The following is a 72089-nucleotide window of genomic DNA, read 5'->3' as shown; positions in this document are numbered from 1 at the left end:
CAAAGACGGGGGATTTCGTCGACGCGACGCTTAAAGAGGCGCAAAAGTTCAATTGACATCAAGTTCATTTATTATACCCCCTAAAAAAGTAGCATATTAAGAATGAATAATCCGATACCCTATTTCAACGTGTTCAAGCGGGCGGTCGTTATTGAAAATGGTCCTGGAGCTTCAGCCGATCGTATTAAACTCTCAAAGACGGGGGATTTCGTCGACGCGACGCTTAAAGAGGCGCAAAAGTTTAATTGAAATCAAGTTCATTTATTATACCCCCTAAAAAAGTAGCATATTCAGAATGAATAATCCGATACCCTATTTCAACGTGTTCAAGCGGGCGGTCGTTATTGAAAATGGTCCTGGAGCTTCAGCCGATCGTATTAAACTCTTAAAGACGGGGGATTTCGTCGACGCGACGCTTAAGGAGGCGCAAAAGTTTAATTGAAATCAAGTTCATTTATTATACCCCCTAAAAAAGTGGCATATTCAGAATGAATAATCCGATACCCTATTTCAACGTGTTCAAGCGGGCGGTCGTTATTGAAAATGGTCCTGGAGCTTCAGCCGATCGTATTAAACTCTCAAAGACGGGGGATTTCGTCGACGCGACGCTTAAAGAGGCGCAAAAGTTTAATTGAAATCAAGTTAATTTATTATACCCCCTAAAAAAGTAGCATATTCAGAATGAATAATCCGATACCCTATTTCAACGTGTTCAAGCGGGCGGTCGTTATTGAAAATGGTCCTGGAGCTTCAGCCGATCGTATTAAACTCTCAAAGACGGGGGATTTCGTCGACGCGACGCTTAAAGAGGCGCAAAAGTTTAATTGAAATCAAGTTCATTTATTATACCCCCTAAAAAAGTAGCATATTCAGAATGAATAATCCGATACCCTATTTCAACGTGTTCAAGCGGGCGGTCGTTATTGAAAATGGTCCTGGAGCTTCAGCCGATCGTATTAAACTCTCAAAGACGGGGGATTTCGTCGACGCGACGCTTAAAGAGGCGCAAAAGTTTAATTGAAATCAAGTTCATTTATTATACCCCCTAAAAAAGTAGCATATTCAGAATGAATAATCCGATACCCTATTTCAACGTGTTCAAGCGGGCGGTCGTTATTGAAAATGGTCCTGGAGCTTCAGCCGATCGTATTAAACTCTCAAAGACGGGGGATTTCGTCGACGCGACGCTTAAAGAGGCGCAAAAGTTCAATTGAAATCAAGTTCATTTATTATACCCCCTAAAAAAGTAGCATATTCAGAATGAATAATCCGATACCCTATTTCAACGTGTTCAAGCGGGCGGTCGTTATTGAAAATGGTCCTGGAGCTTCAGCCGATCGTATTAAACTCTTAAATACGGGGGATTTCGTCGACGCGACGCTTAAGGAGGCGCAAAAGTTTAATTGAAATCAAGTTCATTTATTATACCCCCTAAAAAAGTGGCATATTCAGAATGAATAATCCGATACCCTATTTCAACGTGTTCAAGCGGGCGGTCGTTATTGAAAATGGTCCTGGAGCTTCAGCCGATCGTATTAAACTCTCAAAGACGGGGGATTTCGTCGACGCGACGCTTAAAGAGGCGCAAAAGTTTAATTGAAATCAAGTTAATTTATTATACCCCCTAAAAAAGTAGCATATTCAGAATGAATAATCCGATACCCTATTTCAACGTGTTCAAGCGGGCGGTCGTTATTGAAAATGGTCCTGGAGCTTCAGCCGATCGTATTGAACTCTCAAAGACGGGGGATTTCGTCGACGCGACGCTTAAAGAGGCGCAAAAGTTCAATTGAAATCAAGTTCATTTATTATACCCCCTAAAAAAGTAGCATATTCAGAATGAATAATCCGATACCCTATTTCAACGTGTTCAAGCGGGCGGTCGTTATTGAAAATGGTCCTGGAGCTTCAGCCGATCGTATTAAACTCTCAAAGACGGGGGATTTCGTCGACGCGACGCTTAAAGAGGCGCAAAAGTTTAGTAGTCGGTGTAGTCGGTGTAGTCGGTGTAGTCTGTGTAGTCTGTGTAGTCTGTGTAGTCTGTGTAGTCTGTGTAGTCTGTAGTGTCTATAGTGAAACACAGGGCACCATGCGTTGTAATGAACAGTGGCTGCCATCAATCGCGAACAATTATGTTCAATTGTTCAATCACAGATCACACTTTTACTCACGATATCAAGCCGACATAACCGACATAGCCGACACAACCGACATAACCGACATAGCCGACATAACCGACATAACCGACATAACCGACATAACCGACATAACCGACATACCCGACATAGCTGCGACATAACCGACATAACCGACATAGCCGACATAACCGACATAACCGACATACCCGACATAGCCGACATAACCGACATAACCGACATAACCGATATAACCGACATAACCGACATAACCGACATAACCGACATAACCGACATAGCCGACATAACCGACATAACAGACATAACCGACATAGCCGACATAGCCGACATAACCGACATAGCCGACATAACAGACATAACCGACATAACCGACATAGCCGACATAACCGACATAACCGACATAGCCGACATAACCGCCATAACCGACATAGCCGACATTGCCGACATAACCGACATAGCCGACATAGCCGACATAACCGACATACCCGACATACCCGACATAGCCGACATAACCGACATAGCCGAAATAACCGACATAACCGACATAACCGACATTACCGACATAGCTGCGACATAACCGACATAGCCGACATAACCGACATAACCGACATAGCCGACATAGCCGACATAACCGACATAGCCGACATAGCCGACATAACCGACATACCCGACATACCCGACATAGCCGACATAACCGACATAGCCGACATAACCGACATAACCGACATAGCCGACATAGCCGACATAACCGACATAGCCGACATAACCGACATAACCGACATAACCGACATAGCCGACGGTGTAGTCGGTGTAGTCGGTGTAGTCGGTGTAGCCGGTGTAGCCGGTGTAGCCTGTGTAGTAGGTGTAGCCGGTGTAGCCGGTGTAGCCGGTGTAACCGGTGTAGCCGGTGTAGCCGGTGTAACCGGTGTAGCCGGTGTAGCCGGTGTAGCCGGTGTACCCGGTGTAGCCGGTGTAGCCGGTGTAGTTGGTGTAGTCGGTGTAGTCAGTGTAGTCGGTGTAGTCGGTGTAGTCTGTGTAGTCTGTGTAGTCTGTGTTGTCTGTGTAGTCTGTGTAGTCTGTGTAGTCTGTGTAGTCTGTGTAGTCTGTGTAGTCTGTAGTGTCTATAGTGAAACACAGGGCACCATGCGATGTAATGAACAGTGGCTGCCATTAATCGCGAACAATTATGTTCAATTGTTCAATCACAGATCACACTTTTACTCACGATATCAAGCCGACATAGCCGACATAGCCGACATAACTGACATAACCGACATAACCGACATAACCGACATAACCGACATAACCGACATAACCGACATACCCGACATAGCTGCGACATAACCGACATAACCGACATAGCCGACATAACCGACATAACCGACATACCCGACATAGCCGACATAACTGACATAACCGACATAACCGACATAACCGACATAACCGACATAACCGACATAACCGACATACCCGACATAGCTGCGACATAACCGACATAACCGACATAGCCGACATAACCGACATAACCGACATACCCGACATAGCCGACATAACCGACATAACCGACATAACCGACATACCCGACATAGCTGCGACATAACCGACATAACCGACATAGCCGACATAACCGACATAACCGACATACCCGACATAGCCGACATAACCGACATAACCGACATAACCGATATAACCGACATAACCGACATAACCGACATAACCGACATAACCGACATAGCCGACATAACCGACATAACCGACATAGCCGACATAGCCGACATAACCGACATAGCCGACATAGCCGACATAACCGACATACCCGACATACCCGACATAGCCGACATAACCGACATAGCCGACATAACCGACATAACCGACATAGCCGACATAGCCGACATAACCGACATAGCCGACATAACCGACATAACCGACATAACCGACATAGCCGACGGTGTAGTCGGTGTAGTCGGTGTAGTCGGTGTAGCCGGTGTAGCCGGTGTAGCCTGTGTAGTAGGTGTAGCCGGTGTAGCCGGTGTAGCCGGTGTAACCGGTGTAGCCGGTGTAGCCGGTGTAACCGGTGTAGCCGGTGTAGCCGGTGTAGCCGGTGTACCCGGTGTAGCCGGTGTAGCCGGTGTAGTTGGTGTAGTCGGTGTAGTCAGTGTAGTCGGTGTAGTCGGTGTAGTCTGTGTAGTCTGTGTAGTCTGTGTTGTCTGTGTAGTCTGTGTAGTCTGTGTAGTCTGTGTAGTCTGTGTAGTCTGTGTAGTCTGTAGTGTCTATAGTGAAACACAGGGCACCATGCGATGTAATGAACAGTGGCTGCCATTAATCGCGAACAATTATGTTCAATTGTTCAATCACAGATCACACTTTTACTCACGATATCAAGCCGACATAGCCGACATAGCCGACATAACTGACATAACCGACATAACCGACATAGCCGACATAACCGACATAACCGACATAACCGACATAACCGAAATAACCGACATAACCGACATAGCCGACATAACCGACATAACCGACATACCCGACATAGCTGCGACATAACCGACATAACCGACATAACCGACATAACCGACATAACCGACATAACCGACATAACCGACATAACCGACATAACCGACATAACCGACATAGCCGACATAACCGACATAACAGACATAACCGACATAACCGACATAGCCGACATAGCCGACATAACCGACATAGCCGACATAACCGACATAACCGACACAACCTACATAGCCGACATAACCGACATAACCGACATAACCGACATAACCGACATAACCGACATAGCTGCGACATAACCGACATAACCGACATAACCGACATAGCCGACATAGCCGACATAACCGACATAGCCGACATAACCGACATAACCGACATAACCGACATAGCCGAAATAACCGACATAACCGACATAACCGACATAACCGACATAGCTGCGACATAACCGACATAACCGACATAGCCGACATAACCGACATAACCGACATAGCCGACATAGCCGACATAACCGACATAGCCGACATAGCCGACATAACCGACATACCCGACATACCCGACATAGCCGACATAACCGACATACCCGACATAGCCGACATAACCGACATAGCCGACATAACCGACATAACCGACATAGCCGACATAGCCGACATAACCGAAATAGCCGACATAACCGACATAACCGACATAACCGACATAGCCGACGGTGTAGTCGGTGTAGTCGGTGTAGTCGGTGTAGCCGGTGTAGCCGGTGTAGCCTGTGTAGCCGGTGTAGCCGGTGTAGCCGGTGTAGCCGGTGTAGCCGGTGTAGCCGGTGTAGCCGGTGTAGCCGGTGTAACCGGTGTAGCCGGTGTAGCCGGTGTAGCCGGTGTAGCCGGTGTTCCCGGTGTAGCCGGTGTAGCCGGTTTAGTCGGTGTAGTCGGTGTAGTCGGTGTAGTCGGTGTAGTCGGTGTAGTCTATGTAGTCTGTGTAGTCTGTGTTGTCTGTGTAGTCTGTGTAGTCTGTGTAGTCTGTGTAGTCTGTGTAGTCTGTAGTGTCTATAGTGAAACACAGGGCACCATGCGATGTAATGAACAGTGGCTGCCATCAATCGCGAACAATTATGTTCAATTGTTCAATCACAGATCACACTTTTACTCACGATATCAAGCCGACATAACCGACATAGCCGACATAACCGACATAACCGACATAACCGACATAGCCGACATAACCGACATAACCGACATAACCGACATAACCGACATAACCGACATAACCGACATAGCCGACATAACCGACATAACCGACATACCCGACATAGCTGCGACATAACCGACATAACCGACATAGCCGACATAACCGACATAACCGACATACCCGACATAGCCGACATAACCGACATAACCGACATAGCCGACATAACCGACATAACCGACATAACCGACATAACCGACATAACCGACATAACCGACATAACCGACATAACCGACATAGCCGACATAACCGACATAACAGACATAACCGACATAACCGACATAGCCGACATAGCCGACATAACCGACATAGCTGACATAACCGACATAACCGACATAACCGACATAGCCGACATAACCGACATAACCGACATAACCGACATAACCGACATAGCTGCGACATAACCGACATAACCGACATAACCGACATAGCCGACATAACCGACATAACCGACATAGCCGACATAGCCGACATAACCGACATAGCCGACATAGCCAACATAACCGACATACCCGACATACCCGACATAGCCGACATAACCGACATAGCCGACATAGCCGACATAACCGACATAACCGACATAGCCGACATAGCCGACATAACCGACATACCCGACATACCCGACATAGCCGACATAACCGACATAGCCGACATAACCGACATAACCGACATAGCCGACATAGCCGACATAACCGACATAGTCGACATAACCGACATAACCGACATAACCGACATAGCCGACGGTGTAGTCGGTGTAGTCGGTGTAGTCGGTGTAGCCGGTGTAGCCGGTGTAGCCTGTGTAGCCGGTGTTGCCGGTGTAGCCGGTGTAGCCGGTGTAGCCGGTGTAGCCGGTGTAGCCGGTGTAGCCGGTGTAGCCGGTGTAGCCGGTGTAGTCGGTGTAGTCGGTGTAGCCTGTGTAGTCTGTGTAGCCGGTGTAGCCGGTGTAGCCGGTGTAGCCGGTGTAGCCGGTGTAGCCGGTGTAGCCGGTGTAGCCTGTGTAGCCTGTGTAGCCTGTGTAGCCGGTGTAGCCGGTGTAGCCGGTGTAGCCGGTGTAGCCGGTGTAGCCGGTGTAGCCGGTGTAGCCGGTGTAGCCGGTGTAGTCGGTGTAGTCGGTGTAGCCGGTGTAGCCGGTGTAGTCGGTGTAGTCGGTGTAGCCGGTGTAGCCTGTGTAGCCGGTGTAGCCGGTGTAGCTGGTGTAGCCGGTGTAGCCGGTGTAGCCGGTGTAGCCGGTGTAGCCGGTGTAGCCGGTGTAGCCGGGGTAGCCGGTGTAGCCGGTGTAGCCGGTGTAGCCGGTGTAGCCTGTGTAGCCTGTGTAGCCTGTGTAGCCTGTGTAGCCTGTGTAGCCTGTGTAGCCTGTGTAGCCTGTGTAGTCGGTGTAGTCGGTGTAGTCGGTGTAGTCGGTGTAGTCGGTGTAGTCGTTGTAGTCGTCGTAGTCGGTGTAGCCGGTGTAGCCAGTGTAGCCGGTGTAGTCTGTGTAGCCGGTGTAGCCGGTGTAGCCGGTGTAGCCGGTGTAACCTGTGTAGCCGGTGTAGCCGGTATAGCCGGTGTAGCCGGTGTAGCCGGTGTAGCCGGTGTAGCCGGTGTAGTCGGTGTAGTCGGTGTAGTCGGTGTAGCCTGTGTAGCCTGTGTAGCCGGTGTAGCCGGTGTAGCCGGTGTAACCGGTGTAGCCGGTGTAGCCGGTGTAGCCTTTGTACCCGGTTTAGCCGGTGTAGCCGGTGTAGTCGGTGTAGTCGTTGTAGTCGGTGCAGTCGGTGTAGTCGGTGTAGTCTGTGTAGTCTGTGTAGTCTGTGTAGTCTGTGTAGTCTGTGTAGTCTGTGTAGTCTGTGTAGTCTGTGTAGTCTGTGTAGTCTGTAGTGTCTATAGTGAAACACAGGGCACCATGCGATGTAATGAACAGTGGCTGCCATCAATCGCGAACAATTATGTTCAATTGTTCAATCACAGATCACACTTTTACTCACGATATCAAGCCGACATAACCGACATAGCCGACATAACCGACATAACCGACATAACCGACATAGCCGACATAACCGACATAACCGACATAACCGACATAACCGACATAACCGACATAGCCGACATAGCCGACATAACCGACATAACCGACATAGCCGACATAACCGACATAACCGACATACTCGACATAGCCGACATAACCGACATAACCGACATAACCGACATAACCGACATAACCGACATAACCGACATAACCGACATAGCCGATATAATTGACATAACAGACACAACCGACATACCCGACATAGCCGACATAGCCGACATAACCGACATAGCCGACATAACCGACATAACCGACATAACCGACATAGCCGACATAACCGACATAACCGACATAACCGACATAACCGACATAGCTGCGACATAACCGACATAACCAACATAACCGACATAGCCGACATAACCGACATAACCGACATAGCCGACATAGCCGACATAACCGACATAGCCGACATAGCCGACATAACCGACATACCCAACATACCCGACATAGCCGACATAACCGACATAGCCGACATAACCGACATAACCGACATAGCCGACATAGCCGACATAACCGACATAGCCGACATAACCGACATAACCGACATAACCGACATAGCCGACGGTGAAGTCGGTGTAGTCGGTGTAGTCGGTGTAGCCGGTGTAGCCGGTGTAGCCTGTGTAGCCGGTGTAGCCGGTGTAGCCGGTGTAGCCGGTGTAGCCGGTGTAGCCGGTGTAGCCGGTGTAGCCGGTGTAACCGGTGTAGCCGGTGTAGCCGGTGTAGCCGGTGTAGCCTGTGTAGCCGGTGTAGCCGGTGTAGTCGGTGAAGTCGGTGTAGTCGGTGTAGTCTGTGTAGTCTATGTAGTCGGTGTAGTCGGTGTAGTCTGTGTAGTCTATGTAGTCTGTGTAGTCTGTGTAGTCTGTGTAGCCGGTGTAGTCTGTGCAGTCGGTGTAGTCGGTGTAGTCTGTGTAGCCGGTGTAGTCTGTGCAGTCGGTGTAGTCGGTGTAGTCGGTGTAGCCTGTGTAGCCTGTGTAGCCGGTGTAGCCGGTGTAGCCGGTGTAACCGGTGTAGCCGGTGTAGCCGGTGTAGCCTTTGTACCCGGTTTAGCCGGTGTAGCCGGTGTAGTCGGTGTAGTCGTTGTAGTCAGTGCAGTCGGTGTAGTCGGTGTAGTCTGTGTAGTCTGTGTAGTCTGTGTAGTCTGTGTAGTCTGTGTAGTCTGTGTAGTCTGTGTAGTCTGTGTAGTCTGTGTAGTCTGTAGTGTCTATAGTGAAACACAGGGCACCATGCGATGTAATGAACAGTGGCTGCCATCAATCGCGAACAATTATGTTCAATTGTTCAATCACAGATCACACTTTTACTCACGATATCAAGCCGACATAACCGACATAGCCGACATAACCGACATAACCGACATAACCGACATAGCCGACATAACCGACATAACCGACATAACCGACATAACCGACATAACCGACATAGCCGACATAGCCGACATAACCGACATAACCGACATAGCCGACATAACCGACATAACCGACATACTCGACATAGCCGACATAACCGACATAACCGACATAACCGACATAACCGACATAACCGACATAACCGACATAACCGACATAGCCGACATAATTGACATAACAGACACAACCGACATACCCGACATAGCCGACATAGCCGACATAACCGACATAGCCGACATAACCGACATAACCGACATAACCGACATAGCCGACATAACCGACATAACCGACATAACCGACATAACCGACATAGCTGCGACATAACCGACATAACCAACATAACCGACATAGCCGACATAACCGACATAACCGACATAGCCGACATAGCCGACATAACCGACATAGCCGACATAGCCGACATAACCGACATACCCAACATACCCGACATAGCCGACATAACCGACATAGCCGACATAACCGACATAACCGACATAGCCGACATAGCCGACATAACCGACATAGCCGACATAACCGACATAACCGACATAACCGACATAGCCGACGGTGAAGTCGGTGTAGTCGGTGTAGTCGGTGTAGCCGGTCTAGCCGGTGTAGCCTGTGTAGCCGGTGTAGCCGGTGTAGCCGGTGTAGCCGGTGTAGCCGGTGTAGCCGGTGTAGCCGGTGTAGCCGGTGTAACCGGTGTAGCCGGTGTAGCCGGTGTAGCCGGTGTAGCCTGTGTAGCCGGTGTAGCCGGTGTAGTCGGTGAAGTCGGTGTAGTCGGTGTAGTCTGTGTAGTCTATGTAGTCGGTGTAGTCGGTGTAGTCTGTGTAGTCTATGTAGTCTGTGTAGTCTGTGTAGTCTGTGTAGCCGGTGTAGTCTGTGCAGTCGGTGTAGTCGGTGTAGTCGGTGTAGTCGGTGTAGTCGGTGTAGTCGGTGTAGTCGGTGTAGTCTGTGTAGTCTGTGTAGTCTGTGTAATCTGTGTAGTCTGTGTAGTCTGTGTAGTCTGTGTAGTCTGTGTAGTCTGTAGTGTCTATAGTGAAACACAGGGCACCATGTGATGTAATGAACAGTGGCTGCCATCAATCGCGAACAATTATGTTCAATTGTTCAATCACAGATCACACTTTTACTCACGATATCAAGCCGACATAACCGACATAGCGGACATAACCGACATAACCGACATAACCGACATAGCCGACATAACCGACATAACCGACATAACCGACATAACCGACATAACCGACATAGCTGCGACATAACCGACATAACCGACATAACCGACATAACCGACATACCCGACATAGCTGCGACATTACCGACATAACCGACATAGCCGACATAACCGACATAACCGACATAGCCGACATAACCGACATAACCGACATAGCCGACATAGCCGACATAACCGACATAACCGACATAACCGACATAACCAACATAACCGACATAACCGACATAGCCGACATAACCGACATAACTGACATACCCAACATACCCGACATAGCCGACATAACCGACATAGCCGACATAACCGACATAACCGACATAGCCGACATAGCCGACATAACCGACATAGCCGACATAACCGACATAACCGACATAACCGACATAGCCGACGGTGTAGTCGGTGTAGTCGGTGTAGTCGGTGTAGCCGGTGTAGCCGGTGTAGCCTGTGTAGCCGGTGTAGCCGGTGTAGCCGGTGTAGCCGGTGTAGCCGGTGTAGCCGGTGTAGCCGGTGTAGCCGGTGTAACCGGTGTAGCCGGTGTAGCCGGTGTAGCCGGTGTAGCCTGTGTAGCCGGTGTAGCCGGTGTAGTCGGTGAAGTCGGTGTAGTCGGTGTAGTCTGTGTAGTCTATGTAGTCGGTGTAGTCGGTGTAGTCTGTGTAGTCTATGTAGTCTGTGTAGTCTGTGTAGTCTGTGTAGCCGGTGTAGTCTGTGCAGTCGGTGTAGTCGGTGTAGTCGGTGTAGTCGGTGTAGTCGGTGTAGTCGGTGTAGTCTGTGTAGTCTGTGTAGTCTGTGTAATCTGTGTAGTCTGTGTAGTCTGTGTAGTCTGTGTAGTCTGTGTAGTCTGTAGTGTCTATAGTGAAACACAGGGCACCATGCGATGTAATGAACAGTGGCTGCCATCAATCGCGAACAATTATGTTCAATTGTTCAATCACAGATCACACTTTTACTCACGATATCAAGCCGACATAACCGACATAGCGGACATAACCGACATAACCGACATAACCGACATAGCCGACATAACCGACATAACCGACATAACCGACATAACCGACATAACCGACATAGCTGCGACATAACCGACATAACCGACATAACCGACATAACCGACATACCCGACATAGCTGCGACATTACCGACATAACCGACATAGCCGACATAACCGACATAACCGACATAGCCGACATAACCGACATAACCGACATAGCCGACATAGCCGACATAACCGACATAACCGACATAACCGACATAACCAACATAACCGACATAACCGACATAGCCGACATAACCGACATAACTGACATACCCAACATACCCGACATAGCCGACATAACCGACATAGCCGACATAACCGACATAACCGACATAGCCGACATAGCCGACATAACCGACATAGCCGACATAACCGACATAACCGACATAACCGACATAGCTGACGGTGTAGTCGGTGTAGTCGGTGTAGTCGGTGTAGCCGGTGTAGCCGGTGTAGCCTGTGTAGCCGGTGTAGCCGGTGTAGCCGGTGTAGCCGGTGTAGCCGGTGTAGCCGGTGTAGCCGGTGTAGCCGGTGTAACCGGTGTAGCCGGTGTAGCCGGTGTAGCCGGTGTAGCCTGTGTAGCCGGTGTAGCCGGTGTAGTCGGTGAAGTCGGTGTAGTCGGTGTAGTCTGTGTAGTCTATGTAGTCGGTGTAGTCGGTGTAGTCTGTGTAGTCTATGTAGTCTGTGTAGTCTGTGTAGTCTGTGTAGCCGGTGTAGTCTGTGCAGTCGGTGTAGTCGGTGTAGTCGGTGTAGTCGGTGTAGTCGGTGTAGTCGGTGTAGTCTGTGTAGTCTGTGTAGTCTGTGTAATCTGTGTAGTCTGTGTAGTCTGTGTAGTCTGTGTAGTCTGTGTAGTCTGTAGTGTCTATAGTGAAACACAGAGCACCATGCGATGTAATGAACAGTGGCTGCCATCAATCGCGAACAATTATGTTCAATTGTTCAATCACAGATCACACTTTTACTCACGATATCAAGCCGACATAACCGACATAGCGGACATAACCGACATAACCGACATAACCGACATAGCCGACATAACCGACATAACCGACATAACCGACATAACCGACATAACCGACATAGCTGCGACATAACCGACATAACCGACATAACCGACATAACCGACATACCCGACATAGCTGCGACATTACCGACATAACCGACATAGCCGACATAACCGACATAACCGACATAGCCGACATAACCGACATAACCGACATTGCCGACATAGCCGACATAACCGACATAACCGACATAACCGACATAACCAACATAACCGACATAACCGACATAGCCGATATAATTGACATAACAGACACAACCGACATACCCGACATAGCCGACATAGCCGACATAACCGACATAGCCGACATAACCGACATAACCGACATAACCGACATAGCCGACATAACCGACATAACCGACATAACCGACATAACCGACATAGCTGCGACATAACCGACATAACCAACATAACCGACATAGCCGACATAACAGACATAACCGACATAGCCGACATAGCCGACATAACCGACATAGCCGACATAGCCGACATAACCGACATACCCAACATACCCGACATAGCCGACATAACCGACATAGCCGACATAACCGACATAACCGACATAGCCGACATAGCCGACATAACCGACATAGCCGACATAACCGACATAACCGACATAACCGACATAGCCGACGGTGAAGTCGGTGTAGTCGGTGTAGTCGGTGTAGCCGGTGTAGCCGGTGTAGCCTGTGTAGCCGGTGTAGCCGGTGTAGCCGGTGTAGCCGGTGTAGCCGGTGTAGCCGGTGTAGCCGGTGTAGCCGGTGTAACCGGTGTAGCCGGTGTAGCCGGTGTAGCCGGTGTAGCCTGTGTAGCCGGTGTAGCCGGTGTAGTCGGTGAAGTCGGTGTAGTCGGTGTAGTCTGTGTAGTCTATGTAGTCGGTGTAGTCGGTGTAGTCTGTGTAGTCTATGTAGTCTGTGTAGTCTGTGTAGTCTGTGTAGCCGGTGTAGTCTGTGCAGTCGGTGTAGTCAGTGTAGTCTGTGTAGCCGGTGTAGTCTGTGCAGTCGGTGTAGTCGGTGTAGTCGGTGTAGCCTGTGTAGCCTGTGTAGCCGGTGTAGCCGGTGTAGCCGGTGTAACCGGTGTAGCCGGTGTAGCCGGTGTAGCCTTTGTACCCGGTTTAGCCGGTGTAGCCGGTGTAGTCGGTGTAGTCGTTGTAGTCGGTGCAGTCGGTGTAGTCGGTGTAGTCTGTGTAGTCTGTGTAGTCTGTGTAGTCTGTGTAGTCTGTGTAGTCTGTGTAGTCTGTGTAGTCTGTGTAGTCTGTGTAGTCTGTAGTGTCTATAGTGAAACACAGGGCACCATGCGATGTAATGAACAGTGGCTGCCATCAATCGCGAACAATTATGTTCAATTGTTCAATCACAGATCACACTTTTACTCACGATATCAAGCCGACATAACCGACATAGCCGACATAACCGACATAACCGACATAACCGACATAGCCGACATAACCGACATAACCGACATAACCGACATAACCGACATAACCGACATAGCCGACATAGCCGACATAACCGACATAACCGACATAGCCGACATAACCGACATAACCGACATACTCGACATAGCCGACATAACCGACATAACCGACATAACCGACATAACCGACATAACCGACATAACCGACATAACCGACATAGCCGACATAATTGACATAACAGACACAACCGACATACCCGACATAGCCGACATAGCCGACATAACCGACATAGCCGACATAACCGACATAACCGACATAACCGACATAGCCGACATAACCGACATAACCGACATAACCGACATAACCGACATAGCTGCGACATAACCGACATAACCGACATAACCGACATAGCCGACATAACCGACATAACCGACATAGCCGACATAGCCGACATAACCGACATAGCCGACATAGCCGACATAACCGACATACCCAACATACCCGACATAGCCGACATAACCGACATAGCCGACATAACCGACATAACCGACATAGCCGACATAGCCGACATAACCGACATAGCCGACATAACCGACATAACCGACATAACCGACATAGCCGACGGTGAAGTCGGTGTAGTCGGTGTAGTCGGTGTAGCCGGTCTAGCCGGTGTAGCCTGTGTAGCCGGTGTAGCCGGTGTAGCCGGTGTAGCCGGTGTAGCCGGTGTAGCCGGTGTAGCCGGTGTAGCCGGTGTAACCGGTGTAGCCGGTGTAGCCGGTGTAGCCGGTGTAGCCTGTGTAGCCGGTGTAGCCGGTGTAGTCGGTGAAGTCGGTGTAGTCGGTGTAGTCTGTGTAGTCTATGTAGTCGGTGTAGTCGGTGTAGTCTGTGTAGTCTATGTAGTCTGTGTAGTCTGTGTAGTCTGTGTAGCCGGTGTAGTCTGTGCAGTCGGTGTAGTCGGTGTAGTCGGTGTAGTCGGTGTAGTCGGTGTAGTCGGTGTAGTCGGTGTAGTCTGTGTAGTCTGTGTAGTCTGTGTAATCTGTGTAGTCTGTGTAGTCTGTGTAGTCTGTGTAGTCTGTGTAGTCTGTAGTGTCTATAGTGAAACACAGGGCACCATGTGATGTAATGAACAGTGGCTGCCATCAATCGCGAACAATTATGTTCAATTGTTCAATCACAGATCACACTTTTACTCACGATATCAAGCCGACATAACCGACATAGCGGACATAACCGACATAACCGACATAACCGACATAGCCGACATAACCGACATAACCGACATAACCGACATAACCGACATAACCGACATAGCTGCGACATAACCGACATAACCGACATAACCGACATAACCGACATACCCGACATAGCTGCGACATTACCGACATAACCGACATAGCCGACATAACCGACATAACCGACATAGCCGACATAACCGACATAACCGACATAGCCGACATAGCCGACATAACCGACATAACCGACATAACCGACATAACCAACATAACCGACATAACCGACATAGCCGACATAACCGACATAACTGACATACCCAACATACCCGACATAGCCGACATAACCGACATAGCCGACATAACCGACATAACCGACATAGCCGACATAGCCGACATAACCGACATAGCCGACATAACCGACATAACCGACATAACCGACATAGCCGACGGTGTAGTCGGTGTAGTCGGTGTAGTCGGTGTAGCCGGTGTAGCCGGTGTAGCCTGTGTAGCCGGTGTAGCCGGTGTAGCCGGTGTAGCCGGTGTAGCCGGTGTAGCCGGTGTAGCCGGTGTAGCCGGTGTAACCGGTGTAGCCGGTGTAGCCGGTGTAGCCGGTGTAGCCTGTGTAGCCGGTGTAGCCGGTGTAGTCGGTGAAGTCGGTGTAGTCGGTGTAGTCTGTGTAGTCTATGTAGTCGGTGTAGTCGGTGTAGTCTGTGTAGTCTATGTAGTCTGTGTAGTCTGTGTAGTCTGTGTAGCCGGTGTAGTCTGTGCAGTCGGTGTAGTCGGTGTAGTCGGTGTAGTCGGTGTAGTCGGTGTAGTCGGTGTAGTCTGTGTAGTCTGTGTAGTCTGTGTAATCTGTGTAGTCTGTGTAGTCTGTGTAGTCTGTGTAGTCTGTGTAGTCTGTAGTGTCTATAGTGAAACACAGGGCACCATGCGATGTAATGAACAGTGGCTGCCATCAATCGCGAACAATTATGTTCAATTGTTCAATCACAGATCACACTTTTACTCACGATATCAAGCCGACATAACCGACATAGCGGACATAACCGACATAACCGACATAACCGACATAGCCGACATAACCGACATAACCGACATAACCGACATAACCGACATAACCGACATAGCTGCGACATAACCGACATAACCGACATAACCGACATAACCGACATACCCGACATAGCTGCGACATTACCGACATAACCGACATAGCCGACATAACCGACATAACCGACATAGCCGACATAACCGACATAACCGACATAGCCGACATAGCCGACATAACCGACATAACCGACATAACCGACATAACCAACATAACCGACATAACCGACATAGCCGACATAACCGACATAACTGACATACCCAACATACCCGACATAGCCGACATAACCGACATAGCCGACATAACCGACATAACCGACATAGCCGACATAGCCGACATAACCGACATAGCCGACATAACCGACATAACCGACATAACCGACATAGCTGACGGTGTAGTCGGTGTAGTCGGTGTAGTCGGTGTAGCCGGTGTAGCCGGTGTAGCCTGTGTAGCCGGTGTAGCCGGTGTAGCCGGTGTAGCCGGTGTAGCCGGTGTAGCCGGTGTAGCCGGTGTAGCCGGTGTAACCGGTGTAGCCGGTGTAGCCGGTGTAGCCGGTGTAGCCTGTGTAGCCGGTGTAGCCGGTGTAGTCGGTGAAGTCGGTGTAGTCGGTGTAGTCTGTGTAGTCTATGTAGTCGGTGTAGTCGGTGTAGTCTGTGTAGTCTATGTAGTCTGTGTAGTCTGTGTAGTCTGTGTAGCCGGTGTAGTCTGTGCAGTCGGTGTAGTCGGTGTAGTCGGTGTAGTCGGTGTAGTCGGTGTAGTCGGTGTAGTCTGTGTAGTCTGTGTAGTCTGTGTAATCTGTGTAGTCTGTGTAGTCTGTGTAGTCTGTGTAGTCTGTGTAGTCTGTAGTGTCTATAGTGAAACACAGAGCACCATGCGATGTAATGAACAGTGGCTGCCATCAATCGCGAACAATTATGTTCAATTGTTCAATCACAGATCACACTTTTACTCACGATATCAAGCCGACATAACCGACATAGCGGACATAACCGACATAACCGACATAACCGACATAGCCGACATAACCGACATAACCGACATAACCGACATAACCGACATAACCGACATAGCTGCGACATAACCGACATAACCGACATAACCGACATAACCGACATACCCGACATAGCTGCGACATTACCGACATAACCGACATAGCCGACATAACCGACATAACCGACATAGCCGACATAACCGACATAACCGACATTGCCGACATAGCCGACATAACCGACATAACCGACATAACCGACATAACCAACATAACCGACATAACCGACATAGCCGACATAACCGACATAACTGACATACCCGACATAGCTGCGACATAACCGACATAACCGACATAGCCGACATAACCGACATAACCGACATAGCCGACATAACCGACATAACCGACATAACCGACATACCCGACATAGCCGACATAACCGACATAACCGACATAGCCGACATAGCCGACATAACCGACATAGCCGACATAACCGACATAACCGACATAACCGACATAGCCGACATAACCGACATAACCGACATAGCCGACATAACCGCCATAACCGACATAGCCGACATTGCCGACATAACCGACATAGCCGACATAGCCGACATAACCGACATACCCGACATACCCGACATAGCCGACATAACCGACATAGCCGAAATAACCGACATAACCGACATAACCGACATGACCGACATAGCTGCGACATAACCGACATAGCCGACATAACCGACATACCCGACATAGCCGACATAGCCGACATAACCGACATAGCCGACATAGCCGACATAACCGACATACCCGACATACCCGACATAGCCGACATAACCGACATAGCCGACATAACCGACATAACCGACATAGCCGACATAGCCGACATAACCGACATAGCCGACGGTGTAGTCGGTGTAGTCGGTGTAGTCGGTGTAGCCGGTGTAGCCGGTGTAGCCTGTGTAGCCGGTGTAGCCGGTGTAGCCGGTGTAACCGGTGTAGCCGGTGTAGCCGGTGTAACCGGTGTAGCCGGTGTAGCCGGTGTAACCGGTGTACCCGGTGTAGCCGGTGTAGCCGGTGTAGACGGTGTAGTCGGTGTAGTCGGTGTAGTCGGCGTAGTCGGTGTAGTCTGTGTAGTCTGTGTAGTCTGTGTTGTCTGTGTAGTCTGTGTAGCCGGTGTAGCCGGTGTAGCCGGTGTAACCGGTGTAGCCGGTGTAGCCGGTGTAACCGGTGTAGCCGGTGTAGCCGGTGTAACCGGTGTACCCGGTGTAGCCGGTGTAGCCGGTGTAGCCGGTGCTACGTGTTTTATACGACTCTCGGGATACCTAATGTCATTTTGAAGAAGGTCGGATGGCTTAAAGATGATGAATTAGGGTGTAGGATAATTGATTCTGATCAAGCTAGTTTTTTACCGGGGTCAAATCTGGTCTAACTTTCAATTATACTTTTGCGCCACTATAACCAATGATTGCTAGAATTTGTCGGTTGCTACGTGTTTTATACGACTCTCGGGATACCTAATGTCATTTTGAAGAAGGTCGGATGGCTTAAAGATGATGAATTAGGGTGTAGGATAATTGATTCTGATCAAGCTAGTTTTTTACTGGGGTCAAATCTGGTCTAACTTTCAATTATACTTTTGCGCCACTATAACCAATGATTGCTAGAATTTGTCGGTTGCTACGTGTTTTATACGACTCTCGGGATACCTAATGTCATTTTGAAGAAGGTCGGATGGCTTAAAGATGATGAATTATGGTGTAGGATAATTGATTCTGATCAAGCTAGTTTTTTACTGGGGTCAAATCTGGTCTAACTTTCAATTATACTTTTGCGCCACTATAACCAATGATTGCTAGAATTTGTCGGTTGCTACGTGTTTTATACGACTCTCGGGATACCTAATGTCATTTTGAAGAAGGTCGGATGGCTTGAAGACGAGGAATTAGGGTGTAGGATAATAGATTCTGATCAAGCTAGTTTTTTACTGGGGTCAAATCTGGTCTAACTTTCAATTATACTTTTGCGCCACTATAACCAATGATTGCTAGAATTTGTCGGTTGCTACGTGTTTTATACGACTCTCGGCATACCTAATGTCATTTTGAAGAAGGTCGGATGGCTTATAGATGATGAATTAGGGTGTAGGATAATTGATTCTGATCAAGCTAGTTTTTTACCGGGGTCAAATCTGGTCTAACTTTCAATTATACTTTTGCGCCACTATAACCAATGATTGCTAGAATTTGTCGGTTGCTACGTGTTTTATACGACTCTCGGCATACCTAATGTCATTTTGAAGAAGGTCGGATGGCTTATAGATGATGAATTAGGGTGTAGGATAATTGATTCTGATCAAGCTAGTTTTTTACTGGGGTCAAATCTGGTCTAACTTTCAATTATACTTTTGCGCCACTATAACCAATGATTGCTAGAATTTGTCGGTTGCTACGTGTTTTATACGACTCTCGGGATACCTAATGTCATTTTGAAGAAGGTCGGATGGCTTAAAGATGATGAATTAGGGTGTAGGATAATTGATTCGGATCAAGCTAGTTTTTTACTGGGGTCAAATCTGGTCTAACTTTCAATTATACTTTTGCGCCACTATAACCAATGATTGCTAGAATTTGTCGGTTGCTACGTGTTTTATACGACTCTCGGGATACCTAATGTCATTTTGAAGAAGGTCGGATGGCTTAAAGATGATGAATTAGGGTGTAGGATAATTGATTCTGATCAAGCTAGTTTTTTACCGGGGTCAAATCTGGTCTAACTTTCAATTATACTTTTGCGCCACTATAACCAATGATTGCTAGAATTTGTCGGTTGCTACGTGTTTTATACGACTCTCGGGATACCTAATGTCATTTTGAAGAAGGTCGGATGGCTTGAAGACGATGAATTAGGGTGTAGGATAATTGATTCTGATCAAGCTAGTTTTTTACTGCGGTCAAATCTGGTCTAACTTTCAATTATACTTTTGCGCCACTATAACCAATGATTGCTAGAATTTGTCGGTTGCTACGTGTTTTATACGACTCTCGGGATACCTAATGTCATATTGAAGAAGGTCGGATAGCTTGAAGACGATGAATTAGGGTGTAGGATAATAGATTCTGATCAAGCTAGTTTTTTACTGGGGTCAAATCTGGTCTAACTTTCAATTATACTTTTGCGCCACTATAACCAATGATTGCTAGAATTTGTCGGTTGCTACGTGTTTTATACGACTCTCGGGATACCTAATGTCATTTTGAAGAAGTTCGGATGGCTTGAAGACGATGAATTAGGGTGTAGGATCATTGATTCTGATCAAGCTAGTTTTTTACTGGGGTCAAATCTGGTCTAACTTTCAATTATACTTTTGCGCCACTATAACCAATGATTGCTAGAATTTGTCGGTTGCTACGTGTTTTATACGACTCTCGGGATACCTAATGTCATTTTGAAGAAGGTCGGATGGCTTAAAGATGATGAATTAGGGTGTAGGATAATTGATTCTGATCAAGCTAGTTTTTTACTGGGGTCAAATCTGGTCTAACTTTCAATTATACTTATGCGCCACTATAACTAATGATTGCTAGAATTTGTCGGTTGCTACGTGTTTTATACGACTCTCGGGATACCTAATGTCATTTTGAAGAAGGTCGGATGGCTTAAAGATGATGAATTAGGGTGTAGGATAATTGATTCTGATCAAGCTAGTTTTTTACTGGGGTCAAATCTGGTCTAACTTTCAATTATACTTTTGCGCCACTATAACCAATGATTGCTAGAATTTGTCGGTTGCTACGTGTTTTATACGACTCTCGGGATACCTAATGTCATTTTGAAGAAGGTCGGATGGCTTGAAGACGAGGAATTAGGGTGTAGGATAATAGATTCTGATCAAGCTAGTTTTTTACTGGGGTCAAATCTGGTCTAACTTTCAATTATACTTTTGCGCCACTATAACCAATGATTGCTAGAATTTGTCGGTTGCTACGTGTTTTATACGACTCTCGGGATACCTAATGTCATTTTGAAGAAGGTCGGATGGCTTAAAGATGATGAATTAGGGTGTAGGATAATTGATTCTGATCAAGCTAGTTTTTTACTGGGGTCAAATCTGGTCTAACTTTCAATTATACTTTTGCGCCACTATAACCAATGATTGCTAGAATTTGTCGGTTGCTACGTGTTTTATACGACTCTCGGGATACCTAATGTCATTTTGAAGAAGGTCGGATGGCTTAAAGATGATGAATTAGGGTGTAGGATAATTGATTCTGATCAAGCTAGTTTTTTACTGGGGTCAAATCTGGTCTAACTTTCAATTATACTTATGCGCCACTATAACCAATGATTGCTAGAATTTGTCGGTTGCTACGTGTTTTATACGACTCTCGGGATACCTAATGTCATTTTGAAGAAGGTCGGATGGCTTAAAGATGATGAATTAGGGTGTAGGATAATTGATTCTGATCAAGCTAGTTTTTTACTGGGGTCAAATCTGGTCTAACTTTCAATTATACTTTTGCGCCACTATAACCAATGATTGCTAGAATTTGTCGGTTGCTACGTGTTTTATACGACTCTCGGGATACCTAATGTCATATTGAAGAAGGTCGGATAGCTTGAAGACGATGAATTAGGGTGTAGGATAATAGATTCTGATCAAGCTAGTTTTTTACTGGGGTCAAATCTGGTCTAACTTTCAATTATACTTTTGCGCCACTATAACCAATGATTGCTAGAATTTGTCGGTTGCTACGTGTTTTATACGACTCTCGGGATACCTAATGTCATTTTGAAGAAGTTCGGATGGCTTGAAGACGATGAATTAGGGTGTAGGATCATTGATTCTGATCAAGCTAGTTTTTTACTGGGGTCAAATCTGGTCTAACTTTCAATTATACTTTTGCGCCACTATAACCAATGATTGCTAGAATTTGTCGGTTGCTACGTGTTTTATACGACTCTCGGGATACCTAATGTCATTTTGAAGAAGGTCGGATGGCTTAAAGATGATGAATTAGGGTGTAGGATAATTGATTCTGATCAAGCTAGTTTTTTACTGGGGTCAAATCTGGTCTAACTTTCAATTATACTTTTGCGCCACTATAACCAATGATTGCTAGAATTTGTCGGTTGCTACGTGTTTTATACGACTCTCGGGATACCTAATGTCATTTTGAAGAAGGTCGGATGGCTTGAAGACGATGAATTAGGGTGTAGGATAATAGATTCTGATCAAGCTAGTTTTTTACTGGGGTCAAATCTGGTCTAACTTTCAATTATACTTTTGCGCCACTATAACCAATGATTGCTAGAATTTGTCGGTTGCTACGTGTTTTATACGACTCTCGGGATACCTAATGTCATTTTGAAGAAGGTCGGATGGCTTAAAGATGATGAATTAGGGTGTAGGATAATTGATTCTGATCAAGCTAGTTTTTTACTGGGGTCAAATCTGGTCTAACTTTCAATTATACTTATGCGCCACTATAACCAATGATTGCTAGAATTTGTCGGTTGCTACGTGTTTTATACGACTCTCGGGATACCTAATGTCATTTTGAAGAAGGTCGGATGGCTTAAAGATGATGAATTAGGGTGTAGGATAATTGATTCTGATCAAGCTAGTTTTTTACTGGGGTCAAATCTGGTCTAACTTTCAATTATACTTTTGCGCCACTATAACCAATGATTGCTAGAATTTGTCGGTTGCTACGTGTTTTATACGACTCTCGGGATACCTAATGTCATTTTGAAGAAGGTCGGATGGCTTGAAGACGAGGAATTAGGGTGTAGGATGATAGATTCTGATCAAGCTAGTTTTTTACTGGGGTCAAATCTGGTCTAACTTTCAATTATACTTTTGCGCCACTATAACCAATGATTGCTAGAATTTGTCGGTTGCTACGTGTTTTATACGACTCTCGGGATACCTAATGTCATTTTGAAGAAGGTCGGATGGCTTAAAGATGATGAATTAGGGTGTAGGATAATTGATTCTGATCAAGCTAGTTTTTTACTGGGGTCAAATCTGGTCTAACTTTCAATTATACTTTTGCGCCACTATAACCAATGATTGCTAGAATTTGTCGGTTGCTACGTGTTTTATACGACTCTCGGGATACCTAATGTCATTTTGAAGAAGGTCGGATGGCTTAAAGATGATGAATTAGGGTGTAGGATAATTGATTCTGATCAAGCTAGTTTTTTACTGGGGTCAAATCTGGTCTAACTTTCAATTATACTTTTGCGCCACTATAACCAATGATTGCTAGAATTTGTCGGTTGCTACGTGTTTTATACGACTCTCGGGATACCTAATGTCATATTGAAGAAGGTCGGATGGCTTAAAGATGATGAATTAGGGTGTAGGATAATTGATTCTGATCAAGCTAGTTTTTTACCGGGGTCAAATCTGGTCTAACTTTCAATTATACTTTTGCGCCACTATAACCAATGATTGCTAGAATTTGTCGGTTGCTACGTGTTTTATACGACTCTCGGGATACCTAATGTCATTTTGAAGAAGGTCGGATGGCTTGAAGACGATGAATTAGGGTGTAGGATAATTGATTCTGATCAAGCTAGTTTTTTACTGGGGTCAAATCTGGTCTAACTTTCAATTATACTTTTGCGCCACTATAACCAATGATTGCTAGAATTTGTCGGTTGCTACGTGTTTTATACGACTCTCGGGATACCTAATGTCATATTGAAGAAGGTCGGATGGCTTGAAGACGATGAATTAGGGTGTAGGATAATAGATTCTGATCAAGCTAGTTTTTTACTGGGGTCAAATCTGGTCTAACTTTCAATTATACTTTTGCGCCACTATAACAAATGATTGCTAGAATTTGTCGGTTGCTACGTGTTTTATACGACTCTCGGGATACCTAATGTCATTTTGAAGAAGTTCGGATGGCTTGAAGACGATGAATTAGGGTGTAGGATCATTGATTCTGATCAAGCTAGTTTTTTACTGGGGTCAAATCTGGTCTAACTTTCAATTATACTTTTGCGCCACTATAACCAATGATTGCTAGAATTTGTCGGTTGCTACGTGTTTTATACGACTCTCGGGATACCTAACGTCATTTTGAAGAAGGTCGGATGGCTTAAAGATGATGAATTAGGGTGTAGGATAATTGATTCTGATCAAGCTAGTTTTTTACTGGGGTCAAATCTGGTCTAACTTTCAATTATACTTTTGCGCCACTATAACCAATGATTGCTAGAATTTGTCGGTTGCTACGTGTTTTATACGACTCTCGGGATACCTAATGTCATTTTGAAGAAGGTCGGATGGCTTGAAGACGATGAATTAGGGTGTAGGATCATTGATTCTGATCAAGCTAGTTTTTTACTGGGGTCAAATCTGGTCTAACTTTCAATTATACTTTTGCGCCACTATAACCAATGATTGCTAGAATTTGTCGGTTGCTACGTGTTTTAGACGACTCTCGGGATACCTAATGTCATTTTGAAGAAGGTCGGATGGCTTAAAGATGATGAATTAGGGTGTAGGATAATTGATTCTGATCAAGCTAGTTTTTTACTGGGGTCAAATCTGGTCTAACTTTCAATTATACTTATGCGCCACTATAACCAATGATTGCTAGAATTTGTCGGTTGCTACGTGTTTTATACGACTCTCGGGATACCTAATGTCATTTTGAAGAAGGTCGGATGGCTTAAAGATGATGAATTAGGGTGTAGGATAATTGATTCTGATCAAGCTAGTTTTTAACTGGGGTCAAATCTGGTCTAACTTTCAATTATACTTTTGCGCCACTATAACCAATGACTGCTAGAATTTGTCGGTTGCTACGTGTTTTATACGACTCTCGGGATACCTAATGTCATTTTGAAGAAGGTCGGATGGCTTGAAGACGAGGAATTAGGGTGTAGGATAATAGATTCTGATCAAGCTAGTTTTTTACTGGGGTCAAATCTGGTCTAACTTTCAATTATACTTTTGCGCCACTATAACCAATGATTGCTAGAATTTGTCGGTTGCTACGTGTTTTATACGACTCTCGGGATACCTAATGTCATTTTGAAGAAGGTCGGATGGCTTAAAGATGATGAATTAGGGTGTAGGATAATTGATTCTGATCAAGCTAGTTTTTTACTGGGGTCAAATCTGGTCTAACTTTCAATTATACTTTTGCGCCACTATAACCAATGATTGCTAGAATTTGTCGGTTGCTACGTGTTTTATACGACTCTCGGGATACCTAATGTCATTTTGAAGAAGGTCGGATGGCTTAAAGATGATGAATTAGGGTGTAGGATAATTGATTCTGATCAAGCTAGTTTTTTACTGGGGTCAAATCTGTTCTAACTTTCAATTATACTTTTGCGCCACTATAACCAATGATTGCTAGAATTTGTCGGTTGCTACATGTTTTATACGACTCTCATGATACCTAATGTCATTTTGAAGAAGGTCGGATGGCTTAAAGATGATGAATTAGGGTGTAGGATAATTGATTCTGATCAAGCTAGTTTTTTACTGGGGTCAAATCTGGTCTAACTTTCAATTATACTTTTGCGCCACTATAACCAATGATTGCTAGAATTTGTCGCTTGCTACGTGTTTTATACGACTCTCGGGATACCTAATGTCATTTTGAAGAAGGTCGGATGGCTTAAAGATGATGAATTAGGGTGTAGGATAATTGATTCTGATCAAGCTAGTTTTTTACTGGGGTCAAATCTGGTCTAACTTTCAATTATACTTTTGCGCCACTATAACCAATGATTGCTAGAATTTGTCGGTTGCTACGTGTTTTATACGACTCTCGGGATACCTAATGTCATTTTGAAGAAGGTCGGATGGCTTGAAGACGAGGAATTAGGGTGTAGGATAATAGATTCTGATCAAGCTAGTTTTTTACTGGGGTCAAATCTGGTCTAACTTTCAATTATACTTTTGCGCCACTATAACCAATGATTGCTAGAATTTGTCGGTTGCTACGTGTTTTATACGACTCTCGGGATACCTAATGTCATTTTGAAGAAGGTCGGATGGCTTAAAGATGATGAATTAGGGTGTAGGATAATTGATTCTGATCAAGCTAGTTTTTTACCGGGGTCAAATCTGGTCTAACTTTCAATTATACTTTTGCGCCACTATAACCAATGATTGCTAGAATTTGTCGGTTGCTACGTGTTTTATACCACTCTCGGGATACCTAATGTCATTTTGAAGAAGGTCGGATGGCTTGAAGACGATGAATTAGGGTGTAGGATCATTGATTCTGATCAAGCTAGTTTTTTACTGGGGTCAAATCTGGTCTAACTTTCAATTATACTTTTGCGCCACTATAACCAATGATTGCTAGAATTTGTCGGTTGCTACGTGTTTTATACGACTCTCGGGATACCTAATGTCATATTGAAGAAGGTCGGATGGCTTGAAGACGATGAATTAGGGTGTGGGATCATTGATTCTGATCAAGCTAGTTTTTTACTGGGGTCAAATCTGGTCTAACTTTCAATTATACTTTTGCGCCACTATAACCAATGATTGCTAGAATTTGTCGGTTGCTACGTGTTTTATACGACTCTCGGGATACCTAATGTCATTTTGAAGAAGGTCGGATGGCTTAAAGATGATGAATTAGGGTGTAGGATCATTGATTCTGATCAAGCTAGTTTTTTACTGGGGTCAAATCTGGTCTAACTTTCAATTATACTTTTGCGCCACTATAACCAATGATTGCTAGAATTTGTCGGTTGCTACGTGTTTTATACGACTCTCGGGATACCTAATGTCATTTTGAAGAAGGTCGGATGGCTTGAAGACGATGAATTAGGGTGTAGGATCATTGATTCTGATCAAGCTAGTTTTTTACTGGGGTCAAATCTGGTCTAACTTTCAATTATACTTTTGCGCCACTATAACCAATGATTGCTAGAATTTGTCGGTTGCTACGTGTTTTAGACGACTCTCGGGATACCTAATGTCATTTTGAAGAAGGTCGGATGGCTTAAAGATGATGAATTAGGGTGTAGGATAATTGATTCTGATCAAGCTAGTTTTTTACTGGGGTCAAATCTGGTCTAACTTTCAATTATACTTATGCGCCACTATAACCAATGATTGCTAGAATTTGTCGGTTGCTACGTGTTTTATACGACTCTCGGGATACCTAATGTCATTTTGAAGAAGGTCGGATGGCTTAAAGATGATGAATTAGGGTGTAGGATAATTGATTCTGATCAAGCTAGTTTTTAACTGGGGTCAAATCTGGTCTAACTTTCAATTATACTTTTGCGCCACTATAACCAATGACTGCTAGAATTTGTCGGTTGCTACGTGTTTTATACGACTCTCGGGATACCTAATGTCATTTTGAAGAAGGTCGGATGGCTTGAAGACGAGGAATTAGGGTGTAGGATAATAGATTCTGATCAAGCTAGTTTTTTACTGGGGTCAAATCTGGTCTAACTTTCAATTATACTTTTGCGCCACTATAACCAATGATTGCTAGAATTTGTCGGTTGCTACGTGTTTTATACGACTCTCGGGATACCTAATGTCATTTTGAAGAAGGTCGGATGGCTTAAAGATGATGAATTAGGGTGTAGGATAATTGATTCTGATCAAGCTAGTTTTTTACTGGGGTCAAATCTGGTCTAACTTTCAATTATACTTTTGCGCCACTATAACCAATGATTGCTAGAATTTGTCGGTTGCTACGTGTTTTATACGACTCTCGGGATACCTAATGTCATTTTGAAGAAGGTCGGATGGCTTAAAGATGATGAATTAGGGTGTAGGATAATTGATTCTGATCAAGCTAGTTTTTTACTGGGGTCAAATCTGGTCTAACTTTCAATTATGCTTTTGCGCCACTATAACCAATGATTGCTAGAATTTGTCGGTTGCTACATGTTTTATACGACTCTCGGGATACCTAATGTCATTTTGAAGAAGGTCGGATGGCTTAAAGATGATGAATTAGGGTGTAGGATAATTGATTCTGATCAAGCTAGTTTTTTACTGGGGTCAAATCTGGTCTAACTTTCAATTATACTTTTGCGCCACTATAACCAATGATTGCTAGAATTTGTCGGTTGCTACGTGTTTTATACGACTCTCGGGATACCTAATGTCATTTTGAAGAAGGTCGGATGGCTTAAAGATGATGAATTAGGGTGTAGGATAATTGATTCTGATCAAGCTAGTTTTTTACTGGGGTCAAATCTGGTCTAACTTTCAATTATACTTTTGCGCCACTATAACCAATGATTGCTAGAATTTGTCGGTTGCTACGTGTTTTATACGACTCTCGGGATACCTAATGTCATTTTGAAGAAGGTCGGATGGCTTGAAGACGAGGAATTAGGGTGTAGGATAATAGATTCTGATCAAGCTGGTTTTTTACTGGGGTCAAATCTGGTCTAACTTTCAATTATACTTTTGCGCCACTATAACCAATGATTGCTAGAATTTGTCGGTTGCTACGTGTTTTATACGACTCTCGGGATACCTAATGTCATTTTGAAGAAGGTCGGATGGCTTAAAGATGATGAATTAGGGTGTAGGATAATTGATTCTGATCAAGCTAGTTTTTTACCGGGGTCAAATCTGGTCTAACTTTCAATTATACTTTTGCGCCACTATAACCAATGATTGCTAGAATTTGTCGGTTGCTACGTGTTTTATACGACTCTCGGGATACCTAATGTCATTTTGAAGAAGGTCGGATGGCTTGAAGACGATGAATTAGGGTGTAGGATCATTGATTCTGATCAAGCTAGTTTTTTACTGGGGTCAAATCTGGTCTAACTTTCAATTATACTTTTGCGCCACTATAACCAATGATTGCTAGAATTTGTCGGTTGCTACGTGTTTTATACGACTCTCGGGATACCTAATGTCATATTGAAGAAGGTCGGATGGCTTGAAGACGATGAATTAGGGTGTGGGATCATTGATTCTGATCAAGCTAGTTTTTTACTGGGGTCAAATCTGGTCTAACTTTCAATTATACTTTTGCGCCACTATAACCAATGATTGCTAGAATTTGTCGGTTGCTACGTGTTTTATACGACTCTCGGGATACCTAATGTCATTTTGAAGAAGGTCGGATGGCTTAAAGATGATGAATTAGGGTGTAGGATAATTGATTCTGATCAAGCTAGTTTTTTACTGGGGTCAAATCTGGTCTAACTTTCAATTATACTTTTGCGCCACTGTAACCAATGATTGCTAGAATTTGTCGGTTGCTACGTGTTTTATACGACTCTCGGGATACCTAATGTCATTTTGAAGAAGGTCGGATGGCTTGAAGACGAGGAATTAGGGTGTAGGATAATAGATTCTGATCAAGCTAGTTTTTTACTGGGGTCAAATCTGGTCTAACTTTCAATTATACTTTTGCGCCACTATAACCAATGATTGCTAGAATTTGTCGGTTGCTACGTGTTTTATACGACTCTCGGGAAACCTAATGTCATTTTGAAGAAGGTCCGATGGCTTAAAGATGATGAATTAGGGTGTAGGATAATTGATTCTGATCAAGCTAGTTTTTTACTGGGGTCAAATCTGGTCTAACTTTCAATTATACTTTTGCGCCACTATAACCAATGATTGCTAGAATTTGTCGGTTGCTACGTGTTTTATACGACTCTCGGGATACCTAATGTCATTTTGAAGAAGGTCGGATGGCTTAAAGATGATGAATTAGGGTGTAGGATAATTGATTCTGATCAAGCTAGTTTTTTACTGGGGTCAAATCTGGTCTAACTTTCAATTATACTTTTGCGCCACTATAACCAATGATTGCTAGAATTTGTCGGTTGCTACGTGTTTTATACGACTCTCGGGATACCTAATGTCATTTTGAAGAAGGTCGGATGGCTTAAAGATGATGAATTAGGGTGTAGGATAATTGATTCTGATCAAGCTAGTTTTTTACTGGGGTCAAATCTGGTCTAACTTTCAATTATACTTTTGCGCCACTATAACCAATGATTGCTAGAATTTGTCGGTTGCTACGTGTTTTATACGACTCTCGGGATACCTAATGTCATTTTGAAGAAGGTCGGATGGCTTAAAGATGATGAATTAGGGTGTAGGATAATTGATTCTGATCAAGCTAGTTTTTTACTGGGGTCAAATCTGGTCTAACTTTCAATTATACTTTTGCGCCACTATAACCAATGATTGCTAGAATTTGTCGGTTGCTACGTGTTTTATACGACTCTCGGGATACCTAATGTCATTTTGAAGAAGGTCGGATGGCTTAAAGATGATGAATTAGGGTGTAGGATAATTGATTCTGATCAAGCTAGTTTTTTACTGGGGTCAAATCTGGTCTAACTTTCAATTATACTTTTGCGCCACTGTAACCAATGATTGCTAGAATTTGTCGGTTGCTACGTGTTTTATACGACTCTCGGGATACCTAATGTCATTTTGAAGAAGGTCGGATGGCTTGAAGACGAGGAATTAGGGTGTAGGATAATAGATTCTGATCAAGCTAGTTTTTTACTGGGGTCAAATCTGGTCTAACTTTCAATTATACTTTTGCGCCACTATAACCAATGATTGCTAGAATTTGTCGGTTGCTACGTGTTTTATACGACTCTCGGGAAACCTAATGTCATTTTGAAGAAGGTCCGATGGCTTAAAGATGATGAATTAGGGTGTAGGATAATTGATTCTGATCAAGCTAGTTTTTTACTGGGGTCAAATCTGGTCTAACTTTCAATTATACTTTTGCGCCACTATAACCAATGATTGCTAGAATTTGTCGGTTGCTACGTGTTTTATACGACTCTCGGGATACCTAATGTCATTTTGAAGAAGGTCGGATGGCTTAAAGATGATGAATTAGGGTGTAGGATAATTGATTCTGATCAAGCTAGTTTTTTACTGGGGTCAAATCTGGTCTAACTTTCAATTATACTTTTGCGCCACTATAACCAATGATTGCTAGAATTTGTCGGTTGCTACGTGTTTTATACGACTCTCGGGATACCTAATGTCATTTTGAAGAAGGTCGGATGGCTTAAAGATGATGAATTAGGGTGTAGGATAATTGATTCTGATCAAGCTAGTTTTTTACTGGGGTCAAATCTGGTCTAACTTTCAATTATACTTTTGCGCCACTATAACCAATGATTGCTAGAATTTGTCGGTTGCTACATGTTTTATACGACTCTCGGGATACCTAATGTCATTTTGAAGAAGGTCGGATGGCTTAAAGATGATGAATTAGGGTGTAGGATAATTGATTCTGATCAAGCTAGTTTTTTACTGGGGTCAAATCTGGTCTAACTTTCAATTATACTTTTGCGCCACTATAACCAATGATTGCTAGAATTTGTCGGTTGCTACGTGTTTTATACGACTCTCGGGATACCTAATGTCATTTTGAAGAAGGTCGGATGGCATAAAGATGATGAATTAGGGTGTAGGATAATTGATTCTGATCAAGCTAGTTTTTTACTGGGGTCAAATCTGGTCTAACTTTCAATTATACTTTTGCGCCACTATAACCAATGATTGCTAGAATTTGTCGGTTGCTACGTGTTTTATACGACTCTCGGGATACCTAATGTCATTTTGAAGAAGGTCGGATGGCTTGAAGACGAGGAATTAGGGTGTAGGATAATAGATTCTGATCAAGCTAGTTTTTTACTGGGGTCAAATCTGGTCTAACTTTCAATTATACTTTTGCGCCACTATAACCAATGATTGCTAGAATTTGTCGGTTGCTACGTGTTTTATACGACTCTCGGGATACCTAATGTCATTTTGAAGAAGGTCGGATGGCTTAAAGATGATGAATTAGGGTGTAGGATAATTGATTCTGATCAAGCTAGTTTTTACTGGGGTCAAATCTGGTCTAACTTTCAATTATACTTTTGCGCCACTATAACCAATGATTGCTAGAATTTGTCGGTTGCTACGTGTTTTATACGACTCTCGGGAAACCTAATGTCATTTTGAAGAAGGTCCGATGGCTTAAAGATGATGAATTAGGGTGTAGGATAATTGATTCTGATCAAGCTAGTTTTTTACTGGGGTCAAATCTGGTCTAACTTTCAATTATACTTTTGCGCCACTATAACCAATGATTGCTAGAATTTGTCGGTTGCTACGTGTTTTATACGACTCTCGGGATACCTAATGTCATTTTGAAGAAGGTCGGATGGCTTAAAGATGATGAATTAGGGTGTAGGATAATTGATTCTGATCAAGCTAGTTTTTTACTGGGGTCAAATCTGGTCTAACTTTCAATTATACTTTTGCGCCACTATAACCAATGATTGCTAGAATTTGTCGGTTGCTACGTGTTTTATACGACTCTCGGGATACCTAATGTCATTTTGAAGAAGGTCGGATGGCTTAAAGATGATGAATTAGGGTGTAGGATAATTGATTCTGATCAAGCTAGTTTTTTACTGGGGTCAAATCTGGTCTAACTTTCAATTATACTTTTGCGCCACTATAACCAATGATTGCTAGAATTTGTCGGTTGCTACATGTTTTATACGACTCTCGGGATACCTAATGTCATTTTGAAGAAGGTCGGATGGCTTAAAGATGATGAATTAGGGTGTAGGATAATTGATTCTGATCAAGCTAGTTTTTTACTGGGGTCAAATCTGGTCTAACTTTCAATTATACTTTTGCGCCACTATAACCAATGATTGCTAGAATTTGTCGGTTGCTACGTGTTTTATACGACTCTCGGGAAACCTAATGTCATTTTGAAGAAGGTCCGATGGCTTAAAGATGATGAATTAGGGTGTAGGATAATTGATTCTGATCAAGCTAGTTTTTTACTGGGGTCAAATCTGGTCTAACTTTCAATTATACTTTTGCGCCACTATAACCAATGATTGCTAGAATTTGTCGGTTGCTACGTGTTTTATACGACTCTCGGGATACCTAATGTCATTTTGAAGAAGGTCGGATGGCTTAAAGATGATGAGTTAGGGTGTAGGATAATTGATTCTGATCAAGCTAGTTTTTTACTGGGGTCAAATCTGGTCTAACTTTCAATTATACTTTTGCGCCACTATAACCAATGATTGCTAGAATTTGTCGGTTGCTACGTGTTTTATACGACTCTCGGGATACCTAATGTCATTTTGAAGAAGGTCGGATGGCTTGAAGACGAGGAATTAGGGTGTAGGATAATAGATTCTGATCAAGCTAGTTTTTTACTGGGGTCAAATCTGGTCTAACTTTCAATTATACTTTTGCGCCACTATAACCAATGATTGCTAGAATTTGTCGGTTGCTACGTGTTTTATACGACTCTCGGGATACCTAATGTCATTTTGAAGAAGGTCGGATGGCATAAAGATGATGAATTAGGGTGTAGGATAATTGATTCTGATCAAGCTAGTTTTTTACTGAGGTCAAATCTGGTCTAACTTTCAATTATACTTTTGCGCCACTATAACCAATGATTGCTAGAATTTGTCGGTTGCTACGTGTTTTATACGACTCTCGGGATACCTAATGTCATTTTGAAGAAGGTCGGATGGCTTAAAGATGATGAATTAGGGTGTAGGATAATTGATTCTGATCAAGCTAGTTTTTTACTGGGGTCAAATCTGGTCTAACTTTCAATTATACTTTTGCGCCACTGTAACCAATGATTGCTAGAATTTGTCGGTTGCTACGTGTTTTATACGACTCTCGGGATACCTAATGTCATTTTGAAGAAGGTCGGATGGCTTGAAGACGAGGAATTAGGGTGTAGGATAATAGATTCTGATCAAGCTAGTTTTTTACTGGGGTCAAATCTGGTCTAACTTTCAATTATACTTTTGCGCCACTATAACCAATGATTGCTAGAATTTGTCGGTTGCTACGTGTTTTATACGACTCTCGGGAAACCTAATGTCATTTTGAAGAAGGTCCGATGGCTTAAAGATGATGAATTAGGGTGTAGGATAATTGATTCTGATCAAGCTAGTTTTTTACTGGGGTCAAATCTGGTCTAACTTTCAATTATACTTTTGCGCCACTATAACCAATGATTGCTAGAATTTGTCGGTTGCTACGTGTTTTATACGACTCTCGGGATACCTAATGTCATTTTGAAGAAGGTCGGATGGCTTAAAGATGATGAATTAGGGTGTAGGATAATTGATTCTGATCAAGCTAGTTTTTTACTGGGGTCAAATCTGGTCTAACTTTCAATTATACTTTTGCGCCACTATAACCAATGATTGCTAGAATTTGTCGGTTGCTACGTGTTTTATACGACTCTCGGGATACCTAATGTCATTTTGAAGAAGGTCGGATGGCTTAAAGATGATGAATTAGGGTGTAGGATAATTGATTCTGATCAAGCTAGTTTTTTACTGGGGTCAAATCTGGTCTAACTTTCAATTATACTTTTGCGCCACTATAACCAATGATTGCTAGAATTTGTCGGTTGCTACATGTTTTATACGACTCTCGGGATACCTAATGTCATTTTGAAGAAGGTCGGATGGCTTAAAGATGATGAATTAGGGTGTAGGATAATTGATTCTGATCAAGCTAGTTTTTTACTGGGGTCAAATCTGGTCTAACTTTCAATTATACTTTTGCGCCACTATAACCAATGATTGCTAGAATTTGTCGGTTGCTACGTGTTTTATACGACTCTCGGGATACCTAATGTCATTTTGAAGAAGGTCGGATGGCATAAAGATGATGAATTAGGGTGTAGGATAATTGATTCTGATCAAGCTAGTTTTTTACTGGGGTCAAATCTGGTCTAACTTTCAATTATACTTTTGCGCCACTATAACCAATGATTGCTAGAATTTGTCGGTTGCTACGTGTTTTATACGACTCTCGGGATACCTAATGTCATTTTGAAGAAGGTCGGATGGCTTGAAGACGAGGAATTAGGGTGTAGGATAATAGATTCTGATCAAGCTAGTTTTTTACTGGGGTCAAATCTGGTCTAACTTTCAATTATACTTTTGCGCCACTATAACCAATGATTGCTAGAATTTGTCGGTTGCTACGTGTTTTATACGACTCTCGGGATACCTAATGTCATTTTGAAGAAGGTCGGATGGCTTAAAGATGATGAATTATGGTGTAGGATAATTGATTCTGATCAAGCTAGTTTTTTACCGGGGTCAAATCTGGTCTAACTTTCAATTATACTTTTGCGCCACTATAACCAATGATTGCTAGAATTTGTCGGTTGCTACGTGTTTTATACGACTCTCGGGATACCTAATGTCATTTTGAAGAAGGTCGGATGGCTTGAAGACGATGAATTAGGGTGTAGGATCATTGATTCTGATCAAGCTAGTTTTTTACTGGGGTCAAATCTGGTCTAACTTTCAATTATACTTTTGCGCCACTATAACCAATGATTGCTAGAATTTGTCGGTTGCTACGTGTTTTATACGACTCTCGGGATACCTAATGTCATATTGAAGAAGGTCGGATGGCTTGAAGACGATGAATTAGGGTGTGGGATCATTGATTCTGATCAAGCTAGTTTTTTACTGGGGTCAAATCTGGTCTAACTTTCAATTATACTTTTGCGCCACTATAACCAATGATTGCTAGAATTTGTCGGTTGCTACGTGTTTTATACGACTCTCGGGATACCTAATGTCATTTTGAAGAAGGTCGGATGGCTTAAAGATGATGAATTAGGGTGTAGGATAATTGATTCTGATCAAGCTAGTTTTTTACTGGGGTCAAATCTGGTCTAACTTTCAATTATACTTTTGCGCCACTATAACCAATGATTGCTAGAATTTGTCGGTTGGTACGTGTTTTATACGACTCTCGGGATACCTAATGTCATTTTGAAGAAGGTCGGATGGCTTAAAGATGATGAATTAGGGTGTAGGATAATTGATTCTGATCAAGCTAGTTTTTTACTGGGGTCAAATCTGGTCTAACTTTCAATTATACTTTTGCGCCACTATAACCAATGATTGCTAGAATTTGTCGGTTGCTACGTGTTTTATACGACTCTCGGGATACCTAATGTCATTTTGAAGAAGGTCGGATGGCTTAAAGATGATGAATTAGGGTGTAGGATAATTGATTCTGATCAAGCTAGTTTTTTACTGGGGTCAAATCTGGTCTAACTTTCAATTATACTTTTGCGCCACTATAACCAATGATTGCTAGAATTTGTCGGTTGCTACGTGTTTTATACGACTCTCGGGATACCTAATGTCATTTTGAAGAAGGTCGGATGGCTTAAAGATGATGAATTAGGGTGTAGGATAATTGATTCTGATCAAGCTAGTTTTTACTGGATTCAAATCTGGTCTAACTTTCAATTATACTTTTGCGCCACTATAACCAATGATTGCTAGAATTTGTCGGTTGCTACGTGTTTTATACGACTCTCGGGATACCTAATGTCATTTTGAAGAAGGTCGGATGGCTTGAAGACGAGGAATTAGGGTGTAGGATAATAAATTCTGATCAAGCTAGTTTTTTACTGGGGTCAAATCTGGTCTAACTTTCAATTATACTTTTGCGCCACTATAACCAATGATTGCTAGAATTTGTCGGTTGCTACGTGTTTTATACGACTCTCGGGATACCTAATGTCATTTTGAAGAAGGTCGGATGGCTTAAAGATGATGAATTAGGGTGTAGGATAATTGATTCTGATCAAGCTAGTTTTTTACCGTGGTCAAATCTGGTCTAACTTTCAATTATACTTTTGCGCCACTATAACCAATGATTGCTAGAATTTGTCGGTTGCTACGTGTTTTATACGACTCTCGGGATACCTAATGTCATTTTGAAGAAGGTCGGATGACTTGAAGACGATGAATTAGGGTGTAGGATCATTGATTCTGATCAAGCTAGTTTTTTACTGGGGTCAAATCTGGTCTAACTTTCAATTATACTTTTGCGCCACTATAACCAATGATTGCTAGAATTTGTCGGTTGCTACGTGTTTTATACGACTCTCGGGATACCTAATGTCATATTGAAGAAGGTCGGATGGCTTGAAGACGATGAATTAGGGTGTGGGTTCATTGATTCTGATCAAGCTAGTTTTTTACTGGGGTCAAATCTGCTCTAACTTTCAATTATACTTTTGCGCCACTATAACCAATGATTGCTAGAATTTGTCGGTTGCTACGTGTTTTATACGACTCTCGGGATACCTAATGTCATTTTGAAGAAGGTCCGATGGCTTAAAGATGATGAATTAGGGTGTAGGATAATTGATTCTGATCAAGCTAGTTTTTTACTGGGGTCAAATCTGGTCTAACTTTCAATTATACTTTTGCGCCACTATAACCAATGATTGCTAGAATTTGTCGGTTGCTACGTGTTTTATACGACTCTCAGGATACCTAATGTCATTTTGAAGAAGGTCGGATGGCTTAAAGATGATGAATTAGGGTGTAGGATAATTGATTCTGATCAAGCTAGTTTTTTACTGGGGTCAAATCTGGTCTAACTTTCAATTATACTTTTGCGCCACTATAACCAATGATTGCTAGAATTTGTCGGTTGCTACGTGTTTTATACGACTCTCGGGATACCTAATGTCATTTTGAAGAAGGTCGGATGGCTTGAAGACGAGGAATTAGGGTGTAGGATAATAGATTCTGATCAAGCTAGTTTTTTACTGGGGTCAAATCTGGTCTAACTTTCAATTATACTTTTGCGCCACTATAACCAATGATTGCTAGAATTTGTCGGTTGCTACGTGTTTTATACGACTCTCGGGAAACCTAATGTCATTTTGAAGAAGGTCCGATGGCTTAAAGATGATGAATTAGGGTGTAGGATAATTGATTCTGATCAAGCTAGTTTTTTACTGGGGTCAAATCTGGTCTAACTTTCAATTATACTTTTGCGCCACTATAACCAATGATTGCTAGAATTTGTCGGTTGGTACGTGTTTTATACGACTCTCGGGATACCTAATGTCATTTTGAAGAAGGTCGGATGGCTTAAAGATGATGAATTAGGGTGTAGGATAATTGATTCTGATCAAGCTAGTTTTTTACTGGGGTCAAATCTGGTCTAACTTTCAATTATACTTTTGCGCCACTATAACCAATGATTGCTAGAATTTGTCGGTTGCTACGTGTTTTATACGACTCTCGGGATACCTAATGTCATTTTGAAGAAGGTCGGATGGCTTAAAGATGATGAATTAGGGTGTAGGATAATTGATTCTGATCAAGCTAGTTTTTTACTGGGGTCAAATCTGGTCTAACTTTCAATTATACTTTTGCGCCACTATAACCAATGATTGCTAGAATTTGTCGGTTGCTACGTGTTTTATACGACTCTCGGGATACCTAATGTCATTTTGAAGAAGGTCGGATGGCTTAAAGATGATGAATTAGGGTGTAGGATAATTGATTCTGATCAAGCTAGTTTTTACTGGATTCAAATCTGGTCTAACTTTCAATTATACTTTTGCGCCACTATAACCAATGATTGCTAGAATTTGTCGGTTGCTACGTGTTTTATACGACTCTCGGGATACCTAATGTCATTTTGAAGAAGGTCGGATGGCTTGAAGACGAGGAATTAGGGTGTAGGATAATAAATTCTGATCAAGCTAGTTTTTTACTGGGGTCAAATCTGGTCTAACTTTCAATTATACTTTTGCGCCACTATAACCAATGATTGCTAGAATTTGTCGGTTGCTACGTGTTTTATACGACTCTCGGGATACCTAATGTCATTTTGAAGAAGGTCGGATGGCTTAAAGATGATGAATTAGGGTGTAGGATAATTGATTCTGATCAAGCTAGTTTTTTACCGTGGTCAAATCTGGTCTAACTTTCAATTATACTTTTGCGCCACTATAACCAATGATTGCTAGAATTTGTCGGTTGCTACGTGTTTTATACGACTCTCGGGATACCTAATGTCATTTTGAAGAAGGTCGGATGACTTGAAGACGATGAATTAGGGTGTAGGATCATTGATTCTGATCAAGCTAGTTTTTTACTGGGGTCAAATCTGGTCTAACTTTCAATTATACTTTTGCGCCACTATAACCAATGATTGCTAGAATTTGTCGGTTGCTACGTGTTTTATACGACTCTCGGGATACCTAATGTCATATTGAAGAAGGTCGGATGGCTTGAAGACGATGAATTAGGGTGTGGGTTCATTGATTCTGATCAAGCTAGTTTTTTACTGGGGTCAAATCTGCTCTAACTTTCAATTATACTTTTGCGCCACTATAACCAATGATTGCTAGAATTTGTCGGTTGCTACGTGTTTTATACGACTCTCGGGATACCTAATGTCATTTTGAAGAAGGTCCGATGGCTTAAAGATGATGAATTAGGGTGTAGGATAATTGATTCTGATCAAGCTAGTTTTTTACTGGGGTCAAATCTGGTCTAACTTTCAATTATACTTTTGCGCCACTATAACCAATGATTGCTAGAATTTGTCGGTTGCTACGTGTTTTATACGACTCTCAGGATACCTAATGTCATTTTGAAGAAGGTCGGATGGCTTAAAGATGATGAATTAGGGTGTAGGATAATTGATTCTGATCAAGCTAGTTTTTTACTGGGGTCAAATCTGGTCTAACTTTCAATTATACTTTTGCGCCACTATAACCAATGATTGCTAGAATTTGTCGGTTGCTACGTGTTTTATACGACTCTCGTGATACCTAATGTCATTTTGAAGAAGGTCGGATGGCTTAAAGATGATGAATTAGGGTGTAGGATAATTGATTCTGATCAAGCTAGTTTTTTACTGGGGTCAAATCTGGTCTAACTTTCAATTATACTTTTGCGCCACTATAACCAATGATTGCTAGAATTTGTCGGTTGCTACGTGTTTTATACGACTCTCGGGATACCTAATGTCATTTTGAAGAAGGTCGGATGGCTTAAAGATGATGAATTAGGGTGTAGGATAATTGATTCTGATCAAGCTAGTTTTTTACTGGGGTCAAATCTGGTCTAACTTTCAATTATACTTTTGCGCCACTATAACCAATGATTGCTAGAATTTGTCGGTTGCTACGTGTTTTATACGACTCTCGGGATACCTAATGTCATTTTGAAGAAGGTCGGATGGCTTGAAGACGAGGAATTAGGGTGTAGGATAATAGATTCTGATCAAGCTAGTTTTTTACTGGGGTCAAATCTGGTCTAACTTTCAATTATACTTTTGCGCCACTATAACCAATGATTGCTAGAATTTGTCGGTTGCTACGTGTTTTATACGACTCTCGGGATACCTAATGTCATTTTGAAGAAGGTCGGATGGCTTAAAGATGATGAATTAGGGTGTAGGATAATTGATTCTGATCAAGCTAGTTTTTTACTGGATTCAAATCTGGTCTAACTTTCAATTATACTTTTGCGCCACTATAACCAATGATTGCTAGAATTTGTCGGTTGCTACGTGTTTTATACGACTCTCGGGATACCTAATGTCATTTTGAAGAAGGTCGGATGGCTTGAAGACGAGGAATTAGGGTGTAGGATAATAAATTCTGATCAAGCTAGTTTTTTACTGGGGTCAAATCTGGTCTAACTTTCAATTATACTTTTGCGCCACTATAACCAATGATTGCTAGAATTTGTCGGTTGCTACGTGTTTTATACGACTCTCGGGATACCTAATGTCATTTTGAAGAAGGTCGGATGGCTTAAAGATGATGAATTAGGGTGTAGGATAATTGATTCTGATCAAGCTAGTTTTTTACCGTGGTCAAATCTGGTCTAACTTTCAATTATACTTTTGCGCCACTATAACCAATGATTGCTAGAATTTGTCGGTTGCTACGTGTTTTATACGACTCTCGGGATACCTAATGTCATTTTGAAGAAGGTCGGATGACTTGAAGACGATGAATTAGGGTGTAGGATCATTGATTCTGATCAAGCTAGTTTTTTACTGGGGTCAAATCTGGTCTAACTTTCAATTATACTTTTGCGCCACTATAACCAATGATTGCTAGAATTTGTCGGTTGCTACGTGTTTTATACGACTCTCGGGATACCTAATGTCATATTGAAGAAGGTCGGATGGCTTGAAGACGATGAATTAGGGTGTGGGTTCATTGATTCTGATCAAGCTAGTTTTTTACTGGGGTCAAATCTGCTCTAACTTTCAATTATACTTTTGCGCCACTATAACCAATGATTGCTAGAATTTGTCGGTTGCTACGTGTTTTATACGACTCTCGGGATACCTAATGTCATTTTGAAGAAGGTCCGATGGCTTAAAGATGATGAATTAGGGTGTAGGATATTTGATTCTGATCAAGCTAGTTTTTTACTGGGGTCAAATCTGGTCTAACTTTCAATTATACTTTTGCGCCACTATAACCAATGATTGCTAGAATTTGTCGGTTGCTACGTGTTTTATACGACTCTCAGGATACCTAATGTCATTTTGAAGAAGGTCGGATGGCTTAAAGATGATGAATTAGGGTGTAGGATAATTGATTCTGATCAAGCTAGTTTTTTACTGGGGTCAAATCTGGTCTAACTTTCAATTATACTTTTGCGCCACTATAACCAATGATTGCTAGAATTTGTCGGTTGCTACGTGTTTTATACGACTCTCGTGATACCTAATGTCATTTTGAAGAAGGTCGGATGGCTTAAAGATGATGAATTAGGGTGTAGGATAATTGATTCTGATCAAGCTAGTTTTTTACTGGGGTCAAATCTGGTCTAACTTTCAATTATACTTTTGCGCCACTATAACCAATGATTGCTAGAATTTGTCGGTTGCTACGTGTTTTATACGACTCTCGGGATACCTAATGTCATTTTGAAGAAGGTCGGATGGCTTAAAGATGATGAATTAGGGTGTAGGATAATTGATTCTGATCAAGCTAATTTTTTACTGGGGTCAAATCTGGTCTAACTTTCAATTATACTTTTGCGCCACTATAACCAATGATTGCTAGAATTTGTCGGTTGCTACGTGTTTTATACGACTCTCGGGATACCTAATGTCATTTTGAAGAAGGTCGGATGGCTTGAAGACGAGGAATTAGGGTGTAGGATAATAGATTCTGATCAAGCTAGTTTTTTACTGGGGTCAAATCTGGTCTAACTTTCAATTATACTTTTGCGCCACTATAACCAATGATTGCTAGAATTTGTCGGTTGCTACGTGTTTTATACGACTCTCGGGATACCTAATGTCATTTTGAAGAAGGTCGGATGGCTTAAAGATGATGAATTAGGGTCTAGGATAATTGATTCTGATCAAGCTAGTTTTTTACCGGCGACAAATCTGGTCTAACTTTCAATTATACTTTTGCGCCACTATAACCAATGATTGCTAGAATTTGTCGGTTGCTACGTGTTTTATACGACTCTCGGGATACCTAATGTCATTTTGAAGAAGGTCGGATGGCTTGAAGACGATGAATTAGGGTGTAGGATCATTGATTCTGATCAAGCTAGTTTTTTACTGGGGTCAAATCTGGTCTAACTCTCAATTATACTTTTGCGCCACTATAACCAATGATTGCTAGAATTTGTCGGTTGCTACGTGTTTTATACGACTCTCGGGATACCTAATGTCATATTGAAGAAGGTCGGATGGCTTGAAGACGATGAATTAGGTTGTGGGATCATTGATTCTGATCAAGCTAGTTTTTTACTGGGGTCAAATCTGGTCTAACTTTCAATTATACTTTTGCGCCACTATAACCAATGATTGCTAGAATTTGTCGGTTGCTACGTGTTTTATACGACTCTCGGGATACCTAATGTCATTTTGAAGAAGGTCGGATGGCTTAAAGATGATGAATTAGGGTGTAGGATAATTGATTCTGATCAAGCTAGTTTTTTACTGGGGTCAAATCTGGTCCAACTTTCAATTATACTTTTGCGCCACTATAACCAATGATTGCTAGAATTTGTCGGTTGCTACGTGTTTTATACGACTCTCGGGATACCTAATGTCATTTTGAAGAAGGTCGGATGGCTTAAAGATGATGAATTAGGGTGTAGGATAATTGATTCTGATCAAGCTAGTTTTTTACTGGGGTCAAATCTGGTCTAACTTTCAATTATACTTTTGCGCCACTATAACCAATGATTGCTAGAACTTGTCGGTTGCTACGTGTTTTATACGACTCTCGGGATACCTAATGTCATTTTGAAGAAGGTCGGATGGCTTAAAGATGATGAATTAGGGTGTAGGATAATTGATTCTGATCAAGCTAGTTTTTTACTGGGGTCAAATCTGGTCTAACTTTCAATTATACTTTTGCGCCACTATAACCAATGATTGCTAGAATTTGTCGGTTGCTACGTGTTTTATACGACTCTCGGGATACCTAATGTCATTTTGAAGAAGGTCGGATGGCTTAAAGATGATGAATTAGGGTATAGGATAATTGATTCTGATCAAGCTAGTTTTTTACCGGGGTCAAATCTGGTCTAACTTTCAATTATACTTTTGCGCCAATATAACCAATGATTGCTAGAATTTGTCGGTTGCTACGTGTTTTATACGACTCTCGGGATACCTAATGTCATTTTGAAGAAGGTCGGATGGCTTGAAGACGATGAATTAGGGTGTAGGATAATAGATTCTGATCAAGCTAGTTTTTTACTGGGGTCAAATCTGGTCTAACTTTCAATTATACTTTTGCGCCACTATAACCAATGATTGCTAGAATTTGTCGGTTGCTACGTGTTTTATACGACTCTCGGGATACCTAATGTCATATTGAAGAAGGTCGGATGGCTTGAAGACGATGAATTAGGGTGTGGGATCATTGATTCTGATCAAGCTAGTTTTTTACTGGGGTCAAATCTGGTCTAACTTTCAATTATACTTTTGCGCCACTATAACCAATGATTGCTAGAATTTGTCGGTTGCTACGTGTTTTATACGACTCTCGGGATACCTAATGTCATTTTGAAGAAGGTCGGATGGCTTAAAGATGATGAATTAGGGTGTAGGATAATTGATTCTGATCAAGCTAGTTTTTTACTTGGGTCAAATCTGGTCTAACTTTCAATTATACTTTTGCGCCACCATAACCAATGATTGCTAGAATTTGTCGGTTGCTACGTGTTTTATACGACTCTCGGGATACCTAATGTCATTTTGAAGAAGGTCGGATGGCTTGAAGACGAGGAATTAGGGTGTAGGATAATAGATTCTGATCAAGCTAGTTTTTTACTGGGGTCAAATCTGGTCTAACTTTCAATTATACTTTTGCGCCACTATAACCAATGATTGCTAGAATTTGTCGGTTGCTACGTGTTTTATACGACTCTCGGGATACCTAATGTCATTTTAAAGAAGGTCGGATGGCTTGAAGACGAGGAATTAGGGCGTAGGATAATAGATTCTGATCAAGCTAGTTTTTTACTGGGGTCAAATCTGGTCTAACTTTCAATTATACTTTTGCGCCACTATAACCAATGATTGCTAGAATTTGTCGGTTGCTACGTGTTTTATACGACTCTCGGGATACCTAATGTCATTTTGAAGAAGGTCGGATGGCTTGAAGACGAGGAATTAGGGTGTAGGATAATAGATTCTGATCAAGCTAGTTTTTTACTGGGGTCAAATCTGGTCTAACTTTCAATTATACTTTTGCGCCACTATAACCAATGATTGCTAGAATTTGTCGGTTGCTACGTGTTTTATACGACTCTCGGGATACCTAATGTCATTTTGAAGAAGGTCGGATGGCTTAAAGATGATGAATTAGGGTGTAGGATAATTGATTCTGATCAAGCTAGTTTTTTACCGGGGTCAAATCTGGTCTAACTTTCAATTATACTTTTGCGCCACTATAACCAATGATTGCTAGAATTTGTCGGTTGCTACGTGTTTTATACGACTCTCGGGATACCTAATGTCATTTTGAAGAAGGTCGGATGGCTTGAAGACGATGAATTAGGGTGTAGGATAATAGATTCTGATCAAGCTAGTTTTTTACTGGGGTCAAATCTGGTCTAACTTTCAATTATACTTTTGCGCCACTATAACCAATGATTGCTAGAATTTGTCGGTTGCTACGTGTTTTATACGACTCTCGGGATACCTAATGTCATATTGAAGAAGGTCGGATGGCTTGAAGACGATGAATTAGGGTGTGGGATCATTGATTCTGATCAAGCTAGTTTTTTACTGGGGTCAAATCTGGTCTAACTTTCAATTATACTTTTGCGCCACTATAACCAATGATTGCTAGAATTTGTCGGTTGCTACGTGTTTTATACGACTCTCGGGATACCTAATGTCATTTTGAAGAAGGTCGGATGGCGAGTCATGACAAGTCGCCACGAGTCATGACAAGTCGCCACGAGTCATGACAAGTCGCCACGAGTCATGACAAGTCGCCACGAGTCATGACAAGTCGCCACGAGTCATGACAAGTCGCCACGAGTCATGACAAGTCGCCACGAGTCATGACAAGTCGCCACGAGTCATGACAAGTCGCCACGAGTCATTACAAGTCGCCACGAGTCATGACAAGTCGCCACGAGTCATGACAAGTCGCCACGAGTCATGACAAGTCGCCACGAGTCATGACAAGTCGCCACGAGTCATGACAAGTCGCCACGAGTCATGACAAGTCGCCACGAGTCATGACAAGTCGCCACGAGTCATGACAAGTCGCCACGAGTCATGACAAGTCGCCACGAGTCATGACAAGTCGCCACGAGTCATGACAAGTCGCCACGAGTCATGACAAGTCGCCACGAGTCATGACAAGTCGCCACGAGTCATGACAAGTCGCCACGAGTCATGACAAGTCGCCACGAGTCATGACAAGTCGCCACGAGTCATGACAAGTCGCCACGAGTCATGACAAGTCGCCACGAGTCATGACAAGTCGCCACGAGTCATGACAAGTCGCCACGAGTCATGACAAGTCGCCACGAGTCATGACAAGTCGCCACGAGTCATGACAAGTCGCCACGAGTCATGACAAGTCGCCACGAGTCATGACAAGTCGCCACGAGTCATGACGAGTCGCCACGAGTCATGACAAGTCGCCACGAGTCATGACAAGTCGCCACGAGTCATGACAAGTCGCCACGAGTCATGACAAGTCGCCACGAGTCATGACAAGTCGCCACGAGTCATGACAACTCGCCACGAGTCATGAAAAATCGCCACGAGTCATGACAAGTCGCCACGAGTCATGACAAGTCGCCACGAGTCATGACAAGTCGCCACGAGTCATGACAAGTCGCCACGAGTCATGACAAGTCGCCACGAGTCATGACAAGTCGCCACGAGTCATGACAAGTCGCCACGAGTCATGACAAGTCGCCACGAGTCATGACACGTCGCCACGAGTCATGACAAGTCGCCACGAGTCATGACAAGTCGCCACGAGTCATGACAAGTCGCCACGAGTCATGACAAGTCGCCACGAGTCATGACAAGTCGCCACGAGTCATGACAAGTCGCCACGAGTCATGACAAGTCGCCACGAGTCATGACACGTCGCCACGAGTCATGACAAGTCGCCACGAGTCATGACAAGTCGCCACGAGTCATGACAAGTCGCCACGAGTCATGACAAGTCGCCACGAGTCATGACAAGTCGCCACGAGTCATGACAAGTCGCCACGAGTCATGACAAGTCGCCACGAGTCATGACAAGTCGCCACGAGTCATGACAAGTCGCCACGAGTCATGACAAGTCGCCACGAGTCATGACAAGTCGCCACGAGTCATGACAAGTCGCCACGAGTCATGACAAGTCGCCACGAGTCATGACAAGTCGCCACGAGTCATGACAAGTCGCCACGAGTCATGACAAGTCGCCACGAGTCATGACAAGTCGCCACGAGTCATGACAAGTCGCCACGAGTCATGACAAGTCGCCACGAGTCATGACAAGTCGCCACGAGTCATGACAAGTCGCCACGAGTCATGACAAGTCGCCACGAGTCATGACAAGTCGCCACGAGGCTACACAGGCTACACAGGCTACACCGGCTACAACGGCTACACCGGCTACACCGGCTACACCGGCTACACCGGCTACACCGGCTACACCGGCTACACCGACTACACCGACTACACAGACTGCACAGACTACACAGGCTACACAGGCTACACAGGCTACACAGGCTACACAGGCTACACAGGCTACACCGGCTACACCGGCTACACCGGCTACACCGGCTACACCGGCTACACCAACTACACCGGCTACACAGGCTACACCGGCTACACCGGCTACACCGTCTACACCGGCTACACAGACTACACCGGCTACACCGACTACACCGACTACACCGACTACACAGACTGCACAGACTACACAGACTACAAAGGCTACACAGGCTACACAGGCTACACAGGCTACACAGGCTACACCGGCTACACCGGCTACACCGGCTACACTGGCTACACCGGCTACACCGGCTACACCGGCTACACCGGCTACACCGGCTACACCGACTACACAGGCTACACCGGCTACACCGGCTACACAGGCTACACAGGCTACACAGGCTACACCGGCTACACCGGCTACAGCGGCTACACCGGCTACACCGGCTACACCAACTACACCGGCTACACAGGCTACACCGGCTACACCGGCTACACCGGCTACACCGGCTACACCGGCTACACCGGCTACACCGGCTACACAGGCTACACCGGCTACACCGGCTACACCGGCTACACCGGCTACACAGGCTACACCGGCTACAGAGGCTACACAGGCTACACCGGCTACACCGGCTACACCGGGTACACACCGGCTACACCGGGTACACACCGGCTACACAGGCTACACCGGCTACACCGGCTACACCGGGTACACACCGGCTACACCGGCTACACCGGCTACACCGGCTACACCGGCTACACCGGCTACACCGGCTACACAGGCTACACAGGCTACACCGACTTCACCGACTACACCGGCTACACCGGCTACACCGGCTACACTGGCTACACCGACTACACCGACTACACCGACTACACCGTCGGCTATGTCGGTTATGTCGGCTATGTCGGTTATGTCGGTTATGTCGGTTATGTCGGTTATGTCGGTTATGTCGGTTATGTCGGTTATGTCGCAGCTATGTCGGGTATGTCGGTTATGTCGGTTATGTCGGCTATGTCGGTTATGTCGGTTATTTCGGTTATGTCGGTTATGTCGGTTATGTCGGTTATGTCGGCTATGTCGGTTATGTCGGTTATGTCGGTTATGTCGGCTATGTCGGCTATGTCGGCTTGATATCGTGAGTAAAAGTGTGATCTGTGATTGAACAATTGAACATAATTGTTCGCGATTGATGGCAGCCACTGTTCATTACATCGCATGGTGCCCTGTGTTTCACTATAGACACTACAGACTACACAGACTACACAGACTACACAGACTACACAGACTACACAGACAACACAGACTACACAGACTACACAGACTACACCGACTACACCGACTACACCGACTACACCGACTACACCGACTACACCGGCTACACCGGCTACACCGGGTACACCGGTTACACCGGCTACACCGGCTACACCGGTTACACCGGCTACACCGGCTACACCGGTTACACCGGCTACACCGGCTACACCGGCTACACAGGCTACACCGGCTACACCGGCTACACCGACTACACCGTCAGCTATGTCGGTTATGTCGGTTATGTCGGTTATGTCGGCTATGTCGGTTATGTCGGCTATGTCGGCTATGTCGGTTATGTCGGTTATGTCGGCTATGTCGGTTATGTCGGCTATGTCGGGTATGTCGGGTATGTCGGTTATGTCGGCTATGTCGGCTATGTCGGTTATGTCGGCTATGTCGGCTATGTCGGTTATGTCGGTTATGTCGGCTATGTCGGTTATGTCGGTTATGTCGCAGCTATGTCGGTTATGTCGGTTATGTCGGTTATGTCGGTTATTTCGGCTATGTCGGTTATGTCGGTTATGTCGGTTATGTCGGCTATGTCGGTTATGTCGGCTATGTCGGCTATGTCGGTTATGTCGGTTATGTCGGTTATGTCGCAGCTATGTCGGTTATGTCGGTTATGTCGGTTATGTCGGTTATGTCGGCTATGTAGGTTATGTCAGTTATGTCGGTTATGTCGGCTATGTCGGTTATGTCGGCTATGTCGGCTATGTCGGTTATGTCGGTTATGTCTGTTATGTCGGTTATGTCGGCTATGTCGGTTATGTCGGTTATGTCGGTTATGTCGGTTATGTCGGTTATGTCGGTTATGTCGGTTATGTCGGTTATGTAGGTTATGTCGGTTATGTCGCAGCTATGTCGGGTATGTCGGTTATGTCGGTTATGTCGGCTATGTCGGTTATGTCGGTTATTTCGGTTATGTCGGTTATGTCGGTTATGTCGGTTATGTCGGCTATGTCGGTTATGTCGGTTATGTCAGTTATGTCGGCTATGTCGGCTATGTCGGCTTGATATCGTGAGTAAAAGTGTGATCTGTGATTGAACAATCGAACATAATTGTTCGCGATTGATGGCAGCCACTGTTCATTACATCGCATGGTGCCCTGTGTTTCACTATAGACACTACAGACTACACAGACTACACAGACTACACAGACTACACAGACTACACAGATAACACAGACTACACTGACTACACAGACTACACCGACTACACCGACTACACCGACTACACCGACTACACCGACTACACCGGCTACACCGGCTACACCGGGTACACCGGCTACACCGGCTACACCGGCTACACCGGTTACACCGGCTACACCGGCTACACCGGTTACACCGGCTACACCGGCTACACCGGCTACACCTACTACACAGGCTACACCGGCTACACCGGCTACACCGACTACACCGACTACACCGACTACACCGTCGGCTATGTCGGTTATGTCGGTTATGTCGGTTATGTCGGCTATGTCGGTTATGTCGGCTATGTCGGCTATGTCGGTTATGTCGGTTATGTCGGCTACGTCGGTTATGTCGGCTATGTCGGGTATGTCGGGTATGTCGGTTATGTCGGCTATGTCGGCTATGTCGGTTATGTCGGCTATGTCGGCTATGTCGGTTATGTCGGTTATGTCGGCTATGTCGGTTATGTCGGTTATGTCTGTTATGTCGGTTATGTCGGCTATGTCGGTTATGTCGGTTATGTCGGTTATGTCGGTTATGTCGGTTATATCAGTTATGTCGGGTATGTCGGTTATGTCGGCTATGTCGGGTATGTCGGTTATGTCGGTTATGTCGGCTATGTCGGTTATGTCGGTTATGTCGCAGCTATGTCGGGTATGTCGGTTATGTCGGTTATGTCGGTTATGTCGGTTATGTCGGCTATGTCGGTTATGTCGATTGTGTCGGCTATGTCGGTTATGTCGGCTTGATATCGTGAGTAAAAGTGTGATCTGTGATTGAACAATTAAACATAATTGTTCGCGATTGATGGCAGCCACTGTTCATTACAACGCATGGTGCCCTGTGTTTCACTATAGACACTACAGACTACACAGACTACACAGACTACACAGACTACACAGACTACACAGACTACACAGACTACACCGACTACACCGACTACACCGACTACACCGACTACACCGACTACACCGGCTACACCGGCTACACCGGGTACACCGGCTACACCGGCTACACCGGCTACACCGGTTACACCGGCTACACCGGCTACACCGGCTACACAGGCTACACAGGCTACACCGACTACACCGACTACACCGACTACACCGGCTACACCGGCTACACCGGCTACACCGGCTACACCGGCTACACCGGCTACACCAGCTACACCGGCTACACAGGCTACACCGGCTACACCGGCTACACCGACTACACCGACTACACCGACTACACCGTCGGCTATGTCGGTTATGTCGGTTATGTCGGTTATGTCGGCTATGTCGGTTATGTCGGCTATGTCGGTTATGTCGGTTATGTCGCAGCTATGTCGGTTATGTCGGTTATGTCGGTTATTTCGGCTATGTCGGTTATGTCGGTTATGTCGGTTATGTCGGCTATGTCGGTTATGTCGGCTATGTCGGCTATGTCGGTTATGTCGGTTATGTCGGTTATGTCGCAGCTATGTCGGTTATGTCGGTTATGTCGGTTATGTCGGTTATGTCGGCTATGTAGGTTATGTCGGTTATGTCGGTTATGTCGGCTATGTCGGTTATGTCGGCTATGTCGGCTATGTCGGTTATGTCGGTTATGTCTGTTATGTCGGTTATGTCGGCTATATCGGTTATGTCGGTTATGTCGATTATGTCGGTTATGTCGGTTATATCAGTTATGTCGGGTATGTCGGTTATGTCGGCTATGTCGGGTATGTAGGTTATGTCGGTTATGTCGGCTATGTCGGTTATGTCGGTTATGTCGCAGCTATGTCGGGTATGTCGGTTATGTCGGTTATGTCGGTTATGTCGGTTATGTCGGCTATGTCGGTTATGTCGATTGTGTCGGCTATGTCGGTTATGTCGGCTTGATATCGTGAGTAAAAGTGTGATCTGTGATTGAACAATTAAACATAATTGTTCGCGATTGATGGCAGCCACTGTTCATTACAACGCATGGTGCCCTGTGTTTCACTATAGACACTACAGACTACACAGACTACACAGACTACACAGACTACACAGACTACACAGACTACACAGACTACACCGACTACGCCGACTACACCGACTACACCGACTACACCGACTACACCGGCTACACCGGCTACACCGGGTACACCGGCTACACCGGCTACACCGGCTACACCGGTTACACCGGCTACACCGGCTACACCGGCTACACAGGCTACACAGGCTACACCGACTACACCGACTACACCGACTACACCGGCTACACCGGCTACACCGGCTACACCGGCTACACCGGCTACACCGGCTACACCAGCTACACCGGCTACACAGGCTACACCGGCTACACCGGCTACACCGACTACACCGACTACACCGACTACACCGTCGGCTATGTCGGTTATGTCGGTTATGTCGGTTATGTCGGCTATGTCGGTTATGTCGGCTATGTCGGTTATGTCGGTTATGTCGCAGCTATGTCGGTTATGTCGGTTATGTCGGTTATGTCGGTTATTTCGGCTATGTCGGTTATGTCGGTTATGTCGGTTATGTCGGCTATGTCGGTTATGTCGGCTATGTCGGCTATGTCGGTTATGTCGGTTATGTCGGTTATGTCGCAGCTATGTCGGTTATGTCGGTTATGTCGGTTATGTCGGTTATGTCGGCTATGTAGGTTATGTCAGTTATGTCGGTTATGTCGGCTATGTCGGTTATGTCGGCTATGTCGGCTATGTCGGTTATGTCGGTTATGTCTGTTATGTCGGTTATGTCGGCTATGTCGGTTATGTCGGTTATGTCGGTTATGTCGGTTATGTCGGTTATGTCGGTTATGTCGGTTATGTCGGTTATGTCGCAGCTATGTCGGGTATGTCGGTTATGTCGGTTATGTCGGCTATGTCGGTTATGTCGGTTATTTCGGTTATGTCGGGTATGTCGGTTATGTCGGCTATGTCGGCTATGTCGGTTATGTCGGCTATGTCGGCTATGTCGGTTATGTCGGTTATGTCGGCTATGTCGGTTATGTCGGTTATGTCGGTTATGTCGCAGCTATGTCGGTTATGTCGGTTATGTCGGTTATGTCGGTTATGTCGGCTATGTCGGGTATGTCGGTTATGTCGGTTATGTAGGCTATGTCGGCTATGTCGGTTATGTCGGCTATGTCGGCTATGTCGGTTATGTCGGTTATGTCGGCTATGTCGGTTATGTCGGTTATGTCGGCTATGTCGGTTATGTCGGTTATGTCGCAGCTATGTCGGTTATGTCGGTTATGTCGGCTATGTCGGTTATGTCGGTTATGTCGGCTATGTCGGTTATGTCGGTTATGTCGGCTATGTCGCCTATGTCGGCTATGTCGGTTATGTCGGTTATGTCTGTTATGTCGGTTATGTCGGCTATGTCGGTTATGTCGGTTATGTCGGTTATGTCGGTTATGTCGGTTATGTCGGTTATGTCGGTTATGTCGGTTATGTCGCAGCTATGTCGGGTATGTCGGTTATGTCGGTTATGTCGGCTATGTCGGTTATGTCGGTTATTTCGGTTATGTCGGTTATGTCGGTTATGTCGGTTATGTCGGCTATGTCGGTTATGTCGGTTATGTCAGTTATGTCGGCTATGTCGGCTATGTCGGCTTGATATCGTGAGTAAAAGTGTGATCTGTGATTGAACAATTGAACATAATTGTTCGCGATTGATGGCAGCCACTGTTCATTACATCGCATGGTGCCCTGTGTTTCACTATAGACACTACAGACTACACAGACTACACAGACTACACAGACTACACAGACTACACAGATAACACAGACTACACAGACTACACAGACTACACCGACTACACCGACTACACCGACTACACCGACTACACCGACTACACCGGCTACACCGGCTACACCGGGTACACCGGCTACACCGGCTACACCGGCTACACCGGTTACACCGGCTACACCGGCTACACCGGTTACACCGGCTACACCGGCTACACCGGCTACACCTACTACACAGGCTACACCGGCTACACCGGCTACACCGACTACACCGACTACACCGACTACACCGTCGGCTATGTCGGTTATGTCGGTTATGTCGGTTATGTCGGCTATGTCGGTTATGTCGGCTATGTCGGCTATGTCGGCTATGTCGGTTATGTCGGCTATGTCGGGTATGTCGGGTATGTCGGTTATGTCGGCTATGTCGGCTATGTCGGTTATGTCGGTTATGTCGGTTATGTCGGCTATGTCGGTTATGTCGGTTATGTCGGTTATGTCGGTTATGTCGGTTATATCGGTTATGTCGGGTATGTCGGTTATGTCGGCTATGTCGGGTATGTCGGTTATGTCGGTTATGTCGGCTATGTCGGTTATGTCGGTTATGTCGCAGCTATGTCGGGTATGTCGGTTATGTCGGTTATGTCGGTTATGTCGGTTATGTCGGCTATGTCGGTTATGTCGGTTGTGTCGGCTATGTCGGTTATGTCGGCTTGATATCGTGAGTAAAAGTGTGATCTGTGATTGAACAATTAAACATAATTGTTCGCGATTGATGGCAGCCACTGTTCATTACAACGCATGGTGCCCTGTGTTTCACTATAGACACTACAGACTACACAGACTACACAGACTACACAGACTACACAGACTACACAGACTACACAGACTACACCGACTACACCGACTACACCGACTACACCGACTACACCGACTACACCGGCTACACCGGCTACACCGGGTACACCGGCTACACCGGCTACACCGGCTACACCGGTTACACCGGCTACACCGGCTACACCGGCTACACAGGCTACACAGGCTACACCGACTACACCGACTACACCGACTACACCGGCTACACCGGCTACACCGGCTACACCGGCTACACCGGCTACACCGGCTACACCAGCTACACCGGCTACACAGGCTACACCGGCTACACCGGCCACACCGACTACACCGACTACACCGACTACACCGTCGGCTATGTCGGTTATGTCGGTTATGTCGGTTATGTCGGCTATGTCGGTTATGTCGGCTATGTCGGCTATGTCGGTTATGTCGGCTATGTCGGCTATGTCGGTTTTGTCGGTTATGTCGGCTATGTCGGTTATGTCGGTTATGTCGGTTATGTCGGCTATGTCGGTTATGTCGGTTATGTCGGTTATGTCGGCTATGTCGGTTATGTCGGCTATGTCGGCTATGTCGGTTATATCGGTTATGTCGGTTATGTCGGTTATGTCGGCTATGTCGGTTATGTCGGTTATGTCGATTATGTCGGCTATGTCGGTTATGTCGGCTATGTCGGCTATGTCGGTTATGTCGGTTATGTCGGTTATGTCGGTTATGTCGGCTATGTCGGTTATGTCGGCTATGTCGGTTATGTCGGCTATGTCGGTTATGTCGGTTATGTCGGTTATGTCGGCTATGTAAGTTATGTCGGCTATGTCGGCTATGTCGGTTATGTCGGCTATGTCGGTTATGTCGGTTATGTCGGTTATGTCGGTTATGTCAGTTATGTCAGTTATGTCGGCTATGTCGGCTATGTCGGCTTGATATTGTGAGTAAAAGTGTGATCTGTGATTGAACAATTGAACATAATTGTTCGCGATTGATGGCAGCCACTGTTCATTACATCGCATGGTGCCCTGTGTTTCACTATAGACACTACAGACTACACAGACTACACAGACTACACAGACTACACAGACTACACAGACTACACAGACTACACAGACTACACCGACTACACCGGCTACACCAGCTACACCGGGTACACCGGCTACACCGACTACACCGACTACACCGGCTACACCGGCTACACCGGGTACACCGGCTACACCGGCTACACCGGCTACACCGGTTACACCGGCTACACCGGCTACACCGGTTACACCGGCTACACCGGCTACACCGGCTACACCTACTACACAGGCTACACAGGCTACACCGGCTACACCGGCTACACCGACTACACCGACTACACCGACTACACCGTCGGCTATGTCGGTTATGTCGGTTATGTCGGTTATGTCGGCTATGTCGGTTATGTCGGCTATGTCGGCTATGTCGGTTATGTCGGTTATGTCGGCTATGTCGGTTATGTCGGCTATGTCGGGTATGTCGGGTATGTCGGTTATGTCGGCTATGTCGGCTATGTCGGTTATGTCGGTTATGTCGGTTATGTCGGCTATGTCGGTTATGTCGGCTATGTCGGTTATGTCGCAGCTATGTCGGTAATGTCGGTTATGTCGGTTATGTCGGTTATTTCGGCTATGTCGGTTATGTCGGCTATTTCGGGTATGTCGGGTATGTCGGTTATGTCGGCTATGTCGGCTATGTCGGTTATGTCGGCAATGTCGGCTATGTCGGTTATGGCGGTTATGTCGGCTATGTCGGTTATGTCGGTTATGTCGGCTATGTCGGTTATGTCGGTTATGTCGGTTATGTCGGCTATGTCGGTTATGTCGGCTATGTCGGTTATGTCGGTTATGTCTGTTATGTCGGTTATGTCGGCTATGTCGGTTATGTCGGTTATGTCGGTATGTCGGTTATGTCGGTTATATCGGTTATGTCGGGTATGTCGGTTATGTCGGCTATGTCGGGTATGTCGGTTATGTCGGTTATGTCGGCTATGTCGGTTATGTCGGTTATGTCGCAGCTATGTCGGGTATGTCGGTTATGTCGGTTATGTCGGTTATGTCGGTTATGTCGGCTATGTCGGTTATGTCGGTTGTGTCGGCTATGTCGGTTATGTCGGCTTGATATCGTGAGTAAAAGTGTGATCTGTGATTGAACAATTAAACATAATTGTTCGCGATTGATGGCAGCCACTGTTCATTACAACGCATGGTGCCCTGTGTTTCACTATAGACACTACAGACTACACAGACTACACAGACTACACAGACTACACAGACTACACAGACTACACAGACTACACCGACTACACCGACTACACCGACTACACCGACTACACCGACTACACCGGTTACACCGGCTACACCGGCTACACCGGCTACACAGGCTACACAGGCTACACCGACTACACCGACTACACCGACTACACCGGCTACACCGGCTACACCGGCTACACCGGCTACACCGGCTACACCGGCTACACCAGCTACACCGGCTACACAGGCTACACCGGCTACACCGGCCACACCGACTACACCGACTACACCGACTACACCGTCGGCTATGTCGGTTATGTCGGTTATGTCGGTTATGTCGGCTATGTCGGTTATGTCGGCTATGTCGGCTATGTCGGTTATGTCGGCTATGTCGGCTATGTCGGTTATGTCGGTTATGTCGGCTATGTCGGTTATGTCGGCTATGTCGGCTATGTCGGTTTTGTCGGTTATGTCGGCTATGTCGGTTATGTCGGTTATGTCGGTTATGTCGGCTATGTCGGTTATGTCGGTTATGTCGGTTATGTCGGTTATGTCGGCTATGTCGGTTATGTCGGTTATGTCGGTTGTGTCGGCTATGGCGGTTATGTCGGCTTGATATCGTGAGTAAAAGTGTGATCTGTGATTGAACAATTGAACATAATTGTTCGCGATCGATGGCAGCCACTGTTCATTACATCGCATGGTGCCCTGTGTTTCACTATAGACACTACAGACTACACAGACTACACCGACTACACCGACTACATAGACTACACAGACTACACCGACTACACCGACTACACCGACTACACCGGCTACATCGGCTACACCGGGTACACCGGCTACCCCGGCTACACCGGCTACATCGGCTACACCGGCTACACCGGCTACACCGGCTACACCGGCTACACCGACTACACCGACTACACCGACTGCACAGACTACACCGACTACACCGACTACACCGACTACACCGGCTACACCGGCTACGCCGGCTACGCCGGCTACACCGGCTACACCGGCTATACCGGCTACACCGGCTACACCGGCTACACCGGCTACACCGACTACACCGACTACACCGGCTACACCGGCTGCACCGGCTACACCGGCAACACCGGCTACACCGGCTACACCGGCTACATCGGCTACACCGGCTACACCGGCTACACCGGCTACACCGGCTACACCGACTACACAGACTACACCGGCTACACCGGCTACACCGGCTACACAGGCTACACAGGCTACACCGGCTACACCGGCTGCACCGGCTACACCGGCTGCACAGGCTACACAGGCTACACAGGCTACACCGGCTACACCGGCTACACCGGCTACACCGGCTATGTCGGCTATGTTGGTTATGTCGGTTATGTCGGCTATGTCGGTTATGTCGGATATGTCGGTTATGTCGCAGCTATGTGGGTTATGTCGGTTATGTCGGTTATGTCGGTTATGTCGGCTATGTCGGGTATGTCGGTTATGTCGGTTATGTAGGCTATGTCGGCTATGTCGGTTATGTCGGCTATGTCGGCTATGTCGGTTATGTCGGTTATGTCGGCTATGTCGGTTATGTCGGTTATGTCGGCTATGTCGGTTATGTCGGTTATGTCGCAGCTATGTCGGGTATGTCGGTTATGTCGGTTATGTCGGCTATGTCGGTTATGTCGGTTATGTCGCAGCTATGTCGGGTATGTCGGTTATGTCGGTTATGTCAGCTATGTCGGTTATGTCGGTTATGTTGGTTATGTCGGTTATGTCGGTTATGTCGGTTATGTCGGCTATGTCGGCTATGTCGGTTATGTCGGTTATGTCGGCTATGTCGGTTATGTCGGTTATGTCGGCTATGTCGGTTATGTCGGTTATGTCGGCTATGTCGCCTATGTCGGCTATGTCGCCTATGTCGGCTATGTCGGTTATGTCGGCTATGTCGGCTATGTCGGTTATGTCGGTTATGTCGGTTATGTCGGTTATGCCGGTTATGTTGGTTATGTCGGTTATGTCGGCTATGTCGGGTATGTCGGCTATGTCGGTTATGTCGGCTATGTCGGCTATGTCGGTTATGTCGGCTATGTCGGCTATGTCGGTTATGTCGGTTATGTCGGCTATGTCGGTTATGTCGCTTATGTCGGTTATGTCGGTTATGTCGCAGCTATGTCGGTTATGTCGGTTATGTCGGTTATGTCGGTTATGTCGGTTATGTCGGCTATGTCGGTTATGTCGGTTATGTCGGTTATGTCGGCTATGTCGGTTATGTCGGCTATGTCGGTTATGTCGGTTATGTCTGTTATGTCGGTTATGTCGGCTATGTCGGTTATGTCGGTTATGTCGGTATGTCGGTTATGTCGGTTATATCGGTTATGTCGGGTATGTCGGTTATGTCGGCTATGTCGGGTATGTCGGTTATGTCGGTTATGTCGGCTATGTCGGTTATGTCGGTTATGTCGCAGCTATGTCGGGTATGTCGGTTATGTCGGTTATGTCGGTTATGTCGGTTATGTCGGCTATGTCGGTTATGTCGGTTGTGTCGGCTATGTCGGTTATGTCGGCTTGATATCGTGAGTAAAAGTGTGATCTGTGATTGAACAATTAAACATAATTGTTCGCGATTGATGGCAGCCACTGTTCATTACAACGCATGGTGCCCTGTGTTTCACTATAGACACTACAGACTACACAGACTACACAGACTACACAGACTACACAGACTACACAGACTACACAGACTACACCGACTACACCGACTACACCGACTACACCGACTACACCGACTACACCGGCTACGTCGGCTACACCGGGTACACCGGCTACACCGGCTACACCGGCTACACCGGTTACACCGGCTACACCGGCTACACCGGCTACACAGGCTACACAGGCTACACCGACTACACCGACTACACCGACTACACCGGCTACACCGGCTACACCGGCTACACCGGCTACACCGGCTACACCGGCTACACCAGCTACACCGGCTACACAGGCTACACCGGCTACACCGGCCACACCGACTACACCGACTACACCGACTACACCGTCGGCTATGTCGGTTATGTCGGTTATGTCGGTTATGTCGGCTATGTCGGTTATGTCGGCTATGTCGGCTATGTCGGTTATGTCGGCTATGTCGGCTATGTCGGTTTTGTCGGTTATGTCGGCTATGTCGGTTATGTCGGTTATGTCGGTTATGTCGGCTATGTCGGTTATGTCGGTTATGTCGGTTATGTCGGTTATGTCGGCTATGTCGGTTATGTCGGTTATGTCGGTTGTGTCGGCTATGGCGGTTATGTCGGCTTGATATCGTGAGTAAAAGTGTGATCTGTGATTGAACAATTGAACATAATTGTTCGCGATCGATGGCAGCCACTGTTCATTACATCGCATGGTGCCCTGTGTTTCACTATAGACACTACAGACTACACAGACTACACCGACTACACCGACTACATAGACTACACAGACTACACCGACTACACCGACTACACCGACTACACCGGCTACATCGGCTACACCGGGTACACCGGCTACCCCGGCTACACCGGCTACATCGGCTACACCGGCTACACCGGCTACACCGGCTACACCGGCTACACCGACTACACCGACTACACCGACTGCACAGACTACACCGACTACACCGACTACACCGACTACACCGGCTACACCGGCTACGCCGGCTACGCCGGCTACACCGGCTACACCGGCTATACCGGCTACACCGGCTACACCGGCTACACCGGCTACACCGACTACACCGACTACACCGGCTACACCGGCTGCACCGGCTACACCGGCAACACCGGCTACACCGGCTACACCGGCTACATCGGCTACACCGGCTACACCGGCTACACCGGCTACACCGGCTACACCGACTACACAGACTACACCGGCTACACCGGCTACACCGGCTACACAGGCTACACAGGCTACACCGGCTACACCGGCTGCACCGGCTACACCGGCTGCACAGGCTACACAGGCTACACAGGCTACACCGGCTACACCGGCTACACCGGCTACACCGGCTATGTCGGCTATGTTGGTTATGTCGGTTATGTCGGCTATGTCGGTTATGTCGGATATGTCGGTTATGTCGCAGCTATGTGGGTTATGTCGGTTATGTCGGTTATGTCGGTTATGTCGGCTATGTCGGGTATGTCGGTTATGTCGGTTATGTAGGCTATGTCGGCTATGTCGGTTATGTCGGCTATGTCGGCTATGTCGGTTATGTCGGTTATGTCGGCTATGTCGGTTATGTCGGTTATGTCGGCTATGTCGGTTATGTCGGTTATGTCGCAGCTATGTCGGGTATGTCGGTTATGTCGGTTATGTCGGCTATGTCGGTTATGTCGGTTATGTCGCAGCTATGTCGGGTATGTCGGTTATGTCGGTTATGTCAGCTATGTCGGTTATGTCGGTTATGTTGGTTATGTCGGTTATGTCGGTTATGTCGGTTATTTCGGCTATGTCGGCTATGTCGGTTATGTCGGTTATGTCGGCTATGTCGGTTATGTCGGTTATGTCGGCTATGTCGGTTATGTCGGTTATGTCGGCTATGTCGCCTATGTCGGCTATGTCGCCTATGTCGGCTATGTCGGTTATGTCGGCTATGTCGGCTATGTCGGTTATGTCGGTTATGTCGGTTATGTCGGTTATGCCGGTTATGTTGGTTATGTCGGTTATGTCGGCTATGTCGGGTATGTCGGCTATGTCGGTTATGTCGGCTATGTCGGCTATGTCGGTTATGTCGGCTATGTCGGCTATGTCGGTTATGTCGGTTATGTCGGCTATGTCGGTTATGTCGCTTATGTCGGTTATGTCGGTTATGTCGCAGCTATGTCGGTTATGTCGGTTATGTCGGTTATGTCGGTTATGTCGGTTATGTCGGCTATGTCGGTTATGTCGGTTATGTCGGTTATGTCGGCTATGTCGGCTATGTCGGTTATGTCGGTTATGTCGGCTATGTCGGTTATGTCGGTTATGTCGGTTATGTCGGTTATGTCGGTTATGTCGGCTATGTCGGTTATGTCGGTTATGTCGGTTATGTCGGCTATGTCGGTTATGTCGGTTATGTCGGTTATGTCGGTTATGTCGGTTATGTCGGTTATGTCGGTTATGTCGGCTATGTCGGTTATGTCGGTTATGTCGGTTGTGTCGGCTATGGCGGGTATGTCGGCTTGATATCGTGAGTAAAAGTGTGATCTGTGATTGAACAATTGAACATAATTGTTCGCGATCGATGGCAGCCACTGTTCATTACATCGCATGGTGCCCTGTGTTTCACTATAGACACTACAGACTACACAGACTACACAGACTACACAGACTACACAGACTACACAGACTACACAGACTACACCGACTACACCGACTACACCGACTACACCGACTACACCGACTACACCGGCTACACCGGCTACACCGGGTACACTGGCTACACCGGCTACACCGGCTACACCGGTTACACCGGCTACACCGGCTACACCGGCTACACAGGCTACACAGGCTACACCGACTACACCGACTACACCGACTACACCGGCTACACCGGCTACACCGGCTACACCGGCTACACCGGCTACACCGGCTACACCGGTTACACCGGCTACACAGGCTACACCGGCTACACCGGCTACACCGACTACACCGACTACACCGACTACACCGTCGGCTATGTCGGTTATGTCGGTTATGTCGGTTATGTCGGCTATGTCGGTTATGTCGGCTATGTCGGCTATGTCGGTTATGTCGGTTATGTCGGCTATGTCGGGTATGTCGGTTATGTCGGTTATGTAGGCTATGTCGGCTATGTCGGTTATGTCGGCTATGTCGGCTATGTCGGGTATGTCGGTTATGTCGGCTATGTCGGCTATGTCGGTTATGTCGGCTATGTCGGTTATGTCGGTTATGTCTGTTATGTCGGTTATGTCGGCTATGTCGGTTATGTCGGTTATGTCGGTATGTCGGTTATGTCGGTTATATCGGTTATGTCGGGTATGTCGGTTATGTCGGCTATGTCGGGTATGTCGGTTATGTCGGTTATGTCGGCTATGTCGGTTATGTCGGTTATGTCGCAGCTATGTCGGGTATGTCGGTTATGTCGGTTATGTCGGTTATGTCGGTTATGTCGGCTATGTCGGTTATGTCGGTTGTGTCGGCTATGTCGGTTATGTCGGCTTGATATCGTGAGTAAAAGTGTGATCTGTGATTGAACAATTAAACATAATTGTTCGCGATTGATGGCAGCCACTGTTCATTACAACGCATGGTGCCCTGTGTTTCACTATAGACACTACAGACTACACAGACTACACAGACTACACAGACTACACAGACTACACAGACTACACAGACTACACCGACTACACCGACTACACCGACTACACCGACTACACCGACTACACCGGCTACACCGGCTACACCGGGTACACCGGCTACACCGGCTACACCGGCTACACCGGTTACACCGGCTACACCGGCTACACCGGCTACACAGGCTACACAGGCTACACCGACTACACCGACTACACCGACTACACCGGCTACACCGGCTACACCGGCTACACCGGCTACACCGGCTACACCGGCTACACCAGCTACACCGGCTACACAGGCTACACCGGCTACACCGGCCACACCGACTACACCGACTACACCGACTACACCGTCGGCTATGTCGGTTATGTCGGTTATGTCGGTTATGTCGGCTATGTCGGTTATGTCGGCTATGTCGGCTATGTCGGTTATGTCGGCTATGTCGGCTATGTCGGTTTTGTCGGTTATGTCGGCTATGTCGGTTATGTCGGTTATGTCGGTTATGTCGGCTATGTCGGTTATGTCGGTTATGTCGGTTATGTCGGTTATGTCGGCTATGTCGGTTATGTCGGTTATGTCGGTTGTGTCGGCTATGGCGGTTATGTCGGCTTGATATCGTGAGTAAAAGTGTGATCTGTGATTGAACAATTGAACATAATTGTTCGCGATCGATGGCAGCCACTGTTCATTACATCGCATGGTGCCCTGTGTTTCACTATAGACACTACAGACTACACAGACTACACCGACTACACCGACTACATAGACTACACAGACTACACCGACTACACCGACTACACCGACTACACCGGCTACATCGGCTACACCGGGTACACCGGCTACCCCGGCTACACCGGCTACATCGGCTACACCGGCTACACCGGCTACACCGGCTACACCGGCTACACCGACTACACCGACTACACCGACTGCACAGACTACACCGACTACACCGACTACACAGACTACACCGGCTACACCGGCTACACCGGCTACACAGGCTACACAGGCTACACCGGCTACACCGGCTGCACCGGCTACACCGGCTGCACAGGCTACACAGGCTACACAGGCTACACCGGCTACACCGGCTACACCGGCTACACCGGCTATGTCGGCTATGTTGGTTATGTCGGTTATGTCGGCTATGTCGGTTATGTCGGATATGTCGGTTATGTCGCAGCTATGTGGGTTATGTCGGTTATGTCGGTTATGTCGGTTATGTCGGCTATGTCGGGTATGTCGGTTATGTCGGTTATGTAGGCTATGTCGGCTATGTCGGTTATGTCGGCTATGTCGGCTATGTCGGTTATGTCGGTTATGTCGGCTATGTCGGTTATGTCGGTTATGTCGGCTATGTCGGTTATGTCGGTTATGTCGCAGCTATGTCGGGTATGTCGGTTATGTCGGTTATGTCGGCTATGTCGGTTATGTCGGTTATGTCGGCTATGTCGGTTATGTCGGTTATGTCGCAGCTATGTCGGGTATGTCGGTTATGTCGGTTATGTCAGCTATGTCGGTTATGTCGGTTATGTTGGTTATGTCGGTTATGTCGGTTATGTCGGTTATGTCGGCTATGTCGGCTATGTCGGTTATGTCGGTTATGTCGGCTATGTCGGTTATGTCGGTTATGTCGGCTATGTCGGTTATGTCGGTTATGTCGGCTATGTCGCCTATGTCGGCTATGTCGCCTATGTCGGCTATGTCGGTTATGTCGGCTATGTCGGCTATGTCGGTTATGTCGGTTATGTCGGTTATGTCGGTTATGCCGGTTATGTTGGTTATGTCGGTTATGTCGGCTATGTCGGGTATGTCGGCTATGTCGGTTATGTCGGCTATGTCGGCTATGTCGGTTATGTCGGCTATGTCGGCTATGTCGGTTATGTCGGTTATGTCGGCTATGTCGGTTATGTCGCTTATGTCGGTTATGTCGGTTATGTCGCAGCTATGTCGGTTATGTCGGTTATGTCGGTTATGTCGGTTATGTCGGTTATGTCGGCTATGTCGGTTATGTCGGTTATGTCGGTTATGTCGGCTATGTCGGCTATGTCGGTTATGTCGGTTATGTCGGCTATGTCGGTTATGTCGGTTATGTCGGTTATGTCGGTTATGTCGGTTATGTCGGCTATGTCGGTTATGTCGGTTATGTCGGTTATGTCGGCTATGTCGGTTATGTCGGTTATGTCGGTTATGTCGGTTATGTCGGTTATGTCGGTTATGTCGGTTATGTCGGCTATGTCGGTTATGTCGGTTATGTCGGTTGTGTCGGCTATGGCGGGTATGTCGGCTTGATATCGTGAGTAAAAGTGTGATCTGTGATTGAACAATTGAACATAATTGTTCGCGATCGATGGCAGCCACTGTTCATTACATCGCATGGTGCCCTGTGTTTCACTATAGACACTACAGACTACACAGACTACACAGACTACACAGACTACACAGACTACACAGACTACACAGACTACACCGACTACACCGACTACACCGACTACACCGACTACACCGACTACACCGGCTACACCGGCTACACCGGGTACACTGGCTACACCGGCTACACCGGCTACACCGGTTACACCGGCTACACCGGCTACACCGGCTACACAGGCTACACAGGCTACACCGACTACACCGACTACACCGACTACACCGGCTACACCGGCTACACCGGCTACACCGGCTACACCGGCTACACCGGCTACACCGGTTACACCGGCTACACAGGCTACACCGGCTACACCGGCTACACCGACTACACCGACTACACCGACTACACCGGCTACACCGACTACACCGACTACACCGACTGCACAGACTACACCGACTACACCGACTACACCGACTACACCGGCTACACCGGCTACACCGACTACACCGACTACACCGACTGCACAGACTACACCGACTACACCGACTACACCGACTACACCGGCTACACCGGCTACACCGGCTACATCGGCTACACCGGGTACACCGGCTACCCCGGCTACACCGGCTACATCGGCTACACCGGCTACACCGGCTACACCGGCTACACCGGCTACACCGGCTACACCGGCTACACCGGCTACACCGGCTACACCGGCTACACCGACTACACAGACTACACCGGCTACACCGGCTACACCGGCTACACAGGCTACACAGGCTACACCGGCTACACCGGCTGCACCGGCTACACCGGCTGCACAGGCTACACAGGCTACACAGGCTACACCGGCTACACCGGCTACACCGGCTACACCGGCTATGTCGGCTATGTCGGGTATGTCGGTTATGTCGGTTATGTCAGCTATGTCGGTTATGTCGGTTATGTTGGTTATGTCGGTTATGTCGGTTATGTCGGTTATGTCGGCTATGTCGGCTATGTCGGTTATGTCGGTTATGTCGGCTATGTCGGTTATGTCGGTTATGTCGGCTATGTCGGTTATGTCGGTTATGTCGGCTATGTCGCCTATGTCGGCTATGTCGCCTATGTCGGCTATGTCGGTTATGTCGGCTATGTCGGCTATGTCGGTTATGTCGGTTATGTCGGTTATGTCGGTTATGCCGGTTATGTTGGTTATGTCGGTTATGTCGGCTATGTCGGGTATGTCGCCTATGTCGGCTATGTCGCCTATGTCGGCTATGTCGGTTATGTCGGCTATGTCGGTTATGTCGGATATGTCGGTTATGTCGCAGCTATGTGGGTTATGTCGGTTATGTCGGTTATGTCGGTTATGTCGGCTATGTCGGCTATGTCGGTTATGTCGGCTATGTCGGCTATGTCGGTTATGTCGGTTATGTCGGCTATGTCGGGTATGTCGGTTATGTCGGTTATGTAGGCTATGTCGGCTATGTCGGTTATGTCGGCTATGTCGGCTATGTCGGGTATGTCGGTTATGTCGGCTATGTCGGCTATGTCGGTTATGTCGGCTATGTCGGCTATGTCGGTTTTGTCGGTTATGTCGGCTATGTCGGTTATGTCGGTTATGTCGGTTATGTCGGCTATGTCGGTTATGTCGGTTATGTCGGTTATGTCGGTTATGTCGGCTATGTCGGTTATGTCGGTTATGTCGGTTGTGTCGGCTATGGCGGTTATGTCGGCTTGATATCGTGAGTAAAAGTGTGATCTGTGATTGAACAATTGAACATAATTGTTCGCGATCGATGGCAGCCACTGTTCATTACATCGCATGGTGCCCTGTGTTTCACTATAGACACTACAGACTACACAGACTACACCGACTACACCGACTACATAGACTACACAGACTACACCGACTACACCGACTACACCGACTACACCGGCTACATCGGCTACACCGGGTACACCGGCTACCCCGGCTACACCGGCTACATCGGCTACACCGGCTACACCGGCTACACCGGCTACACCGGCTACACCGACTACACCGACTACACCGACTGCACAGACTACACCGACTACACCGACTACACCGACTACACCGGCTACACCGGCTACGCCGGCTACGCCGGCTACACCGGCTACACCGGCTATACCGGCTACACCGGCTACACCTGCTACACCGGCTACACCGGCTACCCCGGCTACACCGGCTGCACCGGCTACACCGGCTACACCGGCTACACCGGCTACACCGGCTACACCGGCTACACCGGCTACACCGGCTACACCGGCTACATCGGCTACACCGGCTACACCGGCTACACCGGCTACACCGGCTACACCGGCTACACCGGCTACACCGACTACACAGACTACACCGGCTACACCGGCTACACCGGCTACACAGGCTACACAGGCTACACCGGCTACACCGGCTGCACCGGCTACACCGGCTGCACAGGCTACACAGGCTACACAGGCTACACCGGCTACACCGGCTACACCGGCTACACCGGCTATGTCGGCTATGTTGGGTATGTCGGTTATGTCGGCTATGTCGGTTATGTCGGATATGTCGGTTATGTCGCAGCTATGTGGGTTATGTCGGCTATGTCGGCTATGTCGGTTATGTCGGTTATGTCGGCTATGTCGGTTATGTCGGTTATGTCGGCTATGTCGGTTATGTCGGTTATGTCGCAGCTATGTCGGGTATGTCGGTTATGTCGGTTATGTCGGCTATGTCGGTTATGTCGGTTATGTCGGCTATGTCGGTTATGTCGGTTATGTCGCAGCTATGTCGGGTATGTCGGTTATGTCGGTTATGTCAGCTATGTCGGTTATGTCGGTTATGTTGGTTATGTCGGTTATGTCGGTTATGTCGGTTATGTCGGCTATGTCGGCTATGTCGGTTATGTCGGTTATGTCGGCTATGTCGGTTATGTCGGTTATGTCGGCTATGTCGGTTATGTCGGTTATGTCGGCTATGTCGCCTATGTCGGCTATGTCGCCTATGTCGGCTATGTCGGTTATGTCGGCTATGTCGGCTATGTCGGTTATGTCGGTTATGTCGGTTATGTCGGTTATGCCGGTTATGTTGGTTATGTCGGTTATGTCGGCTATGTCGGGTATGTCGGCTATGTCGGTTATGTCGGCTATGTCGGCTATGTCGGTTATGTCGGCTATGTCGGCTATGTCGGTTATGTCGGTTATGTCGGCTATGTCGGTTATGTCGGTTATGTCGGTTATGTCGGTTATGTCGCAGCTATGTCGGTTATGTCGGTTATGTCGGTTATGTCGGTTATGTCGGTTATGTCGGCTATGTCGGTTATGTCGGTTATGTCGGTTATGTCGGCTATGTCGGCTATGTCGGTTATGTCGGTTATGTCGGCTATGTCGGTTATGTCGGTTATGTCGGTTATGTCGGTTATGTCGGTTATGTCGGCTATGTCGGTTATGTCGGTTATGACGGTTATGTCGGCTATGTCGGTTATGTCGGTTATGTCGGTTATGTCGGTTATGTCGGTTATGTCGGTTATGTCGGTTATGTCGGCTATGTCGGTTATGTCGGTTATGTCGGTTGTGTCGGCTATGGCGGGTATGTCGGCTTGATATCGTGAGTAAAAGTGTGATCTGTGATTGAACAATTGAACATAATTGTTCGCGATCGATGGCAGCCACTGTTCATTACATCGCATGGTGCCCTGTGTTTCACTATAGACACTACAGACTACACAGACTACACAGACTACACAGACTACACAGACTACACAGACTACACCGACTACACCGACTACACCGACTACACCGACTACACCGACTACACCGGCTACACCGGCTACACCGGGTACACTGGCTACACCGGCTACACCGGCTACACCGGTTACACCGGCTACACCGGCTACACCGGCTACACAGGCTACACAGGCTACACCGACTACACCGACTACACCGACTGCACCGGCTACACCGGCTACACCGGCTACACCGGCTACACCGGCTACACCGGCTACACCGGTTACACCGGCTACACAGGCTACACCGGCTACACCGGCTACACCGACTACACCGACTACACCGACTACACCGTCGGCTATGTCGGTTATGTCGGTTATGTCGGTTATGTCGGCTATGTCGGTTATGTCGGCTATGTCGGCTATGTCGGTTATGTCGGTTATGTCGGCTATGTCGGGTATGTCGGTTATGTCGGTTATGTAGGCTATGTCGGCTATGTCGGTTATGTCGGCTATGTCGGCTATGTCGGGTATGTCGGTTATGTCGGCTATGTCGGCTATGTCGGTTATGTCGGCTATGTCGGCTATGTCGGTTTTGTCGGTTATGTCGGCTATGTCGGTTATGTCGGTTATGTCGGTTATGTCGGCTATGTCGGTTATGTCGGTTATGTCGGTTATGTCGGTTATGTCGGCTATGTCGGTTATGTCGGTTATGTCGGTTGTGTCGGCTATGGCGGTTATGTCGGCTTGATATCGTGAGTAAAAGTGTGATCTGTGATTGAACAATTGAACATAATTGTTCGCGATCGATGGCAGCCACTGTTCATTACATCGCATGGTGCCCTGTGTTTCACTATAGACACTACAGACTACACAGACTACACCGACTACACCGACTACATAGACTACACAGACTACACCGACTACACCGACTACACCGACTACACCGGCTACACCGGCTACACCGGGTACACCGGGTACCCCGGCTACACCGGCTACATCGGCTACACCGGCTACACCGGCTACACCGGCTACACCGGCTACACCGACTACACCGACTACACCGACTGCACAGACTACACCGACTACACCGACTACACCGACTACACCGGCTACACCGGCTACGCCGGCTACACCGGCTACACCGGCTATACCGGCTACACCGGCTACACCTGCTACACCGGCTACACCGGCTACCCCGGCTACACCGGCTGCACCGGCTACACCGGCTACACCGGCTACACCGGCTACACCGGCTACATCGGCTACACCGGCTACACCGGCTACACCGGCTACCCCGGCTACACCGACTACACCGACTACACCGGCTACACCGGCTGCACCGGCTACACCGGCAACACCGGCTACACCGGCTACACCGGCTACATCGGCTACACCGTCTGCACCGGCTACACCGGCTACACCGGCTACACCGGCTACACCGGCTACACCGACTACACAGACTACACCGGCTACACCGGCTACACCGGCTACACAGGCTACACAGGCTACACCGGCTACACCGGCTGCACCGGCTACACCGGCTGCACAGGCTACACAGGCTACACAGGCTACACCGGCTACACCGGCTACACCGGCTACACCGGCTACACCGGCTACACCGGCTACACAGAGTTCACCGGCTACACCGACTACACCGACCACACCGACTACACCGACTACACAGACTACACAGACTACACAGGCTACACAGGCTACACAGGCTACACAGGCTACACAGGCTACACCGGCTACACCGGCTACACCGGCTACACCGGCTACACCGGCTACACCGGCTACACCGGCTACACAGGCTACACCGGCTACACCTGCTACACCGGCTACACCGGCTACACAGGCTACACCGGCTACACAGGCTACACAGGCTACACCGGCTACACCGGCTGCACCGGCTACACAGGCTACACAGGCTACACCGGCTACACCGGCTACACAGGCTACACCGGCTACACCGGCTACACCGGCTACACCGGCTGCACCGGCTGCACCGGCTACACCAGCTACACCGGCTACACCGGCTACACCGGCTACACCGGCTACACCGGCTACACCGGCTACACCGGCTACACCGGCTACACCGGCTACACCGGCTACACCGGCTACACCGGCTACACAGGCTACACAGGCTACACCGACTACACCGACTACACCGGCTACACCGGCAACACCGGCCACACCGGCTACACCGGCTACACCGTCTACACCGGCTACACCGGCTACACCGGCTACACAGGCTACACAGGCTACACCGACTACACCGGCTACACCGACTACACCGACTACACCGACTACGTCTGCTACGTCGGTTACGTCGGTTATGTCGGCTATGTCAGCTATGTCGGCTATGTCGGCTATGTCGGCTATGTCGGTTATGTCGGTTATGTCGGCTACGTCGGTTACGTCGGTTATGTCGGCTATGTCAGCTATGTCGGCTATGTCGGCTATGTCGGCTATGTCGGTTATGTCGGTTATGTCGGTTATGTCGCAGCTATGTCGGTTATGTCGGTTATGTCGGTTATGTCGGTTATGTCGGTTATGTCGGTTATGTCGGTTATGTCGGTTATGTCGGCTATGTCGGTTATGTCGGTTATGTCGCAGCTATGTCGGTTATGTCGGTTATGTCGGTTATGTCGGTTATGTCGGTTATGTCGGTTATGTCGGCTATGTCGGCTATGTCGGCTATGTCGGTTATGTCGCAGCTATGTCGGCTATGTCGGTTATGTCGGTTATGTCGCAGCTATGTCAGTTATGTCGGTTATGTCGGTTATGTCGGTTATGTCGGTTATGTCGGTTATGTCGGCTATGTCGGTTATGACGGTTATGTCGCA

Source organism: Botryllus schlosseri, unplaced genomic scaffold (assembly GCF_051294905.1).
Source record: "Botryllus schlosseri isolate E-star unplaced genomic scaffold, Bs_hap1 Bs22a, whole genome shotgun sequence".
NCBI lineage: Eukaryota > Metazoa > Chordata > Ascidiacea > Stolidobranchia > Styelidae > Botryllus > Botryllus schlosseri.
The sequence above is the reverse complement of the archived record's forward strand: the minus strand, read 5'-3'. Positions refer to the sequence as shown.